General features: G+C 45.6%; 1 protein-coding gene across 2 annotated transcripts; it reads left to right on the plus strand.

The window, feature by feature from the left end:
• Positions 1–28,862: 28,862 nt before the first annotated feature.
• Positions 28,863–56,275, plus strand: YIF1B (Yip1 interacting factor homolog B, membrane trafficking protein). 2 transcript variants are annotated; one of them, XM_068249510.1, is made up of 9 exons: positions 28,936–29,002; positions 31,862–31,975; positions 34,274–34,500; positions 35,260–35,364; positions 38,118–38,196; positions 43,867–43,924; positions 44,724–44,879; positions 49,439–49,532; positions 55,108–56,275. In XM_068249510.1, exons 3-9 carry the CDS (start codon positions 34,309–34,311, stop codon positions 55,261–55,263), a joined length of 840 nt encoding a protein of 279 aa, XP_068105611.1. In that variant the 5' UTR covers positions 28,936–29,002; positions 31,862–31,975; positions 34,274–34,308; the 3' UTR covers positions 55,264–56,275. The 2 variants fall into 2 exon arrangements, with proteins under 2 accessions (XP_068105610.1, XP_068105611.1); XM_068249509.1 differs by lacking the exon at positions 31,862–31,975 and having other exon boundaries at positions 28,863–29,002.
• The last annotated feature ends 261 nt before the right edge of the window (positions 56,276–56,536 follow it).

Below are 56,536 nucleotides of genomic sequence, written 5' to 3' on the forward strand. Positions count from 1 at the left end.
TCAGCAAAATATCAAGTCTACTGGGAGATTAGGCCCATGTAATAACGGCGCAAGGTTGCCTTGTGTTGCAGCCTGATGCACGCACACGCCTCCCTCCCACGTGCACGCCGCACAGCTCAGATACGCACACGGCGCAGGTGGACGCACACACCTGTCATCTTATTAGGTAGACATGAAGACATTCTATAAAAAAAAAAGGCTTCAGTTTTTGCAAAACAAAACTATATATCCTCATAGAACCACCAGCTGCCTGTTCACTTAACACATCTTCCCTCCCCTATCTTTCTCAAGCCATGTTTATTAAGGTGACATGGCTCCAGCTGACAGAAATCCAATCCAATCCAATTCCAATCGAGAAAGGGATTGGTTTTGTGCAGTACTGATCTCAAAATCAATCCCTTTTTGTATCACATGCAGATCAGACATGCCGGAAATGAATCTATCAGTGGGGGGGGGGGGGGGGGGGGGAAATGCATGGAGTGTGTGTGTGTATCAGCCATTAGAACGTGACTTCATAGTCATCTCAACATTCGCTGAGCTAATAGGAGAACAGTATGGTTGTATGAAGATATAGCTGTTTCTAAGCAATTGTGGCTGCCCTCTTGTGGTAGCAATACAAAAACTCAGAAAAATATCACTATGAAAACAAAGCACATAGCACCCAAATGATAAGAACATAGAGATGTACTAAAAATGCCAAGTCACAGCATGACTCAATATGATTGTCGAGATTTGGAGCCTGCGCTTCTCCAGCTGTCAGGGAGAACTCGCTGTCTACCTTGCAATGCAAAGCTGGAGAAATGCTGGTTACAGTCATTGCATTGCAGTATTGTATATGGTTATAGTATAGCTACATGCCTGCTGTTGGAGTAACAAATGCCAGGGTTATAGATAGGATTTTTAATATTTATGTTACTGATGTAAAAAAAAAAATAGTCTTCTATGACACTATAGAAAGCAAGGTACAAACATGGACATATCAATACAGAGGTGTTGTACAAAATAAATTATACACAATTAATGTTTCAGTAACTAATAAAGAAAACAAATAAACTTTATAAAAATACAGTATGTTAACCCGTAAGAGTTTGAACTTTTGAAACTTTAAATTCTAGCAGATGTATTTAAAGAGACACTGAAGCGAAAAAAAATATGATATAGTGAATTGGTTGTGTACTATGAATAATTACTAGAAGATTAGCAGCAAAGAAAATATTCTCATACTTTTATTTTCAGGTATATAGTGTTTTTTCTAACATTGCATCATTCTATAATATGTGCACATTACACAACACTCAGCATTCAAAATGAGTCTTTCAGAGCAGTCTGTGAAGTAATGACCTCTCCTCTAGCAGAGGAAAAGTAAATAGTCCAGGAACAGTTGAGATAATAAAAGTCAGATAACAGCCCTCTCCACGACTAACTTAGTTGGAGAGCTTAATGGCTTGTTTGCATAGAGATAACAACTGGAGTTTCTCAACTCTTCCTGTACTGGAAACAATTACACTGATGTATCTGATCTTAAGGTAGCCATACACTGGTCGATTTGCCATTAGATCGACCAGCTGACAGATCCCTATCTGATTGAATCTGATCAGAGAGGGATCGTATGGTTGCCTTTACTGCAAACAGATTGTGAATCGATTTCAGCCTGAAACCGATCACAATCTGTTGAGCTACTCCTGCCGCCTGTCTTCCCCCCCTATACATTACCTGATGCTGGCTCCCGGGCATCTTCTCCGCGCTGCACGGCTCTGTTCCGGCTCCATCCCGGCACTTCCTGTGTCACTCCGTGACCAGGAAGTTCAAATAGAGCGCCCTCTATTTGAACTTCCTGGTCACTGCAGTGACACAGGAAGCGCCGGGATGGAGCCGGAACAGAGCCGTGCAGCGCGGAGAAGATGCCCGGGAGCCAGCATCAGGTAATGTATACCTGATCGGATCGGCCGCCGCTAGCGACGCGCTCCCTACCCGCGGGCGATCGAGGGTAATTTCCCGCACGGTGCGATCGACGGACCGATCCGATTTCGGGAGGAAATCGGATCGGCGGGTGCGTTTACCGTGAACGATTGGCAGCAGATTCGATCCCAGGATTGAATCTGCTGTCGAAACGGCCGCAAATCGGGCCAGTGTATGGCCACCTTTAATGTTTTATTTCTTAGCTGTGCTACACATACAAATCATAATATCACCATTTTTTTTTCGCTTCAGTGTCTCTTTAAAGTCCAATCCCTGACAAGGGCCAAATCAATTCATCTGGCAGGTTCACATGCCTGAGGTTTGGTACACACAATTTTGATTGGTCAGTGACTGGCCAAGCTACTACCTGCATGAAGAACGAGGGCCAACAGATTTTTGAATACTATGAACAGATTGCGTAGGTAAGCTCTCGATGGGTGTACCAGGCTCAACTGGCAATTCTATATACAGACCCATTTTATGTTAAACTATGGTGACACACTAGATTTTTATTGGTTGTTTTTTGGCCAAAAAGATGGTTCTCGGGAACACTGTTCGGAAATGTATTGTATAGGTTGTCACCCCACACCACTGGCAATGTTATCAAGGTTGTTAATGACGTGTCATGTTGGATTATTGATGACCATCCTCCGCTGTTCCTCTGTTGCCCTCCCCCTTCCTCTCCCCATAGAACAGAACAGGCTGCATAGACCTCTGTAGATGGTAGGCCGCAATTGTACAATTGCTAACAAAATATTCCCAGAAACGATCATGAAAAATATTTTCAGGCAATAAGTATTGGAAGCATGTGCATAGCATAAAGCAAACCTGGAATAAAAATAAAAACTTATGAAATAATGAATTGTATGTGTAGTACAGCTAAAAATAGAACATTAGTAGCAAAGAAAAGAGAGTCTCATTGTTTCCCAGTACAGGGAGAGTTAAGAAACAGTTATCTATGCAAAAGAGTTTTCAACTTGGGTCGAAGACCGTCTTGTTTTCTGAAGCACTTAAACAACCAAGAAACAGGTAGAGTCAGGTTTAGATAAGGTTTTAATACAGGAAAGTTTAAAGGGTCATTTGCTCTGCTGTTTTACAGTTTAAAATACAGAGTGTGGTTTCTAAATTGCAAATAAGACAGAATGATGCAATGTTATAAAAAAATAAAATAAAAATAAGAGACTTTTATTTGCTACTAATGTACAGATGTGTTCAAAATTATTCAACCCCCACTGAAATTGAGTGTTTTGGCCAGTTTGACATTGATTGTGATCATTTCTGTCATCTTGTTTACAATTAAATCAAAGAGACACTTGTAAGTCAGACAAATATAACACAACATTTATAATGAAATAACCACAAATGTCTTTTCTGTGCTCACATCATTATCAGTTTTATTCAACCCCCAAGTGACATTCATTCTTAGTACTTAGTACAGCATCCTTTTCCAGTTATAACAGCTTTTAAACATGAAGCATAACTTGATACAAGTGTCTTGCAGCGATCTACGGGTATCTTAGCCCATTCTTCATGGGCAAAAGCCTCCGGTTAAGTCACATTCTTAGGCTTGTGCGCTGCAACTGCTTTCTTTAAGTCCCACCAGAGGTTCTCAATCGGATTTAAGTCTGGTGACTGCGATGGCCACTCCAAAATGTTCCAGCCTTTAATCTGCAACCATGCTCTAGTGGACTTGGAGGTATGCTTGGGATCATTGTCCATTGAAAGGTCTAACGTCTCCCAAGCCTCAGGTATGTGATGCACTGGCATCACATTATCATCCAATATCTCCTGGTGCTGAAGAGAATTCATGGTACCTTGCACACACTGAAGCTTCCCTTTACCTGCATAAGCAAAACAGCCCCAAAGCAGTGATGCTCGGATACCCCTTTTTATTATTCGAGTTAGGTCGAATTCGAATAGTAAATTATTCGAGGTCAGTCGAATATTCGAGTCGAATATTTTTTACTATTCGATTCGACCTCAAAATTCGAGCTCACTATTCGAGTCGGTATTCAAGCTCATTATTCGAGCTGACTATTCGAATTGGCCTTAAATAGCTTCCAACACTTGTTTTGGGGTGAATGATGCAAGAAACATCTTTTTTTCCAAGTAACAACAGCAAGTGATTATGTGGGGATGTTCCTTTAAAAAAAAAAAAAAAAAGTGGAAAGAGAAGTTGTGTCCAAAATTCTGTTCAGTACTGTATATACTTCTTCTTCTTCTATATCTTCTTCTTCTTCTATATCTTCTTCTTCTTCTCCTTCTCCTTCTTCTCCTTCTCCTTCTTCTTCTTCTTCATCTTCTTTTTCTATATCTTCTTCTTCTTCTCCTTCTTCTTTTTCTATATCTTCTTCTTCTTCTATATCGTCTTCTTCTTCTTCACTTATTTCTCTTCTATTTTTTTTTTTTAAAGAAATGCAGCTATTTTTGAGCGTAATAAATAGCTGGTGGCGCATGGTGGAAGCGCCATTGTATGTGCTCCCTGGCAGTGGAAACACACAGACAGCAGGAGGTAAATTCAGCAGCAGCAGCAGGAGGAGGATGATTGTGTGGCAGCAGGCAGTCAATGAGGCAGGCAGCGAAACATAATAGGCTGTGGTACCTAGCGGTGGTACCAGGCCGTAAATACACAGCATGAGGTTCCAGACAGCGGTCGTGAAGCCCACATCGTATCCAATACACAACTGGGACAACACAGTTTTCAACCCGGACACCTCAGAAAAATTAAACCTTTTTTTTTTTTTTAATGGTTTATTTTTTTTATTTTTTTTTACAGCAAATTACACATATAGCTATTGTTGGACGTAATAGCTGGTGGCAGAGTGGCAGCAGAAGGTAAAATCTGTGTACCCTGGCAGTGGGAAACACCGCAGACAGACAGCAGCAGCAGCAGGAGGAATGGAGGAGTAGTGTGAGTGTGGCAGCAGGTAGGTAGGCAGCGTGACATAATAGCCCTGGTACCTAGCGGTGATACCAGGGCTGTAAATAAACACAGCATGAGGTCCCAGACAGCGGTCGTGAAGCCCACATCGTGTCCAATACACAACTGGGACAACACAGTTTTCAACCCGGACACCTCAGAAAAATTAAACCTTTTTTTTTTTTTTTTTTTAATGGTTTATTTATTTATTTATTTACAGCAAATTACACATATAGCTATTGTTGGACGTAAAAGCTGGTGGCAGAGTGGCAGCAGAAGGTAAAATCTGTGTACCCTGGCAGTGGGAAACACAGACAGACAGCAGAAGGGCAGTACACAGCAGCCCACTGTAGGTGTGAAATGTGTGGCTACAGGCGACGTAATAGTCAAACTGAACCAGGCTGGCTTAGTAGTGAGCAGGAGCCAGGAGGTGGTAAAGGGTGGTAAGGCATATTAACGATGGTTCCGGCAGCCAGTTCATGTCCCCCTCTCGCCGACAACAGGGGCCAGGAACTCGCCTTCCACCCACGCCTGGTTCATCTTGAGAAACGTCAGTCTGTCCACAGACTTGTGAGACAGACGTGAGCGTTTCTCGGTGACCACGCCACCAGCTGCACTGAAGCAGCGCTCGGACAGCACGCTGGAAGGGGGACAGGACAGCACTTCCAGGGCGTACTGCGCCAGCTCGCTCCAGATCTCCAGGCGCTTGACCCAATACTCCATGGGATCAACAGGGGCATCGCTGTCAAGCCCGCTGTAGGACCCCATGTAGTCAGCCACCATGCGGGTCAGGCGCTGGCTGTGACCGGAGGAGGATGCTGCTGCATGCACCTCCTCTCTAGTCACTGTTGGAGCCTCTACAGTCCTGTAGAGCTCGTTGCTGAGAGACAGCAGGTCTGTGGGGCGCTTGCTGCTGGATGCAGGCACCTGCTGCTGCCTCTGTGCTGGCTGGACAGTGGGGGTGGAAGGCTGGGGGAAGACTTCCTCCAAGCGCTCAACAAGGGCCTGCTGCAAGCTCCTTATTTGTTGCGCTGGGTCTCCTCCTGCAGGAGGCAGGAACTGGCTCAACTTCCCCTTGAGGCGCGGGTCCAACATCATGCTGATCCAGATGTCCTCCCTCTGCTTCATCTGGATCACCCTGGGGTCCTTGCGCAGGCACGTCAGCATGTGCGCTGCCATTGGGAAGAGGCGGGCCACGTGTGCTGGCACATCGACGGCAGTGCTGTCCTCATTCTCCTCCTCTGCCGCCTCATCCTCTCTCCACCCCCGCACCAACTCAGCTGCACTGTGCTGATCCCCCTCATCAGCAGCAAGGTCAGGGACCTCCACCAAGTCCTCCTCCTCCTCCCCCTTAGAGGTGGACTGTGCAGCTGCATGCTCCTGCTGGGCCAAGGCTGCCGCTCCCTGTTCCAGCAAAGCATCGAGGGCCCTGTTCAGCAGACAAACCAGGGGCACCCACTCGCACACCATAGCATGGTCCCTGCTCACCATGTTGGTGGCCTGCAGAAAGGGAGCCAGCACTAAGCACACCTGCTGCATGTGCCCCCAGTCGTCATCGGGGACGATGGACGGGATGTTGCTGGTCTTGTCCCTTTTCTGAGCGGCGGACACAGTGGCCAGGGCAAGGTACTGGTTGACAGCGTGCTTCTGTTCAACCAGACGCTCCAACATCGCCAGGGTGGAGTTCCAGCGAGTTGGAACGTCAAGGATCAGCCGATGGCGTGGCAGCTCCAGCTCCTTTTGCACGTCTTCCAGGCTCGCAGAGGCTGCAGGCGAGCGCCGGAAGTGACGCACAACATTCCTTGCCGTTTCCAGCAGTTCGCCCATCCCCTGGTAGGTGCGCAAGAACTTCTGCACCACCAGGTTCAGCACGTGGGCAAGACAGGGAATGTGGGTCAGGTTTCCCCTGTCGATTGCGGCAACCAGATTGGCCCCATTGTCGGTCACCACCTCTCCGACTCTGAGGCCTCTGGGGGTCAGCCAAATCCTCTCCTGCTCCTGGAGTTTGGCCAACACATGGGTTGCCGTCAGTTTGGTCTTTAAAAGGCTGACCAACTGCAGCAGCGCTTGGCAATGGCGTGGCTTCACCATGGTGACCATGGTGACGTGGACCCTTTCACCAACCGCGTGCTCCAGCCCTTGCTCCACATTGGCCATGACAAAGCGGTGCAGTGCAGGCATGACCTGGCGGGCGAAGAAGTGTCTGCTGGGGAGCTGCCAGTCTGGGGCTGCACAAGCAAGCAGCGCACGCATGTCGCTCTCCTCCTGCACGAGCGTGTATGGCAGGAGTTGGGAGCACATGGCCCATGCCAGCAAGCCGTTCAGCTGCCGCACGCGACGGCTGCTGGGAGGCAGAGCCCTAACCACCCCCTGGAAGGACTCGCTCAAAAGGCTCTGGCGTTGCCTTTTGCTAGCACGGGAATCAGCGGAGACAGCAGAGGAGGCCACTGAGGACTGGCTGCCAGAACAGGCCTCAGTGTCGGCGGCAGGAGTTGCAGAGGGGGGAGGAGCAGTGCGTTTCCACGCTCCTGCTGGTGGTGCTGGAGGAGCAGGAGGGCGGGTGGCTGCTGTTGCTGCTGCTGAAGGCTGTGCAGTGATGGGTGTGGTGCCACTGCCAGCACCAGATGCCTTCAGCCTCTGGAATTCCTCATGCTGGTGGTAATGTTTAGCAGCAAGATGGTTGATGAGAGAGCTGGTGCTGAACTTTAAGGGGTCTGCACCTCTGCTCAACTTCCGCTGACAGTGGTTGCAAGTGGCGTACTTGCTGTAAACTGTGGGCATGGTGAAAAATTGCCAGATTGGTGACAAGAAAACCCCCCTACGGCCTGGAGCCGCTGCTGCCTGTCTCCCCGTGGTGGTTGGGGGGGGGGGGGGGGGGGGCTTGGGTGCGGCTGGTGGTGGTACTGGCAGATGCTGCTGCTGCTGCTGCTGAGCCTGAGACACCAGCAGGCTGTGGGACCTGCCTACTGCTGCCAATGCTTGCAATGATGCGCCTCCTTGCAAGGCCCACAAGCGCATCCTCCTCCTCCTCCTCAGAGCTGCTGATGATGACATCCCCAGGTGCTGGTGGTGGCGGCACCCAGTCTTTGTCTGTCACACCGTCATCATCATCATCATCATCCTCCCCCTCCTGAAACATGTCCTGCTGGGATGATGACCCCCCAAACTCCTCTCCTGATGCATGGATGGGCTGCTTGACTGTCGCCACAGTCTTGCTGTCCAATCCCTCCTCCCCCAAAGTGCCCATCAGCATCTCCTCCTCAAAATCGCCAACAACAGCAGACAATTTACTCATGATGCCTGGGGTCAAAAGACTGCTGAATGACAGATCGCCAACTGACGGTGAACTGGCCTCCTCCCCAGGCCCTGCTGGGCGGCTGCTGTGAACAGGGGTGGTGGTGGTGGTGAGGGTGGAGGCCTCGGATGCAGAGCTGATGGCGGGCTGCTCATCCTCCGTCATCAGTTGCACCACAGTGGCTGCATCCTTTTCCTCAATGGGACGTTTCCGACCCGGCTGGAGGAAAATAGGAGCAGGTACTACACGCTGCTGCTTCTGCTGTGTCTCTGCAGCGTGAGTTGCAGATGCTCCTGCTGGGCGCCCAAGGCGTCCACGGCCAGTGGCTATAGGCGGAATGTTAGCCACTGACGCAGCTGCTGCTGCTGCGGAACTGTGCATGGTGCTGCTCCCTCTCCTCCTGATTCCCTTGCTGCCCTTCCCCTTGCTCAAACCGCGCTGGCTGCCACTTCCAGACATCTTAGATGTTTTGGGCGTAAACAAAAAAGTTTTTTAAAAGGGCGGGTGAAAAAGTGGGGTACTTTAATGAAGTGGGTTAGTGGGTGAGGTGACACTAATCACTAAGTGATTAGATCGCTAAGTGATTACTAGTACAGTACATATACAAAATACAGTAATCAGTAAGTGTGAACAGTGAACAGTGAGTGTGTCCCCTAGTACACTAACTAGAAAATACAATAATCAGTAGTAATCAGATTCAGTAGAAGGAAATAGAGTGTGTGTACACTACAGACAGTGCACGCACACACACACGCAGGAGCTAGCCTATGAACAGTGACTGAGTGTCCCTAGTACAGTAAGTACAACTAGAAAATACAATAATCAGATTCAGTAGTAATCAGATGATTCAGTAGAAGGGAATACTATGTACTGTGTACACTACAGACAGTGCACGCACACACACACGCAGGAGCTATGAACAGTAACAGTGAGTGTCCCTAGTACAGTAGTATAACTACAAAATACAATAATCACTCAGTACAGTAGTAAAGGACAAGACAGGGTAGAATACACAGCAGAAACATTGGTATAGATGAGAAATAAACTAACAGAGGACAGGAGGACAGCTGCCCACACAGGCAAGGCCCTGAGGCCTAAAGCTGTGTTGCCTGCAGCAGCAGCTGTCTCTATGTAACACACAAGCTACTAACTAAAATACAATCTCTATCTAGCTAACAACAATATAGGTGTATATAGCAGGTGTATGTGAGCAAAAACGCTAGGTAATTGACCACTATAGAGCACTTGCTAAGCCAAAGCACAAAGGAGCAGATCTCTCTCTGTACAAGTCAGGCAAGGACGGAAAAACCGAACATGGCGGCCGCTATTTATAGGGTAGGGGCTGGCCAGGGTCCCCCTCTGTGATTGGCTGCCGTCAGAGGGCCTGGGAGCCTTCTGATTGGCTCTAAGGACATCAATCTGGGCTATGACGCTATTCGAGCTCGGTATTCGAGCTCGAATAGCGCTGTTTGCTCGAATAGTGAGTGGGCTATTCGAGTTCACTCGAATAGCCCATTCGAATAGCTGCAGCTATTCGAGCTCGGTATTCGACCTCGAATAGCTGAAAAAGAGCTCGAATATTCGAGCTACTCGAATATTCGAGCTCTGCTGAGCATCCCTGCCCCAAAGCATGATTGACCCCCGCAATGCTTCACAGTAGGCAAGGTGTTCTTTTCTTCATAGGCCTTGTTCTTCCTCCTCCAAACATAGCGTTGATCCATGGGCCCAAACAGTTCTAATTTTGTTTCATCAGTCCACAGAACACTATCCCAAAACTTTTGTGGTTTGTCCACATGACTTTTGGCATACTGCAGTCGACTGCAGACAGCAAGGGGGTGCGCCTGGGAGTTCTGGCATGGAGGCCTTCATTACGCAGTGTGCGCCTTATTGTCCGAGCTGAAACTTCAGTACCTGCATCTGACAAATCTTTTTTTCAGTTCCTCAGCAGTCAGACGGGAACTTTTCTCCACTTTGCGCTTCAGGTAGCGCAGAGCAGTCGAAGTCAGCATCTTCTTTCTGCCACGACCAGGTAGCGTTTCAACAGTGCCCTTTGCCTTGAATTTGCGAATGATGCTTCCTATGGTGTCTCTTGGTATGTTTAACATCTTTGCAATCTTCTTATAGCCATTGCCCTTCCTCTGAAGAGAAATCACCACTTCTCTTGTCTTCCTGGACCATGCGGGGAGCGCAGATGGGGGACCCAGGTGAGGGAGGGGGGTGGTGTCCAACCCCCCTCCCCACCGCTGTGCCCAATACCCCTTTCCTGCCCGCTACCCCCTCCAGCTCGACAGCAAGTCTAGGACCGCCCCTGGGGGCAGGGCGCTACTTCTTCTTCTTGCTTGGACCGGCCCTGGGAGCAGGGCGCTACTTCTTCTTCTTGCTTGGACCGGCCCTGGGAGCAGGGCGCTACTTCTTCTTCTTGCTTGGACCGGCCCTGGGAGCAGGGCGCTACTTCTTCTTCTTGCTTGAAGGTTGAGGCACTTACTCTATTATATATATATATATAGATAGACTCATTGCATGCAAAGCCTTTAGTTAACAGTGTCATTTTGATGATCATGGCTTACAGCTTATGAGAACCCCGAAATGAAAATATCAGACCATTCTAATATTGTCAAAATGTTCAATATTCTAGGCTCAAAGTGTCAAACTCTAATCAGGTAATTCATCCAAAACACCTGCAAAGGGTTCCTATTACACCTTTTAAGTTGAATTACTGAAATAAACTTTTGCACAATAGTCCAATTTTTCGAGTTTCACCTGTATAGTAGACTGTAGTAAATTATTCAGTATCCCCACTTTTATGTTAAAGGGACTCCGAGCAGTGCAGAAACTATGGAAAGATGCATATCATTTTAAAGTTCTCTTTCTCCTCTTTCCAATGATATATAAACCGCTGCCCTATGCCTTTTAGTTTACGCTATTTTCGCGATTGAAATTGCCGCGATCGCGAATATAGAGAAAACTAAAAGGCGTAGGGCAGCGGTTTATATATCATTGGAAAGAGGAGAAAGAGAGCTTTAAAATGATATGCATCTTTCCATAGTTACATTGTATTACACAGGACGACACTTTCCACAGTGTCAGCAGCTCCATTCAGCAGAATGGAGCTGCTGATTTAGGAAAAAGTCGCCCTGTGTAATACAATGTAACTATGGAAAGATGGATATCATTTTAAAGCTCTCTTTCTCCTCTTTCTGGCGACACCTAAATCGTTGCCCTACGCCTTTTAGTTTTCTTTATTTTCGCAATTGAAATCGCGGCCGCTGCAATTTCAATCACGAAAATAGCGAAAACTAAAAGGCGGAGGGTGGCGGTTTATATATCATTGGAAAGAGGAGAAAGAGAGCTTTAAAATGATATGCATCTTTCCTAGTTTCTGCAGTGCTCGGAGTCCCTTTAAGTATCCTGTTTTAAACATCAGTAACGCTTCCATATATTGCTGTATATTGGTATGTAACCCCACCCTCCCAGTATTGTTTTGCCTAGGTGGTATAGTTATGCACCCTTCTCCTCACTCTGCTGGCCAGATATTGACTTTGGAATAGGAACACATAGTAAGTAAAATGCTTTAAAGAGAGCCTGTAACTTAAAAAAAAGTTCCCCTGGGGGGTACTTACCTCGGGTGGAGGAAGCCTCCAGATCCTATCGAGGCTTTCCCCGTCCTCCTGTGTCCCACAGCGGTCTCGCTGAGCCCCTCCGAACAGGGGGGCAATAAATATTTACCTTCCCGGTTCCAGCGCAGGCGCAGTATCAGCTCTCCGCTCGAAGATAGGCGGAAATAGCGATCGCTGTCTGTCCTCTCTACTGCGCAGGCGCAAATCTCCTGCACCTGCATAGTAGAGCAGACCCGACAGATCGGCTATTTCCGCCTATTTCCGTGCTGAGTGCTGCAACAGCGCCCCCGCTGGAGCCAGGGAAGGTAAATATATCAAGCCTTGTCGAGCCAGGATTGTGGGATGCTTCGGGGGAGCCAGTGCTGGACTGCCTGCAGCTACAGGGATGGGGAAGCCTCATTGGGACCCTGAGGCTTCCCCCTCCCGAGGTAAGTACTTCCCAGGGGACTTTGTTTTAGTACAGAGTCTCTTTAAAAGGCTCCCTCAAAACTCACTTTTCCTGACCACCATACAATCTAACTTAGGCCATTCCCCTTTTGGCCAAGTTATGCTCCTGACTAGGCAAACCTAAAAACAACACACTGCCTCTAGGTATGCATATTGCATTCTATCCCACCTCTCCCCCCCCCCCCCCCCCCCCAATTCCTTTAGACTGTAAGCTCGCAAGGGCAGGGCTCTCTTGGAAGTTATTCATTGTGAGTCTTGCAATTGGTTATACATTTTAATTTTAATCATCATGTTTCATTTGTCACTGTTATTACCAATTCTGTATTTTGTGCCAGTGTCTATATTTGATGCACACTATTTTCTGTATTATGTGCTTCATGTTTGTTTCTTCCTTTGTAGAGTGTCACAGAATATGTTGGCACTTTATAAATCAATAATAATAATAAACATTGCACAGCTATGCAACTACCAGGAGTAAACCTGTCGCCACCTGTGATAAATTTAAGAATGTAAATTGGGGAAAGATATTATAATGGGCAAACATTGGCTAACTGATTTATAAAGTAATATTGTTAACAGTAAGCATTTGTATTTATTAAAGGGAATGTCCATGCTCCATTAAAAAAAAAAATCTACTTACCCGGGGCTTCCTCCAACCCCTTGCAGCAGACATGCCCCACGCCGCAGCTCTACTCTCAGCCGCCAGCCTGGGTTTCCCGCTAGTGCAGAGATAGACCTCACGAGGTTGTCCTCTACTGCGTCTGCGCGAGCGCCGCTGTCAATAAAGTCCATGTTGTCCAGAGTGTACTGCGCAGTTGCAGAACTACCGCACCTGCCCAGTACACTCTAGACAATGTGGACTTGATTGACAGCGACATTCACGCAGGCGCAGTAGAGGACGACCTCACGAGGTTGGCCTCTGCAGCAGAGGGGACCGGGAGCCTGGAATTCACTTTAAGATCTACAGGTATTGGCTGCTCGAGTAATGTACACTTTGTGGAAAGAAGTTATTGGAGAAGCAGAGGATGGTCACTGTTTCACACACATTCTTTTCCCCTTGGGCTGTACTGAGCCAAAATCCTTGAGTTAGCCAGTCATTCCATCAGTATAGGTATCCTGTGGGGATGCACCTATCCACACTACTCTAAAAAGTCCAGGTAGCTCACTTCAGGTATCCACATCACATTTGTTGGCATTTCTAAAGCAAAGGCCTGGAGCGCACCCGCAGAGAGGGGCCTCCAGGCCGAAGGCTGCTTCATATCAAATAGCTGCATAGCCATGTAGCATTCTCTCCCCTTCCTTGACGTTCGGTCTATGATGACATTTAAGGAGGAACTGAGAACTACTGGGGGTGTGGTCTGAGGAAACCGGGTTTGCCGGCGACACACGTGTAAGGCCTTGAGGGTGGCTGCGGCGTGCTGGTGTGGGGTAGCGTGCAGGTAATATGGCGGTTTGAATGTATAAAGTCAGCGCAGGTCTACAGTAATACAGCTTTCGTCATTTTCTGGTATACAGGATCTTCGAACAAAAAGGTAAAGAAGCAAGGCTTACCAGATTCCAACAACCCACATTATAAGGTTGTAAACGAGTTTGATAGGTGGTCCGCAGAACTTTCAAATGGTGTCGTTTCACCAGCGATGTTGAACCGCACAGATTCCTCCGGAATATAGTAGATATCCTGAGGTCGCAGAGACTCGCCAAAGGGGAGTCCAGTAGGATAGTGACATGAAAGAGATATACGGCACATCTAAGTGTAAACCATCTTTATTACATAACAAGTAAAACAATTTAAAAACAAGGATAAAAGCAAAACTCACATACGGGGCCCGTGCACTGGGAACCCCCAAAAAAGTAGCGCGCATAAAATGGTCAATAGAAGACCTCAAATAAAATGGTGCCGCCTGTCGCCTTCCCGACTGGTTTCGCAATCTTGCGTCATCAGGGGAGAAGGGCGACCAGGCGGCCAGCACCAACTTTATAACATTTTTCAATGAAAAAGTGGGTGTGGTTAGGCTCCACCTTATTCAGACTACACTAGTCAAAGGCAGAAAACTAGTCAAAGAACGAGATTTCCGGACGGGCTTGATTGCCGGAGGCAATCGAAGAGGGTGGGAGGATGCCGCTGCACAGTGGCTGTCATGTAGCTAGCGCTAGGCTAGCTACATGATTTAAAAAAAAAAAATTTTAAATAGTGCTGCGCTGCCCCCTGGCGGTTTTAATTGACCGCCAGGAGGGTTAAGATTAGTGGACCATTGTGGGTTACAGCCTGTATATATTTATTGTCTTTGTGGACACTATGGAATTATTGCACTCAGCACCTTGTATATTTTATTATTACCTAGATCCAAGCACTTTATGTCCAATTTTTTTGACCTTATGCAATTCCCGTTACCTGCACCGACGATTCATGTACATGTACATATATTGATGCTCCCTCATTTATATTATATTGCTCCAGCCGCATACTTACCATTCGCGGCCACCCTTCCCTACTTTGGTTTTAACTATGTTTCCCTTGTTTGGTTTTCCTATTGTGGTTATTTGTTTTGTGATAATGATCAATTAATAAAGATGATCTGTTGACATTCTCATACAATTGGTGCGTTGTGAGACCTTTTTCTGGAATGTTCCTGCTGGTCATATAGTCTATGACTATGTGCGACAGAACCCTCTCTGCTGTCTATGGCTGAATTGCTCAGCTCTAGCTTAATCAAGTATTGCAGACAAGGGGCCACTTTTTCACCTGAGTTTTCTTCTAGATGATATATCTACAACATGTAAATAAAATGTCTTTTACTCTACCAGCAAGCAAACAAATATTCAAAATAATTTTGATAGCACTTTTTTGCCTACTTTTTGGTATTTTTGCCATTGCAAAGTGCTAAAAAGTGAATTTCAATTGAAGATGAAAAATTATCTCCTAGGAGAAAACTCAGGAGAAAAAGTGAATTGCATACGGCCCTAGGTGTAAGGTATTTGCACTACTTATTGGCTGACTAGCAGTCGGCTATCTGGGTGTGAGCATTTGTTCCTTCTCTGCCTGTTCAGAAAGCCTGTGCAGTCAGCCCCGTACTCTTGTATACACAGGGTCCCAGCTTGATGATGTCATCAAGCCAGGACTTGGTGTACACGGCAGTATGGGGCTGACTGCAGAGCTGTGAACAGAGGATCGCCAATGGATCAGCATGATCACCGATGGCTCTAGGGAGGTGAGATTTTTTTTTTTTATTTTATTTTTACAGGGATTAAATTGATTACAGCATTGATCAGCATTACAGCATGAAATTGATTACAACATTGATCATTCCTCCATGGGGGGGTGTTCTAATTGGCTAAGGGAACACATGTTCTCTTTCACCAATTAGCAGGCTGTGACAGGGGCACGACCAATCGTCCACAGGACTGCTTCAACTGAAAAAAACAGGGATAGTCGTAGTCAGTGAACTTCGCTATGCTGGAACTACGCATAGTTTTACGCAATTACGCTTCGCCAAACTACAGCTTCGAAATCAAATATTCGCTTTGTATGCATTTCATAGACTACGCGTTAAAATACGCAATTACGCATAGTGCGAAGTGTAGTGTATGCAGGTGCTTATGCCCGTATGCAGAAAATTTTACACAAGCGCACGCGGAAAATTAGATGCGAGTAACGCATTAGTAGTTCACTACGCAATACACATGTTAACTACGCATAGTGGGCGTAAGCTATGCGTAGCAGTACTTCGCTACGCGTAAATTCGTAAGCATAGTTTTGAAACTTCACCTACGAACTACGATGTGTAAATTCGCACTGGCGTAGTTTCTGCTCATCCCTGGAAAAAACTTTATCTATGTCCTTGTGGCTTTGATGAAAATCACAGAGGACAGAGACATGTTGTATTAAGGTGCATGCACATGCCGGACATTTTCAAACTACGGGTCATCAGACCCGCCCACGGGGCGGTCGTTCTGATGACATTTGCACGTGAGTACAATATTTGGTTTTTCTTGGTGCATTTGCATTTCTTTCCCCCAATTCTATATGAGCTGAAACACACACACACAAAAAATGCAGCAAAGGCACTGTTTGCATTTTGATTAGAATAAAAAACGCACCGGTGAAAAATATCTGGCACAATTTTTATATTGCTGTGGAATATCTTGCATTTGGAGAATTGCATCCAATCTGATAATCGGATGGGAACGCAGATGGTGTAAAATAGCCCTAAAAGCCGATACTGTGTGCTGATACAGATACAGCAGAGCCTCTATTATGCGGCACAGGTGGAGATTGCCTGATGCCGGATATAAGTAATTCTGGATGCTTATGCATTCCAGTAACCGGGGGTCTCAGTGTGACACTAGCTCCCCCCCACAGAGACCTCTCTACCACTAATGAAGAGCAGCGTGCAGTGTAAACACGTACCAGAACTCCAGGCACCGGTCCTCTTTACAACTTACAGCTGCCTGCTGCATCCTCCGTATGGCTCCTGATGCTGCATGTGACCCGATGTGCTAATCCTTCCTGAGAGGTCAGTGTCATACCTCTGATATACAGCCCAGGGGAAACAAAGAGACATAGATGTTAATCAACTGGACAATTGTTCATCAAAAATGTCAACACTTCCCAAATATATGCATGAAAAAGTGTGCAGAGGGGCTGGGATAGCTGTGCTGGGAGGTAAGGGGCTAGACCAGGCATGGGCAAACTTGGCCCTCCAGCTGTTGAGGAACTACAAGCCCCACAATGCATTGCAGGAGTCTGACAGGCACAGTCATGACTCATAAAGGCAAATGCATTGTGGGATTTGTAGTTCCGTAACAGCTGGAGGGCCAAGTTTGCCCATGCCTGGGCTAGACTGATTAGGTGACTTTATTTAAAAGCAGTTTATCAGGATGGGAGTTGAGATGGGTTACTGTTACGGTTCCAGAAATTTGACTGAGAATTGCTGGAATTTCTGCTCAGTAGAACGCTATGCTGCTGGAGAGCTACTGCTGCTGCTGCTCTCACACTACTGAGAAACCCTTATGTGCATTCTCATTATCCTGTCCCACTTGCTATCAGGCTATCTCTGACATGACCACATATTATGCTGTGTGGGACATTTTCTGGAGGTAAAGCAAACCTTGTCATACATGAGTGATCTCACACTACTGAAAGGCCCTATTATGTGCTGAGGGTGGGAAATGTTTTATACAGAAATCACATTTTGTCACATAAGAATACTCCCATTGACGAGAACCAATACTGCAACTGAGTGTGGGAAATGTTTCAGAAGTAAAGCAAACCTTGTCATACACAAGTGATCTCACACAAAGGCCTTGTGTGTGCTGAGTGTGGGAAATATTTTATACAGAAATCACATTTTGTCACACATAAGACTCCTCCAACTGAAGGGTAGCAATATTCTGACTAAGAAGTTTGGGAAATGTTTAAGAGGTAAATGGAACCTTGTCATACATGAGTGATCTTACACTACTGAGTAGTCCTGTTTATGTGCTGAGTGTGGGAAATGTTTCAGAGGTTAAAGGGGAACTGAAGAGAGAGGTATATGGAGGCTGTCATGTTTATTTCCTTTTAATCAATACCAGTTGCTTGGCAGGCCTGCTGGTCTATTTCTCTGCAGTAGTATCTGATTAAAACCAGAAACAAGCATGCAGCTAGTCTTGTCAGATCAGACTTATAAGTCTGAACCACTGAAACACCTGATCTGCTGCATGCTTGTTCAGGGGCTATGGCTAATAGTATTAGAGGCAGAGGATCAGCAGGGCTGCCAGGCAACTGGTATTGTCTAAAAGAAAATAAACATGACAGCCTCCATATACCTCTCTCTTCAGTTCCCCTTTAAGCAAACCTTGTCATACATGAGAGATGTCACACAATTGAGAAGCCTTATTTATGCAATGAGTGTGGGAAATGTTTCAGAGGAAAAGCAAGCTGTCATACATGACATGAGTGATCTCACACTACTGAGAAGCCCAATCAAAGTGCTGAGTGTGGGTAATGTTTTGGAGGTAAAGTAAACCTTGTCATACATGAGAGAACACACACTATTGAAAAGCTCTATTTATGTGCTTAGTGCATAAATGTTTTGGGCATAAATCTCTGCTTGCTACATATTTGTGATGAGTATGGGTAGAGTATCATGCCTGTCACTGGGAGATCTCTCTTTTACAAGGTTTTCTTTACCTCCAAAACATTTCCCTCTCTCATCACATAAATAGAGCTTTTCAAAAGTTTAAGATCACTCGTATATTACAAGGTTTGCTTTTCCTTTGACACATTTCCTACACTCAGTACACTGATAGGGCTTTTCCATTGGGCTCTATTCACAAAACTTCTCATAAATGTCTTATTTATCACCTAATTGATAAAATAACCTTTCAGCACATTTACAAGAAAAATAATTGCTCAAAGTAACTTGTTCTTGTTTCTGATAAACTTCTTTCAATATTACTTTTCTTACCTTAGTTATATTTTTGCTCTTTGGAACTTAAAAATGTAACACAGATAAAGTGAAAAAAGGTGGAAAAGCTTTGTGAATCAAGCCCATTGTGTGCCATCTCTCATGCATGACAAGGTTTGCTTTACCTCTCAAACATTTCCCACACTCAGCACATAGTATTCTCAGTTGTGTGACATCTCTCCTGCATAACAAGGTTTGCTTTACTTCTGAAGCATTTCCAACACTCAGAACAAACAGGGCCACTCTGTAGTGTAAGATCACTCATTTATGGCAAGGGTTGCTTTACCTTAAATATTTCCCACACTCCTCACACAAGAAGCGCTGTGTATATGCTGAGTGTGGGAAATGTTCCTGAGGTAAAGCAACCCTTGCTATACACGAGTGATCTTACACTACAGAGTGGCCCTGTTTATGTCCTGAGTGTTGGAAATGTTTCAGAAGTAAAGCAAACCTTGTCATGCATGAAAGAGCTCACACAATTAAGAAGCACTGTGTATGCGCCATCTCTCATGCATGACAAGGTTTGCTTTACTTCTGAAACATTTCCAAAACTCAGGAAGAGTATGGCTTCTTTTCAATATGAGGACTATTATGTGTGATAAAATGCGATTTCTCGACAAAATATTTACAACATTCAGCACACAAATAGAGTTTATCACAGGTGTGAGATCTCGTGTAATAAGTTTTGCTTAAAGAGAACCTGTACTGAGTAAAAATATTTAAAATAAACACATGAGGTAACTTCAAATGAACATTACATAGTTACCTTGCCATCAGTTCCTCTCAGAAGCTCACCATTTTCTTCTGACAATGATCCCATCCAGTTCTGACAATATTTTGTCAGATCTGAAATATATCAGTTGCTGTCAGTAAAATATCAGTTGCTGTCAGTTATAGCTGAGAGGAAAACAGATGTACCAGGTAATGTCCATGTTTCCCTATGGCTCAAGTGGGCGATGTTACAGTTTAACTGTGTGCTGACCAGAAAGCTGTTATGGGGTAATGGCTATTTTCAAAATAGAGGACGGAAAATTCCCTTGATCATAGTGAACAAATAGTACGCGGGAGAGGAGAAAGACACTGAGGAGTAGACTACATGGAAGGTAAGTATGACTTGTGTATGCTTATTTTGACTTTTATTTTCAGTACAGGTTTTCTTTAAAGCGGAATATAACCCTGCATTTCAACTTTGCTCTAAAACATTATTTACAGCATATTATATGCAACCAGCATTTTTTTTTTACTAGACCAGCATTGGAAGGGTTAAACACAGAGGTTTAAAGTTCCGTGGAGTGATATGCAGAAGTTCAGATAGATACATTTAACTAAATAGAATGTAACAAGTGATAAATGTTACACACTCTTTAGCTGTCCTCCAGCTCCTTCTCAGTCAGAGAGAGTGAGTCACATTCAACACTTAGATACATTTATGTAAACAAAATGTATCTATGTAAGCTTCGGATGCGTCTGCAGTTCTCTCCAAGAACTTTAAATCTCTGTGTAACTCTTCCAATGCTGGTCTAGTAAAAAAAAAAATGCTGGTTGCATATAATATACTGTAAATAATGTTTTAGAGCAAAGTTGAAATGCAGGGTTATATTCCGCTGAACATTTCCCACACTCAGCTCATGAATAAGGCAGTGCTATGTGTCATGAGATGCCCCTATTTAGGTAACACACAACACAACCAGGACTAGAGAGTCCAATGGCGTCCTGAATGAACAGTACAACATGTCAAAGGCACTGCAATGTGGGAGGCGTGGCCCTCTCATATATGTCCTGACGTGTGATACTGTGAAATAAGGAGAACAGGAGTTCAGTGTGGAGGACAGTCGGGAACTCGGGTGATATGGTACTGAGATTATGAAAATCTAACATCTGCAAGAAGTCGGGCCCCACCCCACCACCAGGGGTAATACTTAAAGCGGACCTGAACCCAGAACTTACTCACTGCTCTAAAAGATAAGCAACAGCATAACCACCTTTAAGGAAAAACATTTCTTTGTTACATCTGATACAATCCTGCAATAAATCTGCAATTTGTGTACTCCCTGTTTTTATTGGAGCAGACATATTAACATCCTGTGTTTACAAATGAGATCTCCACAGTGGCAGTCAGGTGACACAACTAAGGTATCAAATTACAACTTGTGATTAGTCACAGATAAGGGAGAATTAGACACGCTAAACTCTCTAAATGCCTACAGGGTGCATTTCTATGTTTTCCTTCTGACCTGTGCAAGAATTCAAGTTTACTTTAAAGGGGGTGGGGATGATTTGGGGATGTGGACAGTAACAACATTTCCTTTGGGGTTGGGCTTTTCGCACACATCTTATGAGAAGGGGGGGGGGGGGGTGAGAATAAAGGCTACCTAACACTTCTATATTGAGGGCACATAGCAAAGGTTTTCTATAACAGCAATCTGCAGGGGATGAGGCTTTTGTTCATAGGGCATATTGTGTGGAAGGGAAGGGGGTGGGTGGGGTCAGGTGATGGTTCTGTGCAGAGGAGGAGACTCACACTCTGCTGGCAGCTATATGCTTTCTGCACAGATCTCTGGGTCATGTGACTTTTCCAAAGGGAATCTCTCTGTAATGGTCGCATCAAATATGACAGTTGTATGAGTACATACAGTGCATAGCCCCTATTCAACTTTACCAATATGGAAAAATCTGGGAGGGTAAAATAACAGTGTATGTCAGTGGTATGGATTGAAGGTCCTTTCTCACGGAATCTGATGCATTCCATTACAATGGACAATATCATCAGACTCCAATGCAATGTAATGGTATTTTTCTGATACGTTCACATCGGGTGCAGTGCAGCAAGTTCCATTGGAGTAACAGAGCATGTTGGGCATTTACCAGACAAATTGTGCATTTACAGTGGCAGTGAAGCATATTTTCATTGTAATGTATGCTTCACCGCATGGTCTCATCACACATCTATCACAGTGACTTTTTGACACTGTTGTGTTGGAAGCTTATCACAACATGCATTGTGTGAATAGACCTGACGTACCACCTCAATGTTTAGGAAAGTAACAGACTGAGGGCTGGTTACACTGAATGCTCAAAAACTGATACATCTTAACTAATCAGTTGTTTGCAGCAATGCACTATACAAAGCTTTCACTTATAATACATAGCTGTAAACTGACCCATAGGGAAACATGGACATTTCCTTCTCCTGGGCTGCACATCAGCTGTGTCTGTTGCATTATAACTGACAGCAACTGAGCCCTGGCTGGGTTCACATTGGCAGCTGATAACAGATACGTTTTAACTGATCAGTTCTGAGCATTCTCTTTCAGTTGCTCTGCATTTTCATCTTCATTTTCTGTGTATTTGGGTCTACAACAGACAAAACAATGCCATAGGCAGTGCTTCCAGCAATAATGTATAGATGTATAGCGTACAGGTCCCTGCCAGGAGAAGTATTCACATGGACTGACAACATCTCCCAGCATGCCTTGCAGCAGTCAGAGGCATGCTGGGAGTTTCAGAATTCTGCAGCTGCGGTTCCTCCTTGAGGAATATGGCTGAACCCGTACGGACAAGGAGAAGCACCCCTTAGGTAATTAAAGGCTGGTACACACAGGTGGTAAACGTGGTGGTTTTGGCGGGCCACAAAAAGGTATCTACCACTGTTCTATTCAAATAAATGGAAGCGTTTTTTATATGACAGAGACAGCTTTTGTTGTATCGTCTTGAATACTACATGAAGCGCGTTCAGCGCAATACAATGACAAAACTCTGCCAACTCCAAACACTTCTCTGTTTGGTATCAGAAAAGTGTTTTAGCATTAGCTAAACGAGGTGCCGCCAGCTGTCCTGCAGTAGCCTGTGTGACCTGCCCCTCTATTATGACCATCCCATATGGGGAGGTACATTTTATATAGATTCATATTTGGGTGCTTAGGTCCCTTTAAGACAGTTCTACCTACAGAAACTTTGGCTACAGTCAAATTTTAAGACAGGAAAAGCCCTTTGTCAGAGCCAACATTTTCAAGGAGTGACAAGGGTTGTGAAACAGAATAGTAAAGTCTCCATTGGCCCGGTGAGCAGCATTAGTCCATAAAACAAGCTAGCAGCCAAACAGGTGGCAGAAAGCAGCATTGTGCTCTAATCTACATTCATTATTCCCCACTCACCACCTCCTACCCTCTGTGGCCTATTTGTGGGTTGATGGTTGTTACAGCCACTTACCAGCCCCTCCCATTCTGTTCAGTAGTTAGGAAAAGGGGGGGGGGGATTTATGACCCCCAAAGTAAAGAGGCCACTGAGTTGAATATGAGGGGTGTTTTGAGGCTGAGTTGCCTTTCTTAATGTGATGGAAAGGAAGCAATTTGTGGAAATTGGCTTCAACTAATGAGTCAGTTCATTTCAAACTGGAATGTAGTGTGTTTTATTTGCTACCTGCCAGTTGTACTTCCTAACATAGCGGAGGTTCAAAGATTAGAATCTTCCCCCTGCTGAACACTCCTTTTCCGTATAAAGCCTCACCTCAGTGTGATCATAATCCCACCACAGTTTCCTAATCCCAACAACAGTCCAACCAATCTCCCTCTTCCTCCTCTTCCACCATATGGAATTGGCAACACTAGGCATAACATTAAAAAATAAAAAAATTTAAAAAGAGGTGGGCACATCACTGGAGGATTTAGCTGCTAATATCCCCAAATTCAGGTACAGTTTATTTGTATTTAAAAGAGTATTAAAGTGTACCTGGGGAGAAAAAAAATGCAAATGTTATAGCTACCTGCATATTCTTTGTTATCAGACACTTGGTGGCCCTTCTTGTGGCCAGTCTCCCCTCTGTACTGCGGCTGTAGACCCTGTTCACATATCTGACTGGTTCTAGTCAGAGCAAGGCGCATGCGCTGTCCACAACATGCACCCCCATGGATCATGATCCCTAACAGCTTTGCACAGCAGCCGTGGCCAAGCGCATCCTGAGCATGCACTATTCAGAGTCATTAGTAACCACGCATGGGCAGTACGCTCCCATCAGTGGCCGCTATCCACAGCCACGTGGAGGAGGAGCACACAGGAAAGGCCGGCCACAAGAAGGGGCCACACAGTGTCTGATAACCTAGCAGGCCATTTGCTGGTATTTTCATCAGTCCCCCTCAGCACCTTCCCTTGCAACCCTGCCAATAAGAGAAGCGACCAGTTCTGTACCCATGTGTGGGCTGCTGGGAGGTAGGAGGAGCTGGGCTGTGAGTGAAGAAGTCCATTGAGTGACGAGCAGAGCTGTGCAGAGTGCAAAGGGACAGCACAACCAGAAAGACAAGAGAAAGAATGAAGAGGAGGATGACTGCACAGAGCTCTCCATACAGAGCTCTCCAGCCAGCCTCCACCACTGCCTTCCAGACCAGCCCACTATCTCCCTGCTCCAGAGATAAGGCAGTGCCGAAATATAATGCTAGCCATACAAAATATTGACACTAGGCATAATTTGGGAGTACTCGACATTTGTTACCAGTGGTGTGGACTTGAATGGCTGTATGTGTAGTTATTTTGATGAGAAAGCAAATTTACACTGTTATACAAGCTGCACAGACTACTATACATTGCATCAAAGTTCCATATCTTCAGTACTGTCCCATAAAAAGATTTAATAAAATATTTTCAAAAGTGCAAGGAGCGTAATCAATTTTGTGAGAGTTATAAAGATGCCCGTATTCCTTCATTATGCTGGGTACACACGGTACGATTTTCCGTGCGATTTTCCGACCCGATCATTTTTCTGCTCGATTCTGCGCTCTGTTCTCTTATCTTCGATTGTTTTTCTTATCTTTTTCCATTCACTTCTATGAGAAATTGAGCGCAGAATCGATCAGGAGTAATATCGCTGTTTCTAGTGTTATCACCACGGTGATAAGGCATGTGGTATTCACTAAACAATTTACCTAAGGCAAACCACAACTTAAAGAGAACCCAAGGTGGCTTCCTAAGAATGAAATCCGCACACAGAGGCTGGGTCTGCCTATACTGCCCAGCCTCTGTTGCTATCTCAATGCCCCCTAAGTTCCCCCTGCACTCTGCTATGCCCCATAAATCACAGCCGCGCTGTTGACACGCAGTGTGTCGCAGCGGGCTGTGCTTACCTCTGTAGTGTCACTCTGCTGCTCCCTCCGCCTCCTGCATAGCTCCGGTCCCTGCCTGCGTCCCTCCCCTCCGATTGGACCGGAGCTATGCAGGAGGCGGGGTGAGCGGCGAGAGTGACACTTACAGAGGTAAACACAGCCCGCTGCGTGTCGACAGCGCGGCTGTGATTTATGGGGCATAGCAGAGCACAGGGGGAACTTATGGGGGATTGAAATAGCAACAGAGGCTGGACAGTATAGGAAGACCTAGCCTCTGTGTGCGGATTTCATTCTTAGAAAGCCACCTCGGCTTCTCTTTAAACTGTTCTGTATTTAAGTTAAGGTTTCAAACTTTAAAATAACTACAGATTTCTAAAGTAAAGGCGCGTACACACGCCAGACTTTTTCAAACTAGGGGTCGTCAGACCCACCCGTGGGGCGGTCGTTCTGACGACAGTTGCGCGTGAGTACAAGCTGTCGTCAGATTGATAAGAGTGGATCAGTCAAAATCCGTCTTACCAGTCTGATGACAGCTTGTTCTCACGTGCAACTGTCGCCAGAACGACCGCCCCGCAGGCGGGTCTGACGACCTGTAATTTGAAAAAGTCCGCTGTGTGTACGCGCCTTTAAAGACAGGTTGTTAATTAGCTGCATGTAAAAATAATTACAGAGGAGGTAATTTAAGGACTCAAGTGATAACTCTCTCACTGTGAAAACCTATCTTTGTATGTACACATGTCTGATATTTTTGAACAACAGTTTGGAGTGTGTATGAACGATCGTTAGACTGATAGCAGCAGTTTTGACTGATCCACATGGCAGATCCGTGGACTAACTGTCCTTCAAAGGACAGTTAGGTCCCTACATGTGCAGAAGCAACTTGTTGTTTGAAAGTCTATTAGTTTGACACTAAAAGACATTCAAACAACACGTAATTTGATCAGTCATTTGATCTGGTCCATTGTTCTATCCAGTCCATGACATGTAAATTAGCTGTAATTAGCATTTCAAACGTTTTGCAGCATCAGGATGTTTGGGGTGTCATGAAAAGCAGCAGCCTGGCCAGTCCCTAGAGAGCAGACATCCCAAGATCCAGATAGTGTAAATTGCAGGCAGCCTGCACTGTGTCCCTCTGTGCCACCTCTCCCCCACACTGAGCAACCATCTGCCCCCTTTGTGCTTCCTTATGCCCCCTGTGTCTTTCTGACCCTATGTGCCTCCTCTTGTACCACCTCTGCCCCCATGTGCCTCCTCTTGTGCCACCTCTGCCCCCCCCCCCCCCCGTATCTTCCTCTGCCCTCCTTTGTGACTCCACCTCGCCCCTGTGTTTCCTCCATTCCCCGTGAGTCTCTTCCTGTCCCCCTTTGCTGCTATCTGACCCCGTCCCCCTCCTGCACTCCGACCGACAACCAGTGTGTAAATGCAGAGCATAGTGCAGCAGAAGCTATGCTCTCACCTCCTATTCACAGCCCAGCACGGTGCCTGCGTGACTGTCCTGTCTGTCTCCTGCTCCCTCTAGTGCCAGAACCTAATTCTTCTCATGTCGTGGACTCTGGCCGAGAGGTGAGATCACAGCTTCCGCTGCTCTATAGTTATTTGCATAAAATACAATTGAAAAATGCCTACAAAACGCATGTGTTTTGTATATGCAAAACGCACGCAAAACATTTGAAAAACACATCTGCGGTAAAAAAACGCAAACGCACAAACAAAACTTGACCTTTCACGATATGTTATGTGTGCACCTAGCCTCACTGGTAAACCAAGCTAGTGTTTCTTGCGCCATCTAGTGACGAAAAGTGAAATTGCACACACCACACATTTTTCAATAAAAAAAAGAATACAATAACAATAATATTTTTATAGCGCTTTTCTCCCTGGGGACTCAAAGCGCTGTGACCCTGCATTATGCAGTCTCAAAGGCTAGGGAAAAGAGGTGAGTTTTTAGCCTTTTTAAAGCTGTCCAGAGAAGGAGCCTCTCGTACTGATTGTGGAAGTGAGTTCCATACAGTAGGGGCTGCATAGGAAAAGGCCCGAGCACGAGCACCAAATGTTAGGTGTATCCTGGGAATAACCAGCTTCATCTTGTTGGCAGAGCAGAGGGTGCGTGGAGGGGCATAAAGTTCCAATAGATCCGCTATGTATTCGGGTCCCATATGGTTTAGAGCAGTGGTCCTCAAACTAAGGCCCGCGGGCCAAATGTGGCCCCCTGAGACTTTATTACCGGCCCCCCACACAAAATGTATAACCTATAGATGCCGTCAGCTACATCTTTAAATATTGGTGGCCCGCATATAGAATAGCAGTGCTGGCACCACCCATCCACATGGAAGCCAGAAAGCAGAAATTCTCTGGTTTCCAATTCCACATCAGGTGACAATGCTGTCCAATTGAACTGCAGGTTGTCACCTGGGTATGCTTCACTGTCTGGTGCACAAAGACTTCTACATCATTTTATGTATACTCTGGCCCCCCCAGTAGTCTGAAGTATGTTGACCCGGCCCTCTACCCAAAATGTTTGAGGACCCCTGGTTTAGAGCCTTGAATGTCAGCAGGCAGATCTTAAAATTGATTCTCCATTTTACTGGCAACCAGTGAAGAGTTTGCAGTACTGGGGTGATGTGTGAGCTGCGGGGGGCATTGGCTAGGAGTCTGGCTGCAGCATTCTGTACTAGCTGTAAGGGGCGCAGAACCTTTTCTGTAGATCCGATGAACAGGGCGTTGCAGTAGTCTAGGCGGGAGGATACAAATGCATGAACCAGGGCAGGAAGGTCTTCAGCTGGGATAAGGTGTTTGATTTTTGCTATATTTCTTAAATGGAAGAAGGAAGACTTGACGACAGCTGATACCTGCTGTCTGAGTTTTAGATTTCCATCCAGGATCACCCCAAGGTTTTGCACAGAGTCTTTATACTGTACAGTATCTGCTAGTTTGAGGTGGTGAGCGTTTTGAACTTTATCCATCATGTGTGGATCACCTACCACCAACACCTGTTTTGTCAGAATTCAGCCTCAGCCAGCTGGTGTTCATCCAATTTTGTAAATCCACTAGACACGCATTTATGGATGCTGATGGGTCTTGGGTGCCAGGCTTGAAGGACAGATATAGTTGTGTGTCATCTGCATAACAATGGTATCCTAGGCCATAGTTCTGGATTATTTTGCCCAGTGGGAGCATATAGACTGCAAAGAGTAATGGTGATAGTACAGAACCCTGTGGAACTCCATAGGCAAGTGGCACTGGATTAGAGTAGAGTGTGCCCAGACATACTTGCTGTGTCCTGCTAGATAGGAGGGCCTGAAACCAGCTAAGTACAGTACCCCTTAGGCCATAGTAATTCTTCAGTCGCTGCCAGGCACAGTGGACCGATCCCCCCCCCCCCCCCCATACTGCAGACGTCCTGTGTCCGCGCAACAATCCCCCAGTTCCCGGCCGCGGCTCGCTTCCGGGGGACGGCGACGCATATCCTTGTATGCCAGCGAGAGCTTCCTGCGAAGGCGCAGTAAGAGAAAATCTCATACTGCGCCAGCGCAGGACGCTCTCACCGACGTGAGGATGCCGCGGAGCAGTGGACCACCCACTGATCAGTTGGCAGAATCAAAACTAAGCTGCAGCGGGGTAACAGAGGATTATTGAGTACCGGCGCAGGCACAGGACGGCTGTGGGGGGCTGGTAGAAGCCTCAGGTAAGTGAAACACTTTTTCTTCAGTTCCCTTTGATGATTCACACCTGGAATAGCAAAGGAAATGAGGCTGCTCACAAAAGGGATACTTTATAACCATTCACTTGGAGATGGATATTTAGTTTATAGGTTAACCTTGACCATCACCTACACCCTCCTCCTTGCACTCTGGTCATAATCACTTGTCCTCGCACTGTACAAGCGCCATCCTCCTAGAATACTCCAACTACATAGTATAGCACAGCAGGCTAAACTTGACGTTCCTATCAACGTGACACACAGTAGCTTTCCCCGCCCACCACCAGCTCCGTCCCACTTCAGTCGTGTCCGCTTTGTAGCTCCTCCCCGTACACGCCCATGCCACATCAGTCTCTCTTCCGTGGCTTTTTTTTGCCGAGCTTTATTAACAAGCAATGTCACGAACACTTTACGTTTCGTGGGCTATTATTGGCTGGATGAGTTTTCGTATCACGTGGTAAGGCGGAGGCGACGCCGCGTCATCACAGCGGAGCTATGAACCGGGAGAGCAGCTTCAGGGCCCGTAAGTAATGGTTGGTGCTGTGAGTAGGTCAGGGAAAAGAGAGCGTGCTGGAGGTGACGTCATGAAGGGAGAGCAGGCCACAGAGTGACTGGGGATAGCGTGCCAACAATGGGACTCTGCTGTCACTGGGGCTGTACTGAGCCTGGGGTCTAGGAAGGGGCACTCAATGAGAAGCAGAGGGCTGGTGGGCAGAGAGTAAAGGTAGCCATACATCTAGGCATGTATAGGCAGGACGACCAAGCAACAAACATCTCTCTGATCAAATCTGATCACAGAGCGATCTGTTGGCTGCCAATACACCACAGGCCGATTCCTGATCAATTTCAGCATGACATTTTGGGAATTGGCCTTGTGATGCACTCACCACCTCTGCTGCTGCCACCCCCCCCCCCCCCCAAAGTTAAATGCCCCCCCCCCGCCCGTGCATTTATACATTACCTGTCCACTGTCATCCACCACGGTGTCTATCCTTCTTCGTCTTCTGCATTGACGCCCCATGTAGCTACTGGCATATAGAATGTGGGGCACACGTGACGTGATGTCAAAAATGCACCACGTTCTATATGCTGGCACTGAGTGAGGAGCGAATGCGGAAGATGAATGGGCACTGTGAGGGGTGATGGCTACACGTAAAGTTTAAATGCATGGGCAGGGGGGCTTATTTGCATTTGGGGGGACAGCGCCAGTGGTTCCATTGATTTCCATTTGTTGTCCCGATATCGCATACGGTTACTGCCATGCACCTCATCGACCATGTCGGCTTGAGACTTCCCATGTCCAATTGATACATTTGATTTATTTAGGGCCAAAATTAGTCAAATTGTCAGGCATACTTGTGGTGGCACCAATTTGATAATTATTAAATGGGCTGGTTGATCGCCTGCCAAATCATATGATGATTTAAAGCAAGTCTGAAGATATTTAAAAAAAAAAAAAAAAACAGATACCTAAGGAGAGGGAAGGCACAGGGTCCTATAGAGCCTTCCCGTTCTCCTACAGTCCCCCCCCCCCCCCCCCACAGGCTCCTCCGTTTGAATCTCTTGCTGCGTCAGACTTTGGCAGTCTCCGAAAGCACTCTGGTTCCCGAAGACCAGCGGCGTTGTACTGCGCACCTGCTAGTGCCTGAGAGAGGGCATGCGCTGTACGGAGCAGCCTGTCTTAAGAAGCCTAAGTGCTTCCGAAGACTGCTGAAGCCCACGCAACGCGGAAGTGAGCTAACGTAGTAGCCTGCAGGGGAATGCAGGGACCCTCAGGAGAACAGGAAAGTTCTATAGGACCCAGAGCCATCCCTCTCCTTAGGGTAGTATCTGTTTTTTATTTTAAAAAAGACTTCAGGCTCCCTTTAATGGGTGCAACGAGGGAAGAGGTCTGAAAGGGACTGCCAAAGAAGATGTAGATTATCCCAATATAGGAAAAATCTTTGAGTGCAGCCAGGGCACATAAAACCCTGGTACCATTTTCCATTTTGTTGGTCCACCTACCCCTTACAGTTTTGCCTGTTGCTCTAAACCTCCATAGATACGTTTGACCTCTGTTGCTAGAAACGAGGGATCCCTGTTGGGTGCCCCACTTCCTCCCTGCAGAGATCAGCAAATGAAAACCTGATGTGTTAGCAGTGTGTCCCCTCATTCCGTTCCTACGATGATCACAGTGCATCCATGCCTGCGCTCCAGCCAGCCGCATGTACCAATTCCCAGCCTGATGATGTCACATACGTGCAAGCTGAGGGAGGCCAGCTGCAATATGGGAAAACTGTGATCCTTGTTGGAACAGGGAGGAGGTAAGGCATTGTTTACCTCAGTATCCCTTCTATCTACTGACCTCAGCAGTGGGAAGATGGGAATCAGACAGAGAAGTTCCTCTCTTCAGTTCTGTATAAATCTCTTGTGTCAATTAGCGCAAGCATGTGCTATCGTATGCTCTGTGTGCATTCATTGCTGAGGATGCATAGCTACATTTCTGAGGCTGCAGGTGCACTATTTATGCCACCTGTCATGAGAGCACAGTCCTGCAGGAAACAAGCGTTTTACAGATAATGGCTGTGGAGTCGGAACAAAAATATTCAGACTCCTCCAGTTTATGAAACCTGACTTCAGGTACTAAACATTACTATGGAGTGGGTACAAAAATCATTTAACTCCTCAGTTCTTGAATCTCGGCTCTTCCTGTTTAGCGAGCCAGTACCTTTTCAGTAGGAGACATTGGGCAAGACTCCCTTATGCTTGGGGATACACGGTGCGTTTCTTCTTATCAATCGAGCTGCTGATGGCTCGATTGATAATTTCTGACAGGTCCGATTACCGCGCGGATCGATTTCCCCCTCGATACCTGTGGGTGGACAATAGCAGAAATCGAGCGGAAGATAAGGAAGCGGAGATAAGGGATGCAGCGGGAGTCGATCCGGCGGCTAATTGAGCCGCCGGATCCAACCGTGTATTCCCAGCATAAGTGCTCAAACCCACTAGGATCGCTTTCTAAGTGCTAGTGATTTGTAAAGCTCTTTCTAATGCAATGCTGTGGGTGAATTTTATACAATCACAGGCCTAACACTGCTACTGCCTATAGAGCGTGCTCTAGTGGCTACAGCTCTGGTGTTTTGAGTCCGCCAGGAGAAAAGTGTGATATAAATGTTATTTGTCTTGTCTTGAATGCATAGAGCCAATAGAAAGAGCCACACCCTCTAGCTTCTCACCCCATTTGATTCTTGCTGGCTGCACATGACCGTAGCAGAGCAGAAGGAGGCATTCAAAGAGGCTTTTCTGAATCACTTTAGATGTGCTGATCTGTATAATGGTGCACAGACCTCTAGTGGCATGTAAGCACATCTAAAGTAATGTGGGAATCCTTTTGCTGTCACAGGATACAGGAACTGCTGATGCAGGCCAGCCCACACAGCTCGCTGCAGAAACCTCTACTACTAGTGAGACTTCTACATACCAAACAGGGCTTGGTGACTTGAAGCAACATTTTTCGGTAATTTACTGAACTTCTACCGCGCCTGTGAAAATGCGTGATTTTTACTGACATTATTATTATTATTATATATATATATATTTTTTTTATGGAACAGCCCTTTGTGAATTGAAACCATGGTGGAGGGTAGTATTGAGAGCATGAAGTATTGAGGCTGTGGAGAAAGGTAGACTGAAGCAAAGTGTGCAAGGGAAGAGTGACCGGTACACGTGGATGAAGCATAGCAATGACCTGTAGTGGCTGCACAGTCGGAGGGCTGAAACCCACTAGAGCAATTTTTTTCTTGAGCGTTTAGCGAGTGCTTTAAACCGCTAGCGCTTTCCCTAAATGCTCTACCAATGTAAATAAATGTAATAAATTCCACAGTAGCAAATGTGATTAGCAAAATCGTAATCGCAGGACATGCAGCATTTTGGGAGCGTTTGGGCTCCAATGTACAGTATTGAAGCGCTGGCAAATCGCTCATGAATTGCTACACGTAGCGATTTGAGTGCGATTGCAAATTCTACATAAAATTATAATACATTGAAAGGACCAATCAGAATTAAAATCGCAAATCGCTGCACAATCGGTGCCAAAAAGCTAATCACTCCCAAAAGTGACAGAAAACGCTCATGAAATTACTAGCGATTTATAGTGGGTCCCAGGCCTAAAAAGGAGTGTGATGATTTTTACAGAAGTGAGAGTAGCAGCAATATAATGGATGCAGGTCTGTGGCAAAAGCCAACCTCCATGACAAACCTGCATTGTTTCACTGTATTTAATCACTACTCTGAGTACATCATTGTGTTCAGCAGACCTGGCAAGAACACTTTGTTGCACTGTTAGTACTACCTTAGAAAATCAGTATACTGAATTATAACACAGGTTTTTCTAGAGAATAGACTTAGATCTGTTATACTGTATTATACGGTCTATGTATAGAATCAATGCTACTAGGAGTTATGATCCTTTCTTATTTGAGGTGTATTTTATGATGCGTTGTATAAAGGATCAGGTCACCCTGAAGTCATGTCTTAGATATAGAGAGCAGTATTCTCTCCCGGCTCCCCAGCACCCGGCTAGTTTTGGTGAGCACCTGGCTGTAATTGGCCCACCTCCTCCAATGCTGCAAGCAGAGTTGCGCCGCCTCTGCATACCCCCCCCCCCGCCGGCCGCCGCACCCCACCTTGCTACTTTTTATGCCACCAGGCTGTAAAATATACCTGGGGAGAACATGGGAGAGGGTCAGGTGGCCTGAGTTATCCTTTGGTTTTAAAGGCAACAGAGCACCAATTTTTTTTTATTTTTTTTTTTGGAATGAACCTTCCCATAAAGGAGGTTCCTAACCAAGTGTGCCCTTGGGGGGATCATCATTATTTATCTACGGGATACTGGATTCCCCCAAAACTCACTTTTTCCAAAAAGCATACGCTCTACCTTAGGCCATTCCCCTTCAGCCTCTCAGGTTTTACTCCTTACTAGATAACCTGAACAGGCACTGTGCCTTGTATGTATACTGCATACTTCACCACCTCTTGTTTCCCCCTCACTCCTTTGGATTGTAAGCTTGCAAGGGCATTTTATTTATCATGTTACAGCTGTCATTTTAACCACCAGCTCTGTATTTTGTACCAGTGTCCATATTTGATGTATATCATTGTCTGTATTCCTATGTACCACTTATTTGTTTTCCTACTTTGTACAGCGCCACGGAATATGTTGTAGTTTTATAAATCAACAATAATAATAATATTGCTCCTCTCTTCCCTCGTCTGAGATGCGTCATCTTCTTCTCAGACATGCATCAGTTTAGTTGTTCCCGGCAGTGTTGTGCACATGCACAGTGCAATGCATGCCGGGAGATGTAGTCCATGACTGATGGTACACAGCTGTACTCGCAGTCACGGACTAACTTTACCGGCATGCATTGCGGTACAAGCTCGCACAGCACTGCCGGGAACATACAAACTGAAGTTTCTGCTGCAAGTCTAAGGAGGAGATGGTGCATCCCAAACAGACTGGGGACCAGAGGAGCAGCATCCCGTAGGAAAGCAATGATGCTCCCCTTGTTTGCAGTGCTGCTGCTCACCTAGGGTTTCACGCATTCCTGTAACATAAGAAAATATCAAAGGATGGGAGCACTCACAGTAAGCATACCAGGTGAGCAGACTTGGGCATTCCGAAGCACTTAGTACAGAAGGCATATAAATCCAATAAGTGATTCAGCTCTTCATTTATCAGGAGTGAAAATGCCTAGTCTGGACTGATGCTTTATTCTACAACTGTCTTCTATTCACCTCTGTATTTCTTTTCCAGCCTCCAAGCGGCGCCTTCGAGGCTCCAACCCAAACATGGCCAGTCCGCACCAGCTATTTGATGACACAAGCTCCGGGGTTGGCCCCCAAGGAGCAGAATACCCTAACCATGGTTCTCCAGCACTGGGCATACCTGCACAGGCTTTCCTGTCAGAACCAATGTCCAACTTTGCTATGGCCTATGGTAGTAGCTTGGCAAGCCAGGGGAAGGAGATGGTGGACAAAAATGTGAGTAGAAAGATTTTTCAGCTTGATTTGAGATACTTGTATACAAATGAGGCTGCTCCCTTTTGCTGCTCTTTTAACCTGAGTTAAAGAACTGTTCTCATTAAAATAATGTTTTAGGAGCCCTATGTCTACTAGACTCTGTAAATGAAAATGCTGGTAAGCATGCGTACTATGCAACCTTACCACCTCTGTAGCACTTTCCCATGAATGGGCATCGGGTCCTGGTGGCTCCCAAAGTTTGGAACAAAATCTAACTTTAGACCTTTTTGCAGCTGATCCTCTTAACATTTTTATAACCTTTTGGTATATGCGTTGCTGCAGAGGTCAATGTGTTAGAAGGTCTGAGACGATGTCTGTACTGGGTTGTCCAGAAGAATTTAGAGACCTGCTGGGGCTCAGGAAAGGCCTACTATAGTTTTCTCAATACACAGTTTGGTTCAGAGTAGCTGTGCACCAGGTGGGGCAAGGACAACTTTAAGGCTCGGTTCCCACTAGAGCTGGATCCGCAACAGCCAGCGGGAGCAGACAGTGTAGTGTCCGCTATGTTGGTGTCTGGAGCATACACGGTTTCCCCCATAGTCTTCTAGGGAAAAGCATCCACATTCCGGGAATTGCCGTGCAGGTTCCAATTTTGCGTTCCGCTAGCAAGCATGAATGGATCCTATAAATAACACAGGATCCTTTTACTTTGTAAGTGTTTAACTCACTTTATCAGCAGTTGTGCCTTTTAACACTGTACTTTCCTCTTTGTCATTACAGATTGATAGAATTATTCCAGTGAGTAAACTCAAGTATTATTTTGCTGTAGACACAATTTATGTTGGGAAGAAGATTGGCCTGCTCTTCTTTCCCTACATGCATCAGGTAAGTTCATCATATGAGCAGACAGTCACTTGCAGAAAAGGTTTATGTTTGCAAAACAAAGCCTACATTTTGTAGATCCTTCATGTCCTTTTGTGTAGTGTATATATTGAGTCAATTCAGATGTGTGTATTAAGAGGCTTATAGAAGATGACACTAGCTCAATGGTACTCGCAACACACCCATGTTTGTGTGTCCAGTGATAATAGCAGGTGATCATGTAGGAGGATTATGGCTTGAGCACAGAAGCTGATATACCATTAGGTCCATAAATATTTGGACAGACCGCTTTTTTTTTTTTTTTTTTTTTCCCTTCCAATTTTTGTTCTGTATACTACCACAATGAATTTTAAATACTCTCCAAGCCTCCAACGACGTCTTGCACCTAGCGGCTTTCCGGGTTCCCCCATGCACGGAGGCCGGTGTGCCACCTGACTCGGAGGCTCTGTAAGTATTTTAGACAGTAAATCCCCTGTTATCCACTCAGACATGCTGGTTAGTTCAGACTTTCAGTTGCTTGAGTTCCGTATAACAGGGACTTTGCTGTATCGCTGTTTATCTGTCATGATGGGCTTGCTTTAAAGTACTACTCCAGGCATTCGTTGCCAAATGAATACATGTATAAGAATGAGAGAAAAAAAGGTGACCTTGCCTCCCTCCTCTTTCTTTTTGTGGTTGCTTGTCACAGTTATAAAGATGCAGCTGTACCCATTTCCAGCATAGTGCAGTTGCTTCTGTTGCCGCAAACGTTTTTCGCTGAGATTTCTCAAAAGCTTTTTGATTTTGACGTGATTCTGAGAAATGAAGTGCAATACACAGCTAGTGTGGATCAGCCCTTATGCTGGGAATACACGGAGCGATTCGGCGGCTCGATTAGCCGCTGGATCAACTCCTGCCGCGTCCCTGCGGCTGCCCGGATCGATTCCCGCTCGTCCCTCCGCTCGATTCCCTGCTTTTGTCCACTCGCGAGGCATCGCTCCGCGTGGTCATCGAACCTGTCGTATATTATCAATCGAGCCATCAGAGGCTCGATTGATAAGGAACTATCGCTCTGTGTATACCCAGCATTATGCCTAGTACACACCATACTATTTTCTGTTACATTTTGTTAATTATTTTCTTTACAGTACTGGTAGAGCCTGGTCATTATCTCTGGTGCATTGTCTTCTGGTTATCTCCTGCTGAGTAGAGCAATGCCTAATTGCTAGGCAGATAGATGATTAGATAGATCATTTCCAACATGTTGGAAATGATCTATCTGGCAGGTAAATCTAACAGAAAATTGTATGGTGTGTGCCTAGCATTAAGGTAGCCATACACTGGTCGATTTGCCATCAGATTCGACCAACAGATAGATCCCTCTCTGATCGAATCTGATCAGAGAGGGATCGTATGGCTACCTTTACTGCAAACAGATTGTGAACCGATTTCAGCCTGAAACTGTTCACAATCTGTGGTGGTGCTGCCGCCGCTCCCCCCCGCCCGCCCGCATACATTACCTGCTCCGCCGGCGCGACTACCTTCGGTCACCGCTGCTTCGTCTCCACTCTGGTCTCCGGCATGCTTAACTTCTTCCAGCCCGGCAGGAAGTTTAAACAGTAGAGCGCCCTCTACTTTTTAAACTTCCTGCCGGGCTAGAAGAAGTGAAGCATGGCGGAGACCAGAGCGGAGACGAAGCAGCAGTGACCGGGGGTAGTCGCACCGGCAGAGCAGGTAATGTATGCGGGCTCTATTGCGTCGGTCGTCGGGCACTCGAATGCCGCTAGCGACGCGCTCCCTACCCGCAGGCGATCGACGGTAATTTTCCGCACGGAGCGATCGACTGAATCGGACGGGATAGATCGAAATTCGGCGTGTAGCGGGAACGATGTGACAGCAGATTCGGTCCCAGTGATCGAATCTGCTGTCGATCTGGCGGGAATCGGCCTTGTGTATGGCCAGCTTAAAACTTTGAGCATTGCCCTGAAACGCACTTTAAGCATTCAAACATGGCTTATTCATAGATTTGAGGTGTGTAATGCTGGGCATACACGGAGTTTCTTTTCCTTATCAATCGAGCCGCTGATGGCTCGATTGATAATATCCGACCGGTCCGATGACGCCTGCGGGGAATCGAGCGGCTGATGAGCGCCGGCGGGGACGAGCGGGAATCGATCCGCACGGGGATGTGCCGGTCGCGAGGACGCGCCTCGATCCGGCGCATAATTGCATCCGTGTATGCCCAGCATAAGGATGGGCTTCCTGTTTTGGTGAAAAAGCCGAGATCTGTTGATGTTTGTATATCTGTGGAGATGCCCTGACCAGTGCAAACTCTTCTACGCTGACTGATTTCAGAGGGACCGCATATTAGCCAGGTTGTTCCCATTTTACATGAGTGAGGCCAAAAGTGCTTGTTACTGCATACTTATGGCAATAACATGCCACAATAATGCCACAATTGTCAAAAATCATCTTGACTCCTCGGTTTATGAAACTACTGATTCCGACTCCAGGTACCCAAAATTGCTCCAACTCCGACTCCACAGCCCTGATTTGAACAATCCTATAGTAGTTTCATCATTCTTGAGTACAGTACTGTCTAATGCCTGCAAGTTGCCTTGTAACATCTGAGTTGCCACGCTGTGTCTTCATGTAAAACTGTGTTGGCATAAGAAATGCAGGAAATAACTAGCACTGCTTCTTCAGTTTGCAGTACCGTATTGTAGTACAGAGAGAACACATCTAATATGAATACTTTTTGTTTCTGTATATTTCAGGACTGGGAGGTCCGCTACCAACAGGACATCCCTGTGGCTCCAAGGTTTGATGTGAACGCCCCAGACCTCTACATTCCAGGTGACATTACTGCTTATATAAACTGACCACATAAAATGCAATTTTAGGGAAATAAAACACCTTTATTGGATCGTCTCACCTCAGAAATGATACATTCATTAAAAATGTTAAATCTAAATAAATTGGTAATACTTTTTTGAAACTGCAGATGGCCACTAAAAGTGTATCTGAGGCGGTTTAAAATGTTAAAGGGACACAGAGGCGTGTTCCCATCTGAAGGTCGTGCATCTGTGTGCCCTTCTCACTGCTCTCAGTCCCCACCCCCTGAATCTGCGGAGAAGCAGCTTATCAGCAAACTAATGGGGAAGGGGCGTCCCTTGCAGAAGAGAAACTCCTGCGTAACGCCCCTTCCCCCGCCTTTCAGAGCCTTCTCACTGGCTCTCCACTGCCTGCTCCATGCCCCCTCCATTCCAATCAGCGCTTTGTGCTTTCGGAGGAGAGCACAGAACTGCATCTGCTGTGTCATGTACCCAAAGGTCACAGAAGTAAAGAACTAGACGTAGGCATTTAGGGGAGCAACAGTAATGGACGCTACCTGATGCGGCTATTACCCACGCCTTCTCCTTAGTTAATCAGGTATGCAAGTGACAGCTTCTGTCCAGGTCGGACTGTAGCATAACCCTCACTGATGAGGAGAGGAGAGGAGAAAAAATTCATTGCATATGGGCCAGAGTGTTTTTTTTTTGTTTAGAAAGTAGTAAAATGTTTTTTTTGAATATAGAGAAGGGTGGATTTTATGACGATTGGGCTAGGTGTTTGGTATGTGAGGTACCTTTTGTAGAGATGAACTTGAAATAGCAGAGGTACTGTTAAAGGTTCCTTAATGGAGCACTATGGTTAAAACAAACATTTAAAATGCATACAAGATGTACACAAACTTACAAAGTAAAGTGCACCATAAATGGATACATTCCTATGCATCTGTCACTGCCAGTACAATTATCCTGACCGCTCCAAAGGTGATACCAACAGGGTTTGGACTAGTCCGGTGATGGAGTCGGAGCAATTTGAGGTACCTAGAGTTGGAGTCAGGTGATTTTTGTACCGACTCCACAGCGCTAAGTGTCACCATAAGATCCTGTACCAGATGGCACCAGCACATGTAGTGACCTCGCTACTTTTGCCATTGTCACACGGTACAGACGCTCGTAGTGACGCTGGAAACTGGAGGAGGCCGGGATACACATTGGCGTGACAGGTGAGCCTTCAACACTGCACACAGGCACTGGAAGTTTGGTGGTAATGACACTTTACACTTTGGTGCGACAGTTATGGAGTTCAGTGTAATTAGGTGGACTATTATTTGTCCAGTGAGTCGCATGAATGTAGTAACTGAACCACTGAGCAGAACGGATGGAGGGAATGGAGCTTGTGTTCTCTGTACCTGGACAGAGCGGCTCTTCATTCACATTCTAGGTTATTCTTTACATTTATATGACTCAATGACTGGAGATCCAAGGATCTTTATTATTACGCCAGACTATAGAAAGCTCTCTTCTATAACTATTCTACTGGTTGTTTTTCTGAACTTTAGGCATTCAGCTGTGAAGTTTTTCTTGTAGGTGGATGCATCAATGTAAATCTAGTATGGCCACATTCTTTGCGTTCATACTGTAACTTATATTCCAACATTTAGACTTCTTTTACTGACTATAGAAATGATTGGAATGAAGGCTGCCATGTAGTGGTTTGCTGTAATGTAAGACTTCCTGTATTGCTGCATTACTGCCTTTAGCAATGCTCCTTGCCTGTATAACTGGTCTCTGGGTGAGTTGGTATTCGGGTCCAGATTTTAGTTTCGATCAGAGTTTTGGAACTCAAAGGGATTCAAGAGAGCCCAATTATTGACAGCAGGGTGTGCTGCTGATGTGGTACCACATAATACCAGCAATTACATGTTCAGCATTCACTAAAGGATCACTTTTTAGAGCATTCTGCTCATACTAGGAAATGCATAAACAATTAGGGGAAGATGCGTCTCTTGCAGGAGAGGCACTCCTACAAAACACCCACTCCCTGCATTTCTGCGCCTCTATCCCGCCTCTTCCATGCCTCTCCTCCGCCTCTATCTTTCCCATTACCTGCAGTGCTCCGCCTCTGCTCTGTGTTGAGAAGCAGAGAGACAAGCTGCAGGGTCGCGGCCATTTTTAGAGGACAATTTGGCACAGGTGTGGCGGCAAGGGGCTCTACCTGATCCAGCTAGCCCACTGGTTCAGGTACTGTATATACTAGCATATAAGTCTAGAAATTTAGACTTCATAAATGTATAGGGGTCGACTGATACACGATTCGTGGGCAACACTGAGCACACAGAGTTACTGTATGTGTGTAGTAATAGTGACATTCTCATTTGCAGCAATTTGCCCTATGGTAAGTGATACTTTGAGGAAAGGAAATCCCAAGAAAACACAGGTCTGAAAGTCTTGGTCACATTTACAATTAACAAGGGGGGGGAATACTGGGCTGCAACAAAAATGGATGGAATAACTGCAGCACTTAAAGGCCTGGAGGAGGTATTGACTGCACTTAACCACTTAACGACCAGCTAACGCCGATAGGCAGCGGCTGGTCGTTTGTGGTTTTACATGCGAGCGGCCGTTCCATGTCAGTTCACGGAGGGTGTCTCCGTGAATAGCCTGCGAGCCTCCGATCGCAGCTCGCAGGCTAATTGTAAAAACGCGGGGAAGAAATCCCCGCTGTTTACATCAATACGGCACTGCTGCGCAGCAGCGCCGTAAAGGATAGGCGATCCCCGGCCTCTGATTGGCCGGGAATCGCCGCCGTGTGACAGGCTGAAGCCTATCAGAGGCGGCGAAGGACGCATCGCCGTCCTGTGCCGCCCATGGAGGGAAGGAGAGGGAGGGAGGAATCGCGCTGTGGAGGGGGGCTTTGAGGAGCCCCCCCTGCTCGGCCACACGGAGCGGCGGCGATCAGACCCCCCCCAGCAGGTCATTCCCCCTAGTGGGTAAAAAGGGGAGAAGTCTGATCGCCCTGCCTAAACCACGATCTGTGCTGCGGGCTGGAGAGCCCACACAGCACAGATCAGCCAAACACAGCCCGGTCCTTAAGTGGTTAAGAGCCAGGTTAATAGCTGCAATACTGTATGCAGTGCAGTCATAAGCCCCAAGTGCAGCCATTAACTTTTCTGGGTAGGCTTATACTTGAGTCAATAAAAAATTCCAGCTTAAGAGGGTTGGATATTGGAGTCTGCTTATACGTGAGGTCGACTTGTATTCGAGTATATACAATTGTGTTGTTTTTTTTCTTTATTATACCTGGCTCATATTCTCTTTAAAGTGAACCTTAAGCCAGGAAAAAAAAATGAGTTTTACTCACCTGGGGCTTCTACCAGCCCCCTGCAGCAGTCCTGTGCCCTCGCAGCCACTCACTAATCCTCTGGTCCCCTGCTGCCAACTAGTTTCGTTTTTGCCGACAGGCCCGTCAGGACTGGCCACGCGTAGCTTTTTCCGCATTCCCGACTGTAATTAGCGCTATTGCGGGCCGCAACGTGTACAAAAATACATATTTTATGCGTGCGTAATGCGGCAACGCGTATTTTTGTACGCATTGCGGCCCGCAATAGCGCTAATTACAGTCGTAAATGCGGAAAAAGCTACGCGTGGCCAGTCCTGACGGGCCTGTCGGCAAAAGCAAAACTAGCTGGCAGCAGGGGACCAGAGGATTAGTGAGTGGCTGCGAGGGCACAGGACTGCTGCAGGGGGCTGGTAGAAGCCCCAGGTGAGTAAAACTCATTTTTTTTTTCTGGCTTAAGTGTCTCTTTAAAGTCACTGACTTCCTTATGCTTTCCTGTTTTTTACTTTTTACAACATCACCTTCAAGAACTTGCTGTCTATTTATCCCCTTAGCAAAGTACCATTATATGAGATTATTCTTATTTACTTTTCCGTTCTAATGTTGTGGCTCATCAATGTATACAGGGTAGGCCATTTCTACACCTTAAAGGGAAGGTTCAAGCAAAAAAAAAAAAAGAGTTTCACTTACCTGGGGCTTCTACCAGCCCCATGTAGCCATCCTGTGCCCTCGTAGTCACTCACTGCTGCTCCAGTCCCCCGCTGGCAGCTTTCTGACCTTGGAGGTCAGGGCCAAATTGCATACATTTTTACGCATTCCAGCTAGTGCAGGAACAAAAATGTACGCGTTTCACCACTAACGCGTAAAAATGTATGTGTTAATGATCCTGCACTAGCGGGAATGTGTAAAAATGTATGCAATTTGGCCCTGACCTCCGAGGTCAGAAAGCTGCCAGCGGGGGACTGGAGCAGCAGTGAGTGACTACGAGGGCACAGAATGGCTGCATGGGGCTGGTAGAAGCCCCAGGTAAGTGAATCTCATTTTTTTTTTTTTGCTTGGACCTTCCCTTTAATAAAATGGGAATGGTTGGTGATATTAACTTCCTGTTTGTGGCACATTAGTATATGTAAGGGGGGAAACTTTTCAAGATGGGTGGTGACCATGGCAGCCATTTTGAATCCAACTTTTGTTTTTCCAATAGGAAGAGGGTCATGTGATACATCAAACTTATTGGGAATTTCACAAGAAAAACCGTGGTGTGCTTGGTTTTAATGTAGCTTTTTTCTTTCATGAGTTATTTACAAGTGTTTGACCACTTATAAAATGTGTTCAATGTGCTGCCCATTGTGTTGGATTGTCAATGCAACCCTCTTCTCCCACTCTTCACACACTGATAGTAACACCGAGAAATGCTAGCACAGGCTTCCAGTATCCGTAGTTTTAGGTGCTGCACATGTCGTATCTTCACTGCATAGACAATTGCCTTTAGATGACCCCAAAGATAAAAGTCTAAAGGGGTCAGATCGGGAGACCTTGGGGGCCAGCAAAATTACTACATGATGATGTTTTTCCCTCTTTATGCACTGAAGCTGGCACGTTCCCTGAGTTTTTCCAGGAAGATGGTGCACCACCACAATATGGGTGTCAGTTCCGAGCATTCCTAGATGAACCGTTTCCTGGAAAGTGAATTGGTCGTCGTGGGCCAGTTGAATGGCCCCCAAGGTCTCCCGATCTGACCCCCTTAGACTTTTATCTTTGGGGTTATCTGAAGGCAATTGTCTATGCTGTGAAGACACAAGATGTGTAGCACCTGAAACTACGGATACTGGAAGCCTGTGCTAGCATTTCGCCTGTGGTGTTGCTATCAGTGTGTGAAGAGTGGGAGAAGAGGGTTACATTGACAATCCAACACAACGGGCAGCACATTGAACACATTTTATAAGTGGTCAGAAACTTGTAAATAACTCATGAAAGAATAAAGTTACTTTAAAAGCAAGCACACCATTGTTTTTTTTTGTGAAATTCCCAATAAGTTTGATGTCCCATGACCCTCTTCGTATTGAAAAAAAACTAAAGTTGGATTCAAAATGGCTGCCATGGTCACCACCCATCTTAAAAAGTTTCCCCCCTCACATATACTAATGTGCCACAAACAGGAAGTTAATATCACCAACCATTCCCATTTTATTAAGGTGTATCCATATAAATGGCCCACCCTGTACATGCAGGATGCATTGACGACGACACTTTAACTGTCAAAGGAAATGAGAAGATCTGGTAGGATGGTTAAAGGCATGTATTTGTAATGTCATGTTCTGTTTAAGTTGCCCATTTAACAAACCTCTCTTTCTCCCATAGCCATGGCATTTATCACCTATATTCTAGTAGCTGGGCTGGCTCTGGGCACACAAAACAAGTAAGTAGTATATTTAGTTTTATAATTCTATATGTTACCAAATACGAAGTGGCCAGGCTGCTGCAGCCAATGTCAAAAACAAATTGCGTTCAGAGGTGGGATCTGAATTTTTGCTCGAGTCCAATTCCCCGCCCTCAAGGCCGGATTTATACTTTACTGCCCCAAGGCCAAGTATGTTTGCCTCCCCTTCCATGTGCAGCAGCGCCTCTCCCATTCCATGTGCAGCTCGCTCTTCCATGTGTATCATTCATTTACTGAAGCCCCTTTCTTTCACTTACAACGCCTTTGGGCATCATCTCCCCTTTTTCATGTGCTGCTCCCCATTTGCAGCCTTCTGTTTTATGTGTAGCAACCTCTATTTCACATCCAGATGCCTCCTGGGACTGAAGTCGCCCAAAGCCCAGGTCTTTGTGGCTTTTGCAGAAATCTGGCCCTGCCCCTTGCCACCTCTTCTTACCTCTGTGTGCAGGGAGGAAATATACAGGACAAAACACTCTCTCGATGCGATGGCTTGGGACATTTCAGAAATGATTCACATTTTGTATTGGAAAGATTTGTTAGATCAAAGGTTGTAAACATGGGACTGCTCACTGAGGCATATCTATGAGCTGACAAAGTCCATCTTTTGCATACGTGTACCACACTTATCTTGCGTTAAGCCTTGGAAAGCCCATTATACTGTAATAATCGTACTGTACTAATTGTACTGTAACAATTAATCATCTGTAATTTAAGTTATAGGATGTCAATATTGAGTTTATACTTTTTTCATTAACACTGTTATTTCTACCCTCTCCAGCTTCAGTCCAGAGATCCTGGGCATGCAGGCCAGCTCTGCCCTCGCTTGGCTCATAGTGGAAGTGTTTGCTGTTCTTCTCAGCCTCTATTTAGTAACTGTAAACACTGACCTGACTACGGTGGATCTTGTAGCGTTTGCTGGATACAAATATGTAGGGTGAGTAGAAGAAGTAATAGACTTTTAAGGCCTCGATTCATAAAGCATTACCTCATGCGGTAATGCTGAAAACAGCAGACTTTACAGACCACTTAGCAAAATGTCAATTCATAAAGGCTGTTACCGCATGAAAAGCTGACATTACCGACCAGGGAGATAAATTACCGACTTGGCTGCAGTTACCGACAACACATGTCAGTAAATTGTCAGCAAATGTCAATTCATAAAGCCTTCAACAAGCGGTAAGCCTGGCGGTAGTTACCGACACCTCTGGTGAGGTCTTAACAAGTTACTGACAGCTCTGATTAATGCAAAGTGCAGAGAGCCGATGTCTGTTTGATTCATCTGTGGAGAGAGCCCTCTGTGTGAATCATTTCAGCAGGCAGGGAAAGACTGTGTGACTCATCTGTCTGAGTCATCAGTGGAAAGAGCCGTCTGTGTGAGTAATTTTTGCAGGCAGGGAAAGACTGTGTGACTCATCTGTCTGAGTCATCAGTGGGAGAGCCAGAGAGCCGTCTGTGTGAATCATTTCTGCAGGGCAAAGAGGGAATCGGGACACTGCTCTACTCTACCGCTCAATGGGCTGCGGTAATTTACCGACCTCCAAGGGCAGCTGGGGAAATCTTTATGAATTAGTACACAGACCAGGAAAATACCGAGTGCAGTATTTTCCCGACAAGATTTTGTTTATCGCACTGCTGTTTATGAATCGAGGCCTTACAGTATCTGTTGCCTTTTTGCTTCAGATAATATTAAAGCCCTGCTCTTTTTGGAAAAGAATTGTCTGTTTAGTCACACAGTTGAAGAGATTGTTTTATCAGTAAGTTACTTTTAAAATTCCTGGACAGTATTCCAGTCATTGGCCACTTTTCTGTACCATAGTCTGCAATCCTTTTTAGAGATCCAGTCTGTGCTAGCCCACTTGAACAGTATGATGATGTAATCTAAGCAGCAGCACAGCCCCTGAAACAAATTCTCTGAACTGTCTTATGCACAGAAAACTCATTTTAAAAATTAATATATAAAAAAATATGTATAATAACCTGCATGCCTGATGGGGATAACAGGGACAGAACTTTCAGGGCAGAATCTACTTACCGATCCTCCAGGTGCTGTCTTCTATGCATCCTGCAGCTCCCAGTTGCTTTCTGGTGTTCATGCACGGCTACCAGTATGTCCCCTCTCCAGGTGACATGCCAGGAGCCGTACACAGAGGATGTCAGAAAATTGCTGGGAGCTACAGGAAGTGTAGAAGACGGCGCCCGGAGGATCGGTAAATCTGTAAAAAAATTTAATTTTGGTAAATGAGTGTTAACATTTTAGAACTGGTTAATTACATGCAGCAGTATTATTCAGACCCACCTGTGTAGTAAAATGGAAGAAGGCCCCAGCTGCCTGCATATATAATTCGCTGTAGTCTCCATCTGTGGCCGGAACTGGAATAAATGGCATTTGTGACATTACTGTTGAGCTGTGATAACTATATATTATACCAGCAGGTGGCACTGTACTGTATGTGCTGCCTGTACTTTCAGGTTTATTTATTTTACTTATTATATTTATAAAGCGCCAACATATTACGCAGCGCTGGACATTAGTTTAGGTTACAGACAATATGGGTTACATACAGCAATATGGCAATACAGGAATACAAGAAAAACCAGATCATGCAGCACAGTATGAGTACAAGGTAATGCTTAGTCACTGGACAGGAGCATGGAGATTAGGCAAGTTAGGTTCACTCAAATGCATAGCATGGGTTCACAGTAATGGAGGTGCAAGATCAGGTAGGACACAAAAGGAGGAGAACCCTGCCCAAAGGCTTACAATCTAGACAGTGAGGTAGGGACACAAAAGGTAGGGGACCAGAGTTCAGCTGTGGGTTTAGAGCACTTGTGAGGGGTAGTAGGCCAGAAAGAAAAGGTGAGTTTTGAGGGCCTTCTTGAAGATGTTGAAGGGGGGGGGGGGGGGGGGCTGCCCTAATGGGTGGAGGTAGGGAGTTCCATAGTGTTGGAGCAGCTCTTGAGAAGTCCTGGAGGCGTGCATGGGACTGGGTGATGCGGGGGGGAGGGCGGTCAGGCGAAGTTCATTGGAAGAGCGGAGTGAGCGGCTAGGTGAGTACCTCTGAATAAGATCGGAAATTTGTAGGTCAGACACAGTATCCTGAATCTGATTTTGGACTGGTTTTGGTAAAGTATACAAATAGCAGGATCTGTTCCATTTAAAAAGAGATGGTATAGATGACAGTCATGGTATAGTCATTTGGTATGATCTTGTTATAACCAAATCAACAAATCAGAATTATTAGTGATTGCATAGATATTGCATTCACCCACATTTTATGTAGGTTGTATTTATTTAAATATTTTTATCGACCTGTGCTATATTAATTCTTGATTGATGGTTTATACCTCATGATATGATAATTGTACCAGAATCCCCCAGTGTCTGTCGCTCATTTTTTAAGAGTTTTTATGTTTTTTTTTTTGTTTGTTTTTTTTTTGTTTTCTTGGTGTATTAATAAAGATTTGGCTAATGAAGCTTTATCTGGTTTTGTGAATATTCATTTATTCCTCATGCAAAACTTAAATACAAACAAAGGATTGAGGAAAACTTTGAAAATGACTTAAACCCAAGGAGGATGTGGCAAAGCATTCAACTATTCACAGATTACAAAAATAAGAATAGCACTCAATATACACTGGACAATAACATCCCCAGCCTAGCAGAGGAACTTAACAACTTCTTTGCTAGATTTGAAAAAGACAACAATCGGCCTTCAGTCAACTTTGGGCCCACTACAGACTCACAGCCATTAATCCTTCACATACATGAAGTGCAGCAAGCACTCACAAATATCAACACCAGGAAAGCTGCAGGTCCTGATGGTGTGCAAGGACGTGTGCTCCAGGCCTGTGCTGGGCAACTAGCGAAAGTTTTTACACAAATATTCAACCTCTCTCTGTCCTTGGGTGTAGTTCCATCATGCCTTAAATCTACAACCATTGTGCCAGTCCCAAAAAATCCTAGGATAACCTGTCTTAATGATTATCGACCAGTTGCTCTAACCCCTGTCATCGCCAAGTGCTTTGAACGACTGGTAGCCACACACATCAAGGCCTCCATCCCAGCAAATCTAGATCAACACCAGTTTGCTTACCGAACAAATAGATCGACTGAGGATGCCATCTGTGTAGCTCTCCATGCTGCCCTCTCACACCTGGAAAAGCCCAACTCCTATGTTAGGATGCTCTTTGTTGACTACAGCTCAGCATTTAACACCATTGTACCTAGCCAGCTGACCAACAAACTCCATGCACTAGGTCTTGACCCCTCCATATGTACTTGGTTATTGGACTTCCTTACTAATCGCCCTCAAACTGTCAGACTAGGAAAACAGACATCCTCCACCCTTACCCTGAGCACTGGCGTGCCACAGGGCTGTGTATTAAGCCCTCTCCTCTATGAACTTTTCACCCATGACTGCCAGCCTATCCATACCTCAAACGTAATTGTTAAGTTTGCAGATGATACGACTGTCATTGGGCTTATATCAGACAATGAGGAAGCTGCATACAGAGAAGAAGTTAGGAACCTGACTGCATGGTGCGACATTAACAACCTGTTATTAAATACAAAGAAGACCAAAGAAATTATTCTGGACTTTAGGACCACCAAAAAGACCACTCTCCTACCGCTAATGATCAATGCAGAGGCTGTGGAGAGAGTTTCCAGCTGCAAATTTTTGGGAGTCACCATCGCAGAGAACCTGTCCTGGGCTGACAATGCTTTAGCTGTAACTGGCAAAGCACAACAACGCCTCTACTTTCTGAGAAAACTAAGGAGCGCTATCCTCCCACAGAAGCTGCTAGTTAATTTCTACAGATGCACTATAGAAAGCGTTCTGACCAATTGCATGACTGCCTGGTACAACAGCTGCACGAAGGCTACTAGAGAAGCCCAGCAGCGAGTTGTTAAAACAGCAGAAGCCATTATTGGCACTGAACTACCATCACTGGAACTTTTGTATAATACTCGCAGCTTGAGAAGGGCCAAAAACATTATCAAGGACAACACTCACCCTGGAAATGCCCTGTTTGAGCTCCTTCCATCAGGTAAACGTTTTAGATCAATCCGCACACACACAAACAGACTGAAAGACAGCTTTTTCCCATCCGCCATAAACTTGATAAACTCTGAATCCTCTCTGAAATAATTAACACTGTGTACAAATTGTTTAAACATCTGTAATACCTGGCATACTTGTATCATTTCTTCTCTTCCTTGTTACTATCACTATGTTCCCTATATGCACCGTGGGGTTGTCATGAAAAGTAATTTCGTTGAGTTACACAATGACAATAAAGTGAATTGAATTGAATGCAGATGATCTTTTCTTTGTGGATTTATATGTATAGCCTACATCTGCTGGGGCACTTATTATAGTGCTGTAACTTTTAGTTAGACTCAGTTGGGTTTGTTTGTCATCTCTCTTTCTCTAGCGCTTGATGACTTTATAGCTCACCATTTTCATTCTGTAACTTTGTATTGTTCTGCAGGATGATCTGGGCAGTTCTGTGTGGCCTCCTGTTTGGAAAGACTGGATATTATGTGGTCCTCGCCTGGTGCGCTGTCTCCATAGTATTTTTCATGGTAAGAACAGACTAACCAGCAAGCTCATGGTGACCCAGAACTCATTGGAGTGTGTAAGGGACTACAATGGTCCTAAAAGCCCCCTTACTAAGATGTTAAGAAAAACAAAAATTTGCTTTCCTAAAACAGAAAGAATTTGCGATAATTCAGGTTGGAGTGAGCTCGAGATGTCTCCCAGAGCACCACTGCTGAATATATGCAAATTAACCATTGTACCCTTAGAAGCTAAACACACCTCCAGAACCGCTGGAATGCAATGATGTGTCACAATGGTTAATTTGCATATATTCAGCAGTGGTGCTCTGGGAGACATCTCGAGCTCACTCCAACCTGAATTATCGCAAATTCTTTCTGTTTTAGGAAAGCAAATTTTTGTTTTTCATGGTAAGAACATGAGAGCTATTTTATACACTGACCTCTTTTATATGAAACAAACAGACATTGAGGGAAGGTAACTCAACAGAATGAGAGATCTCGGTTGTTTCAAAAATGTGATTATATTTCGTGGTTTAAGTAGACCAGTTATGCAAATACAAAAAGCACAACCTAGCTGGGCGGCCCAAAACAGCAGGCTGTAGCTGCCAAGACAGCATGTGTGCCCTTTTTAACGTTCATTCAATAAACTTGGTGTTTTTATTGGAAGTAGTGTTGATTAAGGACTCTGCCACAAAGCACAACTTAAGGCTCATACACACATTAGACCATAGTCTTTGGAAAATGAAAGATCACAGACCAACTTTACCCCCTTCCATGTAGTATGAGAGCTATACCTACACAGTCTTTTCTATGGAGCTGAACTCCCCATCAGACAGAAAACTTTGCAAGATGCTGCACACAAAGATGCTGTAGACATTCAAAAAATTAGTATTTGCAAAAGATCTGTTCCTGCAAAAGATCCGTTCCTGCAAAATGCATTCATAGTCTATGATATCTGCAGATCATCATACACACCTTGTTTAACAGACCTTCATCTGCAATCAGATCCACCAGAATGGATTTTCAGATCTGCAGATGAATGTCAGTTAAACAAGGTGTGTATGAGGATCTGCAGATATCATAGACTGAGAATGCATTTTGCAGGAACGGATCGTTTGCAGGAACAGATGTTTTGCAGATACTGATCTTTTGTGTCTGTACAGCATCTTTGTGTGCAGCATCTTGCAAAGATTTTTTTTCTGATGGGGAGTTCAGCTCCATAGAATAGACTGTGTTAGGTATGGCTCTCATACTACATGGAAGGGGGTAAAATTGGTCTGTGATCTTTCATTTTCCAAAGACTATGGTCTGATGTGTGTATGAGCCTTAAGGGCCGTTTCCACAATCGTGAATCCGCATGCGTCCAACGCATGTGGATTCACACATGTAATGCAAGTGGATGGGCCTGTTTCCATTGTAGCGTTGTTGAGGTGCGTTTTTTTTCAGCGGTGAAAAAACGCACAAAAGAGCCGCAGAATTCGCCTGCGAGTGGAAAGCATGCGAATCGCATGCAATGTATTAAGGAAATCGCATGCGGTTTCCCTATGCGTTTTTTGCATGCGAATTTGCATAGGTACCAATGTAAATTCACACAGGCAGTGACATGGTTAAAATCGCATATACCCTCACCTATGCGAATTCGCGGCAAAAACCACATGGGGAATCGCATCCGCATGCGATTTCATCAGCGGTGGAATCCAGGCGATTCCGCACCGCAATAGTGGAAACGAGCCTTTAGTTTGTTCCTCTTTAATGGATTGGTACAAAAGAGGTTCAGTTGTGAATGGTAGCCTAGGGTTTTTCTCTGATCAAATCTAATCCTGCCTCACACTGCAAATAGATTTGATAGAAGTCATTTGGGAGTGGCTTTTTTTTCGGATTAATTTGAGGCTAGGTTCACAGTGGTCAGAATAATTCTGCATGTTGCCTCACTGCCCATAAAATTCTATGGGCCTGTTCACAGTTCTGTATTGTAACAGAACATGTTAACTTGCAGCATGCAAGCTTTGCATTAAACCCCCTGGCGGTCTATCAAAAACCGCCAGGGGGCAGCAGAGCAGTTTTTTTTTTTTTAATTTTTTTTTTAATGATGTAGCGAGCCCAGGGCTGTGCAGCAGCATCCCCCCGCCCTCTTCGATCGCCTCCGGCGATCTCCGATCAGGAAATTTCCTGGAGGGCTTCCCCCGTCGCCATGCCGACGGGTGGCATGACGTCATGACGTCATTGGGAGTCCCGATCAACCCCTCAGCGTTGCCTGGCACTCATTGGCCAGGCAGCGCACGGGGGGGGGGGGAAGGGAGATGGGGGTGCGGCGAGTGGCGGCGGTGATCAGAGTGCACACGCAGCTAGCAAAGTGCTAGCTGCGTGTTGCAAAAAAAAAAAAGTGTGCAAATCGGCCCAGCAGGGCCTGAGAAATCCTCCTGCGCGGCATAGCCCGTGCTCAGCACGGGCTTACCGCCAGGGAGGTTGAAGTCTATGTTCAGTCTCCATTGTAGTTCACACACATTTTAAATAATGTGTGCGTTATGTAACTGATCCAGGGCTGTGTAGTCTGAGTTGGAGTCCAGGAGTCTGAGCAATTCTTGGGTACTTGGAGTTGGTGGTTTCATAAACTCAGGAGTCAGAGCTAGAGTCGGATGATTTTTGTACCCACTCCATAACTAAGCAAGGGCTGTGGAGTGGGTGTCAGAGCAATTTTGGGTACCTGGAGTCTGAGGTGTCATAAACTGAGGAGTCGGATGATTTGTGTACGGACTACTCAGCCCTGTACTGATCACTGTGAAACCAGCCCCCCCCCCCCCCCCCCCCCCCCAAAAAAAAGAAAAAAACACATATGTAAGTAGATCAATACTTGCTCTACTTACATAACATGTATTGCAGTGTCCACATTTTCCTTCCATTTAATTTTATATGGGAAATGAGGAGCATCCTCTTGATGGCGGGGGCCATCTTGCATGCTCTGGTTAGATTCTTTCCCATCCCCCTCCTCCCCGCACTAATTATGAGCATGGCGGAGAGGATAAATGCAGCAGGCACAGACTCTCCTAATAATGGACCCAAGCGCCGTCGTTCCCATCTATTCTCTGCACCACTGGCGGTAGTGCAGAGAGTATAGAGCAGTGATGGCTAACCTTGGCACTCCAGCTGTGGTTGAACTACAAATCCCATGAGGCATTGCAATACTCTGACAGCTCTAAGCATTACTCAGGGAGGCAGAGGCATGATGGGATTTGTAGTTTTGTCTTAGCTGGAGTGCCAAGGTTAGCCATCCCTGGTATAGAGGGATACTGCAATGCCTGGAACCATTATTCTGGGAGTCTGTGTGCGCTGCCTTTATCCTTGCACAATGTTCAGTACGGGGAAGAGGGAGATTGCGGCAGAGGGGGGGAGAGGACAGTGACAAGAGAGAGCCTCTGGCCCCCCTCCCTGCGCTCTGACAGCGGCTGCGACCACCACAATGAAAGGGAGACCAGGTGGCCAATCACAGCGCAGAGAGGTGAGTGACAAAGGCTTCAGCCAATCAGGCTGATTCAACTTGCCTGTCACTTCTGTTTTGCGTCTGTGTACCAAGTTAGAGCCTTGGGGGCATGGGGAGAGAAAACTGCTTACGAAAAAAGTAAGATTGATTTTAAACCATTGAATTGCCTTGTTTGCTTCCTTTTTAGTTATGTAACACCCTGAAATTGAAAACTGATTTTGTGTTTAATGCCTAACAGCTATTCTTTAATGAAAATTGTATGGTGTAGGGTACAAATTGAATGCGTGTGTGTGATACATTGGCCAGGTTTTTCAAATGTTCTAATCACCCAGGATCATTGGTTGTATTTGTTGAATCGAAAATAAATATGAAAAAATTGTATCTTGTCTGGCCAACTTAAAGCGCACTTGAACTCAGAATGTCCTCTCTGCTCTAAAAGATATGCAACAGCATAATAACGTTTTAAAGTGGACCTGAACGCTTAAACAGGACAGAAAACATAGATAAATGCACCCTGTATGTATTTAGAGAGTTTAGCCTGTCTAATTCCCCCTCCTTTGTGTCTAATCACAAGTTGTAATTTGATCTCTCCCCTGGGTCACATGACTGCAATTTCAGAGACGGCAGGTAAGCTCATTTGAAAGCCCAGGCTGAAAACAATGTCTGCTTCCATGAATCAGGAAGTAGAAACAGTGCAGATTTTATTTTAGGATTTGTATCAGCTGTAACAGTGTCTTTGTTTAAAGGTTATTATGCTGATGCTTATCTTTTAGAGCAGGGAGGATGTTCTGACTTCAAGTCCGCTTTAAACAAAAAACATTTCCTTGTTACAGCTTATACAAATCCTAAAATAAATCTGCACTGTTTCTACTTCCTGATTCATGGAAGCAGACCTTTTGTTAACCTTCCTGGCGGTAAGCCCGAGCTGAGCTCGGGCTATGCCGCGCAGGAAGATATCTCAGCCCCTGGTGGGGCGATTTGCTCCATTTAAAAAGCTGTACGCGCAGCTAGCACTTTGTTAGCCGCTCGTACAGCTTGATCGCCACCGCTCTGCGGCGATCGCCCACATGCAGCGGTGCAAGAGGTCCCCCCCCCCCCGCCAGAGCCCTGCGCTGCCCGGACCAATGAGTTCCGGGCAGCGCTATGGGCTGGATCGGATGCGTCTGACGTCAGGACGTCGGCTGACGTCCATGACGTCATTCCGATCGTCGCCATGGCGACAGGAGAAGCCGAACAGGGGAGCGCATTATATACGCGTTCCCCTGTTTGCTATTGATGCCGGCGACTATCGCACTAGAGGGACACATGCGCCCTCTAGTGGTGTTTCATGTAGCTACCACTCTGGTAGCTTTACATGAAACAAAACAAAATTAAAAAAAAAAAAAAAAAAAGTGTTTTTGCCTATTTGGCAAAAAAAATTAACCGCCAGGGAGGTTAACTTCCTGTGCTTTAAAATGAGCTTACCGCCATCTCTGCTGTGGCAGTCATGTGACCCAGGTGAGAGATCAAATTACAATTTGTGATTAGACACAAATGAGGGGGAATTAAAGAGGCTAAACTCTCTAAACACATACAGGGTGCATTTCTCTTTGTTTTCCTTCTGTTCTGTGCAAGAGTTCAGATTTACTTTAACTAAAACCAGTTTATGATTTATGGAATGACCAATTATTTGCTAGATCAGACCTTTATTATCCAGTCTATGGCGATTTTAAGCCTGTACAGGGAGTCCCCGGCTTACTTACGACCCATTGATACGAGTCTGTGAGAAAATGATACGAGTCTGTGGGAAAAAGAAAAAAACTTTTTTTTTCCAAAAATTACTTTGAAGTTTTTGAGACCATCGATTTTAATCAATTGAATGAAAAAATGCTGTGGTACACTGAGGGGACAGAGGTGTGTGTGTGTGTGTGTGTATACAAAGGGGGACACTGAAGGCAGAGAGGAACAGAAGTGGCACAGAGGGGGGCACAGGATGGTAAGGGGACAAAGATGGCAGTTTCAACTTACGAACAAATTCAGGTTAAGAACGCACTTACGGTCCCTAACTCGCTCATTAACCAGGGACTACCTGTATACTGTTTTATTGACATACGTTTTTTTTTTTTTGTGTGTCTCACGTAGATCCGGACCCTGCGGCTAAAGATCTTGTCAGAAGCGGCAGCAGAAGGAGTTCTGGTGCGCGGGGCCCGGAATCAGCTGCGCATGTACCTGACCATGGCCATCTCCTCAGTGCAGCCTCTGTTCATGTATTGGCTGACATACCACCTCGTGAGATGATTGCCCTCCTATCTGAGATTGGATGTCTCCCCTGCATCAGGATGACGCCACACACCCTGCAACACACATCTTTTTCTTTTTCACTATTTGTACTGTCGTCTGTGTGTGGATCACATTGCCTGGTCTTCATTGTACAGCGTTCTGTCTACACCTTATTATTTCCATCTTGTTGACAAGGACCACTGGATGATGTGCCCAGAAGATGATGGTGGCCTCAAGCTTACTGCAGCCTTGGACAGCTCGGCTCTGTATTCCTCTCGGACTTCCTTATTCACTTTTAAGTCTTTGATTGTGCAGTTGTCTGTTTTAGGTAAGAATTCACAGATCTCATCCCTGTTGTGTTCCCAATGGATGGGCAACAAGTATTAGGAAACACGATAAGCAAAAACTCAAAAATACAGGTTTTTTTTTTTTTTTGTTTTTTTCTTTTGTCTTTTCACACCTTGTACCAAAATCTTTCATTTTAACTTTATTTTAATTAAGACTATTTGGCTTCTTTGGTTGAACTCTTAGAGGAGGATTTCACTCCCGTGCATGATTTGTAACCCAGTTCTGCTGGTGAACACAGCTCCTGTGGCCTGTACCCACACACTGAGATCCTGCCCAGGACTGGACTCTGATCAGCTACTCTGCCGCTTTTGGTTAGGATTTGGCTTCCGTCTTGGAAAAGACCAACTACCCCAGAACTCCTGATGAAGGCCGTAGCGGACCCAGCAGAAGGGGGAGGCTTTGCCTTATTTAACAGTTAAGCAGCCCAGGAGGAGCTGCACATATACCAAGCTTTAATGTCTGGACTCATATTTTTTGGGGGGCCCTCGGGATTGTATATCATTGGGCCGCTTGTACAGCTGTATAGAAGTCTAGCACATAAATGGGCAGCAGTCGCATAGTATGTGGTGGTGTCTGCCAACTCGTGCTGGGGTGTAGACTCCACAGAACGGTCTGCTTTTTTTATTGTATTGTTACAGCCTTTGTCCCATCGGCACAATAAATTAAGTCTTTTTCAATGGTATGTGTTGAATCTTTCTTAACAGATTTTCAAAGGATAAGTGAATTTCAGGAATACACTAAATCGACGCCAAATTGACTCCCGATCGATAATGTAATTATAATAGTTTACTGATTATGCATCGCTGAGGAGAACCAGTTGCTGCCGTTATTAATGCATACTTCTGTAGTGTCTACATCTTTTACAGAGCTTTTACATAGTGTACGTAGTCATGTCATTAACTGTCCTTCAGGGCCCATTTACACTTGGGATCGCAAAAACTCT

This window comes from Hyperolius riggenbachi, chromosome 8 (genome assembly GCF_040937935.1).
Source record: "Hyperolius riggenbachi isolate aHypRig1 chromosome 8, aHypRig1.pri, whole genome shotgun sequence".
Classification (NCBI taxonomy): domain Eukaryota; kingdom Metazoa; phylum Chordata; class Amphibia; order Anura; family Hyperoliidae; genus Hyperolius; species Hyperolius riggenbachi.

Coding starts and splice junctions, on each gene's coding strand:
- YIF1B (XM_068249509.1), top strand. CDS start 28,975: ATGAACCGGGAGAGCAGCTTCAGGGCCC. Junction 29,003..34,273: donor GGAGAGCAGCTTCAGGGCCC/GTAAGTAATGGT, acceptor TTTCTTTTCCAG/CCTCCAAGCGGCGCCTTCGA. Junction 49,533..55,107: donor TCTCCATAGTATTTTTCATG/GTAAGAACAGAC, acceptor TGTCTCACGTAG/ATCCGGACCCTGCGGCTAAA.